Source organism: Carcharhinus amblyrhynchos, chromosome 1 (genome assembly GCF_965287045.1).
Source record: "Carcharhinus amblyrhynchos chromosome 1, sCarAmb.v2.hapA, whole genome shotgun sequence".
Taxonomy (NCBI): domain Eukaryota; kingdom Metazoa; phylum Chordata; class Chondrichthyes; order Carcharhiniformes; family Carcharhinidae; genus Carcharhinus; species Carcharhinus amblyrhynchos.
This window is the reverse complement of record NC_137324.1, coordinates 35,144,675-35,216,763: the sequence shown is the minus strand read 5'-3', so window position 1 is coordinate 35,216,763 and position 72,089 is coordinate 35,144,675. Positions and strand designations below refer to the sequence as shown.

General features: G+C 42.4%; 1 protein-coding gene across 1 annotated transcript; it reads right to left on the bottom strand.

Annotated features, from left to right (window-relative positions):
• Nucleotides 1–32,522: 32,522 nt before the first annotated feature.
• syt4 (synaptotagmin IV) lies at nucleotides 32,523–40,127 on the bottom strand. Its single transcript, XM_080208595.1, has 4 exons — nucleotides 39,927–40,127; nucleotides 38,187–39,022; nucleotides 36,911–37,031; nucleotides 32,523–36,544 (listed from the first exon to the last, which is right to left on the bottom strand). The coding sequence occupies exons 1-4, from the start codon at nucleotides 39,958–39,960 to the stop codon at nucleotides 36,231–36,233; spliced, it is 1,305 nt and encodes a 434-aa protein (XP_080064721.1). The 5' UTR covers nucleotides 39,961–40,127; the 3' UTR covers nucleotides 32,523–36,230.
• Between the last annotated feature and the right edge of the window lie 31,962 nt (nucleotides 40,128–72,089).

Here is a 72,089-nt window from a genome sequence, read left to right as displayed (position 1 = left end):
CTGGGTCCCCAGAACATTATCTGAGTTTCTGGATTAATAGTCGAGTCATTGCCTCCCCATTAGGGAGGAAATTCAAGGATTTTGACTCAGCAGCAGTAAGGGATTGGTGATATAGTTCCAAATCTGGAAGTTGTGTGACTTGGAGGGAAACTTGCAGCCGGTGGTGTTCCCACCTTTCTGCTGCCCTTGTCCTTCTAAATTAGATGTTCTTTGCAGCATTGACACAGCTGCTCCCTCTGCCCACTTGTGTCAGACAACTTGCCATATATCTTTCTGTCACTGGGTGGGTAGGGGATGTCCTTCTTTCTGCTGACCTTCCCCGCCAAATCTTCCAATGCAGTGTCAGAAAAAATAGCAATCCTGTGAAGCATTTTCTGTGCCCGCCATTGTGCAGAATCTGCAGAGTATTGTTGAAAGGGAGAAATGTGAAAGAGGTATTAAGATTTTTGTTTTAGGGTGGCACGGTGGCAGAATGGTGCCTCACAGCTTTTGGCTTGAGTGATTGTCAGTATGGAATTTGCACATTCTCCCCATGTCTGTGTGGGTTTCCTCCCACAGTCCAAAGATGTGTGGGTTAGGTTGATTAGGCAGGCTAAGTTGACTCTTAGTGTCTTGGGATTAGCAGGGTAAATATAAGGGGTTACGGGGATAGGTCCTAGGATTGTTGTTGGTGCAAGCTTGACAGGCCAATTGGCCTCCTTCTGCACTTTTGGAATTCTGTGGTTCTATAAGGAGTAGCCAGGATGAAACAGAGCTGCTCACAATAAGCTTGGAAAATCCTTAAATGGCTTAAGCATTGGCCGGGGGGGGGGGGGGGGGGGGGGGGGGGTGTTGTTGTGGGTTGCGGATGGAGGGAGGGAGAGGTTCTTCAAAGAATAATTTAAGGTGAGAAAAAGCAGTTTATGCCTCTAAGGCGAGAGCTCTAGTTGCCAAAGAAAACTGCCATTGTTTTTGTTTTATCTGTTCATGGGATGTGGGTGCCATTGGCTGGGCCAGCATTTATTAACCATCTCTAGGGCACTTAAGAGTTAACCATGTTGCTGTGGATCTGGAGTCACATGTAAGCCAGACTGGATAAATGATGGCAGATTTCCTTCTCTAATGGGCATTATTGAACCAGATGGATTTTTACAACAATTGACAATGGTTTCGGAGTCATCAATGGATGTTTAATTCCTGGTTTTTGTTGAATTCATATTTCTGCCACGGCAGGATTTGAACCCGGAATAACAAAGAGGTAAGAGACTGGTCGAGCTAAAAGAAAAATTCGATAATGAGAACTACTACCTAACCCAGCAACTGGGAAAGGTCCAATACACGAGTAACAAAACATACAGTAAGAGCCACAAGGCAGGGGCATGTAAAGAAACTTGCAGACAATGTCAAGATCAGTATGCTTTTAATAATTATATGAGGAAAAAGAGGGTGGTTAATAATAATGTGACCCACTTAAAAACTGATAATGAGGATCTAAATGAGATAACAAAAATGACAGACACTTTGAATCATTACTTTTACCAGTATTTTAAGTAGAAGAGAATATTTATTATTCCAGGGCAGCTCAAGGAAAATAATATTAAATCAGCTGGCAGGGTCTCACCATAATTAACATAAGCAAGTTAAAAGTGCTGATGAAAATAATTACAGTAGAAAGTCTGACAACACCAGGTTTTAGTCCAACCGATTTATTTGATAATACTCACAAGCTTTCGAGGTTTCCCTCTTCGTCAGGTGAATGGAGAGTTCTGGCCTCAGACAGAGCATATAAAGCACAGACAGTTTAGAGATTACTGATTAGAATGTGAATCCTTACACCTAACCTGCTGTTCAAGACCTGAAGTGGCTGACAATGTGAGTGGAAGGAGCACTGATCACAGGTTACAGAGATGTGTATTGTCTCCAGACAGTACAGTAAGTGAGGTTTTGCAAACCCAGGCAAGTCACGGGGGTTACAGATAGTGCGACATGAACCCAAGATCCCGGTTGAGACCGTCCTCATGTGTGCGGAACTTGGCTAAACAATGAGGAACACTACAGACAGTTACCCACAGATCCAACCAAAGAACACACTCGTCAACTCAACAATCTGATCAAGACCTTTGATCCGGACCTTCAGAGCACCCTCCGTGCTCTCATTCCATGTACTCCCCGCATTGGAGATCTCTACTGCCTCCCAAAGATACACAAGGCAAACACACCTGGCCGTCCCATCGTATCAGGCAATGGAACTCTGTGTGAGAACCTCTCTGGCTACGTCGAGGGCATCCTGAAACCCATTGTACAAAGAACCCCCAGCATTTGTCGCGACACTACGGACTTCCTACTGAAACTCAGCACACATGGAGCAGTTGAACCAGGGACACTCCTCGTCACAATGGATGTCTCGGCGCTCTACACCAACATCCCCCACAACGATGGCATTGCTGCGACTGCCTCAGTACTCAATGCTGACAACTGCCAATTTCCAGATGCAATTTTACAACTCATCCGCTTTATCCTGGACCACAATGTCTTCACATTCAACAACCAGTTTTTCGTCCAGACACATGGAACAGCCATGGGGACCAAATTTGCACCTCAATATGCCAACATCTTCATGCACAGGTTCGAACAAGACTTCTTCACTGCACAGAATCTTCAACCAATGCTATACACTAGATACATCGATGACATTTTCTTCCTTTGGCCTCATGGTGAACAATCACTGAAACAACTATATGATGATATCAACAAATTCCACCCCACCATCCGACTCACCATGGACTATTCCCCAGAATCAGTTACATTCTTGGACACACGCATCTCCATCAAGGACGGTCACCTCAGCACCTCACTGTACCGCAAGCCCATAGACAATCTCACAATGCTCCACTTCTCCAGCTTCCACCCTAAACATGTTAAAGAAGCCATTCCCTATGGACAAGCCCTCCGTATACACAGGATTTGCTCAGATGAGGAGGATCGTGACAGACACCTCCAGACCCTGAAAGATGCCCTCATAAGAACAGGATATGGTGCTCGACTCATAGATCGACAGTTCCGATGCGCCACAGCAAAAAACCGCACCGATCTCCTCAGAAGGCAAACATGGGACACAGTGGACAGAGTACCCTTCGTCGTCCAGTACTTCCCCGGAGTGGAGAAGCTATGACATCTTCTCCGGAGTCTTCAACATATCATTGATGAAGACGAACATCTCGCCAGGGCTATCCCCACACCCCCACTTCTTGCCTTCAGACAACCACACAACCTCAAACAGACCATTGTTCGCAGCAAACTACCCAGTCTTCAAGAGAACAGTGACCACAATTCCACACAACCCTGCCACAGCAACCTCTGCAAGACATGCTGGATCATCGACATGGATACCATCATCACACGTGAGAATACCATCCACCAGGTACATGGTAAATACTCTTGCAACTCGGCCAACATTGTCTACCTGATACGTTGCAAGAAAGGATGTCCCGAAGCATGGTACATTGGGGAGACCATGCAGACGCTACGACAACGGATGAATGAACATCGCTCGACAATCACCAGGCAAGACTGTTCCCTTCCTGTTGGCGAACACTTCAGTGGTCACGGGCATTCGGCCTCTGACCTTCGGGTAAGCATTCTCCAAGGCGGCCTTCACGACACACGACAGCGCAGAGTCGCTGAACAGAGACTGATAGCCAAGTTCCGCACACAGGAGGACGGTCTCAACAGGGATCTTGGGTTCATGTCGCACTATCTGTAACCCCCGTGACTTGCCTGGGTTTGCAAAACCTCACTTACTGTACTGTCTGGAGACAATACACATCTCTGTAACCTGTGATCAGTGCTCCTTCCACTCACATTGTCAGCCACTTCAGGTCTTGAACAGCAGGTTAGGTGTAAGGATTCGCATTCTAATCAGTAATCTCTAAACTGTCTGTGCTTTATATGCTCTGTCTGAGGCCAGAACTCTCCATTCACCTGACGAAGAGGGAAACCTCGAAAGCTTGTGAGTATTAACAAATAAATCGGTTGGACTAAAACCTGGTGTTGTCAGACTTTTTACTGTGTTTACGCCAGTCCAACGCCGGCATACCCACATCGAAAATAATTACACCAGAGAGTGACAAACATCCAGGGTCAGATGGTTTCCATGCTCAGTTTTCAAAAGTGAAAGTATTGGAGGTGCTGAGTTTTCAAAGTTCTCCTGATTTGGACATTGTTCCTTCAGATTGGAAAAGAGCACGCTTCACTCTGCTATTTAAGGAAGGTGAGAGAGGATTATAGACCAGTTAACCAAGCATGTGTTGTTAGAAAATTTTGAAAGTCTATAATTAAGGATAGAGTGACTGAACACCATAAAAATGTTCAATTGACTGGAAAGAGCCAGAATGGATTTCTAGCTGTTTAGTCAGACCTAATGAAACCAATTAATCGAGTAAAGGTCAGATGGTGGTGAAAGTTTATGGATATTGTATATATGGACTTTAAGAAGGCATTTGATAAAATCCCCCATAACAGAATATAAGCAGAAAGTGGAGTTGAGGGCAAATTACTGACCTGGTCTGGAAATTGTCAGACAAACAGTAGAAATAATAAACACTCAGATGAAAGCAAAGAGCCTTTGTCGGGGGTTGGGGGGTAGTCCAGGTATATAGATTAAAATGCCATGTATAGCTATAGAAAATAATCAGACATTAAATATTGCTGGCCTTTATATCTAGAGAATTAGAACACAAGGAAGTAGAAGTCATCTCACAGCCATATAAGGACCTTGTTATACCACAACTGGAGCACTACGTGTAGTCCTGGGCACAATGCCCTAAGAAGAATATTATGGCCTTGGGGGGAGTATGGCATGAGTTTACTGAAATGATACCTGAACAGCAAGAGTTAAACAATCAGAGGCAGGAATTTAGTACCTTGAATTTATAACATTAAGGGGTGAGCTCATTGAAGTCTTCAAGAAATTAAGGTGAACATATAGAGTAGGCAGAGATAAACGATTTCCACTGATTGGGGGATCCAAGATTAGGGAACATGGCCTCATGTATTTTAGCTATGAAATTAGGAAATATTTTGGCACACAAAGGATGGGAGAAATCTAAAAATTTCTTCAAAAACTGGCAATTGATGCTGAATTAATTGTTAATTTAAAGCTGAGATTGATAGGTTTTTGTTAACTTAGGGTAGGAATATGGAGTGGTAGCAGTAATCGGGAGTTAGGATTAGCACAGGGGCACAATGGTTGATACAGCTGCCTTACAGCCCCAGGGACCCAAGTTCGATTCCCGTTTTGGGTCACTGTGCGGAGTCTGCACATTGTCTGCGTGGGTTTCGTCTTGATGCTCTGATTTCCTCCTATAGTGCAAACGGTGTCTGGTTAGGTGCATTGGCTATGCTAAATTCTCCCTTAGTATACATGAAGAGGTGCCGGAGTGTAGCGGCTAGGGGATTTTCATACTAACTTCATTGAAGTGTTAATATAAGCCCACTTGTGACAAGAATAAATATGCTTAAACTTTAAAGTTGTAGATGAGCTATGGTCTCATTGAATGGCACAATCGACTCAAGAGACTAAATGGCTGACTCCTATTCCAATATTTCTAATATGCATGTCAGAATTATTATTCAATAATATGTATTTTCCCACTACTTCACCTTTACTAAGGGGATGTAATCATACTGTGCAATATGATTTACAAACAAATGTATGAAATTATTTCTCTATTTACAAATGGTTTCAAACCATTTATTTCAAATGAACTAATTCTTTGAGAACACTACATGTATAGTGGACAATGGGGACCCTGTGGATGTGGTGTATCTGGATTTCCAGAAGGCATTTGACAAGGTGCCGCACCAAAGGCTGCTGCATAAGATAAAGGTGCATGGTGTTATGGGTAATGCCTTAGCATAGATAGAGGATTAACTAACAGAAAGCAAAGGCTGGGGGTAAATGGATGTTTTTCTAGTTGGTGATCAGTAACTAGTGGTGTGTCTCAGGGATCAGTATTGGCATCGCAATTATTTATGATTTACATAGATGATTTGGAGTTGAGGACCAAGTGTAGTGTATCAAGATTCGCAGATGGCACTAAGATGGGTGGAAGAGCAAAGTGTGCAGAGGACGCTGAAAGTCTGCAAAGGGATATAGATAATCTAAGTGAGTGGACAAGGGTCTGGCAGATGGAGTACAATGTTGGTAAATGTGAGGCCATCCATTTGGTAGGAATAACAGAAGTGGATTTTTATTTAAATGATTAAAAAAATTGCAGCATGCTGCTATGCAAAGGAACCTGGGTGTTCTTGTGCAGGAATCACAAGGAGTTGGTTTGTAGGTGCAGCAGGTAATTAAGAAGGCAAATGGAATTTTGTCCTTCATTGCTAGAGGGATGGAGTTTAAAAACAGCAAGGTTATGTTGCAGCTGTAGAAGGTGCTGGTGAGGCCACACCTGGAGTAATGTGTACAGTTTTGGTCTCTTTACTTGAGAAAGGATATACTGGCACTGGAGGGGGTACAGAGGAGATTCACTAAGTTGATTTTGGAGAGGGTTGGTTTATGAGGAGAGACAGAGTGGACTGGGGGCTATACTCATTGGAATTCAGAAGAATGAGGGGAGATCTTATGGAAACATATAAGATTGTGAAAAGAACAGATAAGATAGAAGCAGGGAACTTGTTTCCACTGGTGAATGAAACTAGAACTAGAGGGCATAGTCTCAAAATAAGCGGAAGCAGGTTTAAGACTGAGTTGAGGAGGAACTTCTTCACACAAAGGGTTGTGAATCTGTGGAATTCCCTACCCAGTGAAGCAGTTGAGGCCACCTCATTGAATGTTATTAAGACAAGGATAGATAAATTTTTGAACAGTAAAGAAATTAAGTGTTATGGTGAGTAGGCGGGTAAGTGGAGCTGAGTCCACAAAAAGATCAGCCATGATCTTATTGAATGGCAGAGCAAGTTCGAGAGGCCAAATGGCCTACTCCTGCACCTAGTTCTTGTGTTCTTAATGTCTTTACTTGTAATAATGGACCAAGGAGTTAATATTAATGAATTAATGTGTTACTAACATTGCTCAGTAACACTTCTGCTAGTTACCGCTTTGTTAAACCTAAGCATCAAAATTCTGAGTTCAGTTATACCTTGGGGAAGATTTTCTTTAGTAATTGTGGTAAAATTTAATCAATTTGCTACATTGTGAGGATTTTAATGACGATTTAGCTTTCGAAACAGCGTTCTTTCTACAAAGCGATTTTGAGATTGTTTTCACATGGCAGATTCATGAAACTTATATATAAGGGTTTATAAAAGTCATCTGCAAATGATATGATGGGCTGTATATTACTTTTAAATGCAATGCATGATCAGTGGTACGCCATAAAATTGTTCCCTTGTTCTCAATGTGCTTCTGTAACAATGCCTTTGATGGACCTTTAAAAATTGTCTGCCTGTTAAATTTATAAATTATATTTGTATTTCTATGTCCATTGATTCAGTTCATCATCAGTTTTAGTGGAAAAAATGGCTAATAAATATTTCATGTGCTGGATGGCAGCTCATTTTATTGTGCAATAAATGTAAAATGAACATGCATTAATAAAAGGTTCTTTGTGGTGCCATCTACAGGCACCAGCATAAGTACAGTAGAATACAGTGTTAACCATCGGTCAATGTTTCTGCCTCTTCGAACCACAGGCACCACTTTTCTTAATGTCTTGAATCTCATGATTCGGACAAATTCGAATTTTTCACTTTGATTTTATCCTCACACAAGTGGTAAAGGATATCATTCCTTCATTTAAATGAAAATGACCTGATTTTATTATATCTATTAAAATGCGTCTCTTCCATATTTCCTCATTTTTACATTCACTCCAGAATCTAAATAGTTTTTTATTCACAGAAATAAGAAGGGTGAGATTTATATCCGTCAGCTGACGTTCCAATTGATACAGATAAAGAGTTTAAGTGTAGCAAACGCCTCCTTGGGTTTTGTGTTGTATTTGTTAAGATGTGAAGTCTGCAATATTAAAACTAATGCCATTTAAAAGTCGTGGGGGAAAATCGTAGGTTTTACTTAACTTCCCCCTTTAAGAATGGGATAATTGCAATCTGGACAGCCAGCACAGATCATTCCGGTATTCTCGCTATCATGACACATCCAACCACTCTCTGCTAAACTATAATCTTGTTCAAAAGTGGATATTATAGCATTCAAAGTTCTTTTTGATTGAAATTCTCTATCTCTGTGATGTATCCTAAAATGTAACGAGATAGGATGCCAAGATTGCAATAACAGGGAGAGAGATTATGTTAATGGACCGTCCTACAGCCTCCTTCTCTCAGATTTTAGTAGCTTGTGGTTTCTTTTTCTGTACTTAAATTAAAGATAACTGCTGTCATGTGACTGGTTTTCAAACTGCTCAGTTATCTTCTCCTCTCCCTTGTTGTTTGAAGCTCTTCAGATCAATAGTGGCTTCCAACGTGTCATACAACAACAGAATAGGTTGCAACAGTTCAAGAAGGCACCACCCTCTCAAGGACAATGAGGGATAGGCAATAAATTCTGACTCAGCCAGCGGCACCTGCATCCCAAGATCAAATGAATAAAATAAACAGTTACCTGTGGGGACAAAAATAAAGACTGTCAGAACCTATAGTGCAGAAGGAGGCCATTTGGCCCATCGATCCTGCACCCACAACAATCCCACCCATGTAATGTGGTAGTTGTAGGGAATTCAGTAATGGGGAGGCGGTGCCCATAGTACAGTGAAGGACAATCTAAAACAGATTGAAAAGATATTAGAAAGTGATGGGTTGGTTACAACTGCATAACCCATCTTCAGACAAACAACATAAGAAGGAGAGGACAAGAAGCCCATTTTGGACCAGGAGCTCGGGATTGAAATGAAAAACAGGACTTCAAGGGTTATAGAATCTCTACAGCGTAGGGACAACAATGCACAAATAACAATCCCAACCAGGCCTTATCCTTGTCATCCCACTTATTTACCCACAAATTTTCCCTAAGTCAGCAGTGCTAACAATTATGCCACCATGCCACCCATCATAATTCCTGGGTCACTACCTGAACCAAATACAAATTGGCATAATGATAAACAGATTAAGGAGGTGAACATGTGAAGAACTGGTGTGTGGGAGCAATGTCAGAGGCTGCTAACAGATGAGAAGGATGAGGGTGGAGAATTTCTCTGTTACAGTCACACAGGGTGTCATTTGTGACTTGAATAAAAAATGCTTCAGTTTTGTGACGGGCAGGGAGAAAACTAATCGAAGGAATTCGAACATAGAATTCTGGGAAAGATGGGTACAGATTTATTTGTATTTGTTGGAGTCTCTCATAAGACACTGTTAGTTAAAGTTTCTTCAATCACATGTTCATCCGGAGATGAGGGGGTTAGTTTATGCGGAGAGATTGAGTAGATTGGGCCCATACTCGTTGGAGTTTAGAAGGCTGAGGGGAGATCTTATAGAGACATATAAGATGATGAAGGGGCTAGACAGGGTACAAGCAAAGAGATTATTTCCACATAGAAAGGAAACAAGAACTAAAGGGCACAGCCTCAAAATAAGGGGGAGTCAGTTTAGAACAGAGCTGAGAAAGAACTTCTTCTCCCGGAGGGTAGTGAATCTTTGGAATTCTCTGCCCGTTGAAGCAGTGGAGGCTACCTCGTTAAATGTGTTTAAGTCACAGGTAGATAGATTTCTGACCAAAAAGGGAATTAAGGGTTATGGGGAGCAGGCGGGTAAGTGGGACTGAACCACTATCAGATCAGCCATGACCTTACTGAAAGGCGGGGCAGGCTCGAGGGGCTAGATGGCCTACTCCTGCTCCTATTTTTTATGTTCTTATGTGATGGAATTGAAGGCAGAATGTTGACCTGGTTGCAAAATTGGCTGATTGACAGGAGACATAGAGCAGGAATAATGGAAAGAAATTAAAATTGTCAGAATATGAATAGTGGTGTCTTTCAATGATCTGTGTTGGTGTCTCAGTTCACTCAGTGTTTATTGATGGCTTGGATGATAGGATAGAAAGCCAGCTGTCTAAATACTCAAATTGCACAAAGATAGGTGTCATTGTAAGCACTATAACATATGATTATAAAGAGATACAGTTGCAAATGGATTTTCATATTGACAAACATGAGGTCCTGCACTTTGGACCAAAAATGCACACAACAGGTTCCATTCTAAATGGTGAAAAGTTCGAAACAGTGGAAGTTGAAAAGTTAAGTGGTATCAAGGTACAAATGAACAGGTTTGGAAAATAATCAAAAGGTTAATGGACTTTGGTATTTATAGCTAAAGTACTTGAGTCAAGCTTCAACTACATAAAGCCTTGATTAACCGTTAAGTACAAGAAGAAATTCTGGGCACCACATCATTGGAAAGGGTTATTATCCTTGAAGGGAGCATGATATTGATTTACCAGAATGACTGGAATTGAGGAGTGAATACACAAACCAGGGCTCCATTCTCTGGAATTTAGAAGATTAAGGGTGATTTGATTCTTTTCAAGATATTATTTGGAAAAGATATGGTAGATAGAGAGAAACTATTTCCACCGATTGGGGGGCATAATCTACTAATTGTATCCAATCTTTCATTAATAAAATTAAGAAACACTTCCACGCTCAAAGGATGTTAAAACTATAGAATTCTCTTTGAGAAAAAGCAATTGATCTACAAGTGTTAATACTGAGAGATAAATAGATTTTATGTTAATCAAATGTAGTAAGGTATGTATGATAAGGTTAGCATATGAACTTAGGTTGCAGGTAAAACGTAATCTCACTGAATGACAGAACAGGCTCAAGGGCCAAAATAGAATCATTGAACCCCTACAGCGCAACAAGAGGCTATATGGCCTATCAAGTCTGCGCTGACTTTCTGACAGAGTATATTACCCAGGTCCTCTCCCCTGCCCTATCCCCATAGTCCCACACATTTACCATAGTTTATCTATCTAACCTACACATCTTGGAGTACTAAGGGACAATCTAGTATGGCCAATCCACCTAACCTGTACATCTTTGGACTTCGGGAGGAAACCAGAGCACCCGGAGGAAACACACACAGACATGGGAAGAACATGCAAACTTTACACAGAAGGCCGGAGTTAAACTTGGGTCCCTTGTGTTGTAAGGCACCACTGTGTCATTGTGCCACCAATAAATGGCCTGTTCCTGTTCCTAAGTTCCTCAGTTGTTCTATAAAAAGTAGCAAAATGATTTGATGGCTGCAAAACCACTTGCCTGCTAATGAAATTAAAATTTTACCCATAGAATCTATAGAACCATAGAATCATTACAATACAGAAGGAAGTGATGGCCACTATTTACCTCTCAGTATTAACATTTGTAGATTAATTGCTTATCGAGGAGGTGATGGCCTAGTGGTATAATCACCAGACTGTTAATCCATACACTCTGCTAATGTTCTGGGACCCAGGTTCAAATCACTACATGGCAGATGGTGGTAATTGAATTAAGAATCTACTGATGATCATGAAATTGACATTGTAAATTGTTGGAAAAACCTGTCTGGTTCACTAATGTCTTTTAGGGAAGGAAATCTGCCATCCTTAGCTGGGCTGGCCTACATGTGACTACAGAGCCACAGCAATGGGTTTGACTCTGAATTGTCTTTGGGCAACTAGGATGGGCAATAAATGCTGGCAGCGACTCTCATGTCCCACAAATGAATAAAAAAGGCCATTCAGCCCATCAAGTCTGAACCATTTTTAAAAGAGAGCAACATTGTTTTAAAAGAACATAAAATCTCAAAGGCAATACCAATCAGTAAGATACCAAAAAATCAGAATGGGTTGTGTTATAATATGTATGTAATATGGGTTCTTTATGTCGCTGCGGTGTTGTCTCGTTGATGAAATCTTAGGGCTTGATGTGTTGAAACAAAAACACCTTTATTGGTGTGCTTTAATAATTACATTTCTAAGTATGGTCTTTCATGGTGTTACTAGTCTTGCATCGTATCACTAGGGCTGTAGATAGGGCTTTAAACTAAATAGTAGAGGGGAGGGTTCAGGGGTAGGGGAATTACAAAATCCAAGGTAAAGGAGAGGGTATGAGTGCAGGTTAATGTTGAGGACATTCAACTGGTTAAAGGAGTCGAGGGCCTGGGAGAGGTTAGTAACATTTCAACAAGTCGGGTCCAGATAAAGGCTAGCATAAAGACACTTTACCTGAATGCACGTAGCATTTGAAACAAAGTGAATGAGTTGATGGCACAAATTAGTACAAATGGGTATGATTTAGTGGCCATTACGGAAACGTGGTTGCAGGGTGACCGGGACTGGGAACTGAATATTCTGGGGTATCAGATATTTTGGAAGGATAGACAGGAAGGAAAAGGAAGCGGGGTAGCTCTGTTAATAAAAGATAAAGTCAGAGCGGTTGTGAGAGACGATATAGGCTCTAAGGAGCAAAATGTGAAATCGTTGTGGGTAGAGATAAGGAATAGTAAGGGGAGAAAGTCACTGGTGGGTGTGGTCTATAGGCCCCCAAATAACAACTTTGATGTAGGGCAGGCTATAAACAAGCAAATAGTGGATGCGTGCAAAAATGGAATGACAATAAACATGAGGGATTTTAACCTGCATATTGATTGGTTGACTCAAGTCGACACGGAGGAAGAGTTCTTAGAATGTTGTCGGGATAGTTTCCTTAAACAGTATGTTACAGAGCCTATGAGGGAGCGAGTTATCTTGGATCTGGTCCTTTGTAATGAGACAGGTAGAATTAAAAATCTTCTTGTGAGAGATCCTCTTGGGATGAGTGATCACAATATGGTTGAATTTCTAATACAGATGGAGGGTGAGAAAGTAGGGTTCCAAACCAGTGTCCTCTGCTTGAACAGAGGGGAGTACAATAGGATAAGGGCGGAATTGGCTAACGTAGACTGGGACCGCAGACTAGTTGGTAGGACAGATGAGGAACAGTGGAGGATTTTAAAGGAGATTTTTCTCAGTACTCAGCAAAAATATATTCCAGTGATAAAGAAGGAATGTAAGAAAAGGGATAACCAGCCGTGGGTCATGAAGGAAATAAAGGAGAGTATTAAATTAAAAACCGATGTGTACAGAGTGGCCAAAACTAGAGGTGAATTAGAAGATTGGGAAAGCTTTAAAAAACAACGAAGAATGACCAAGAAAGCGATAAAGAAAGGAAAGATAGATTATGAAACTAAACTAGTGCAAAATATAAAAACTGATAGTAAAAGTTTTTACAAATATATAAAAAGGAAAAGAGTGGCTAAATAAATGTTGGACCCTTAGAAGATGAGAAAGGGAATTTAATAATGGGAAATGAGGAAATGGCCGAGGCCTTAAACAAGTTTTTTGTGTCGGTCTTCACGATAGAGGACACAAGTAGCGTACTGAACATTAACGGTCGTGGGACTGAAGGGGGTGAGGTCCTTCAAACGATTACTATTACTAAAGAGGTAGTGCTTGGTAGACAAATGGGACTAAAGGTAGACAAGTCCCTGGCCCTGGATGGAATGCATCCCAGGGTACTGAAAGAAATGGCAGAAGTTATAGCAGATGCGTTAGTAGTAATTTATCAAAGTTCGCTGGACTCTGGGGAAGTGCCAGCTGATTGGAAAACAGGTAATGTTACGCCACTGTTTAAAAAGGAAGTAGATAAAAGGTGGGTAACTACAGGCCAGTTAGCTTAACGTCCGTAATTGGGAAAATGCTGGAATCCATCATTAAAGAAGAAATAGCAGGACGCCTGGAAAAGAATGGTTTGATCAAGGAGACACAGCATTGATTCATGAAGGGAAAATCATGTTTGATGAACTTATTGGATTTAACCAGTGCGGTTGACAGAGGGGAACCAGTGGATGTGGTGTTTTTAGATTTCCAGAAGGCGTTCGATAAGGTGCCTCACAAAAGGTTGCTGCAGAAGTTTAAGGTACACGGAATTGGGGGTGAAGTGTTAGCGTGGATTGAGGGTTGGCTACCTAACTGGAAGCAGAGAGTTGGAATAAATGGGTGCTTTTCTGGTTGGCAGTTGGTGACTAGTGGTGTGCCACAGGGATCGGCGCTGGGGCCTCAATCGTTTACCATACATATAGATGATTTGGAGGAGGCGACCGAGTGTAGGGTAACAAAGTTTGCTGATGACACAAAGATGAGTGGGAAAGTGAATTGCGTTGAGGACATGGAAAGTCTGCAGTGAGATTTGGATAGGCTGAGTGAGTGGGCGAGGATCTGGCAGATGGAGTATAACGTTGGCAAGTGTGAGGCTATCCACTTTGGAAGGAATAATAGTAAAATAGAATATTATTTAAATGGTGATAAATTACAACATGCTACTGTGCAGAGGGACCTGGAGATCCTTGTGCATGAATTGCAAAAACTCAGCCTGCAGGTGCAGCAGGTGATCGAGAAGGCAAGTGGAATGTTGGCTTTTATCGCGAGGGGGATGGAATATAAAAGCAGGGGGGTCTTGCTGCAACTGTACAAGGTATTGGTGAGGCTGCAACTAGAGTACTGTGTGCAATTTTGGTCCCCTTATTTGCGAAAGGATATATTGGCCTTAGATGGGGTGCAGAGAAGGTCCACCAGGTTGATACCGGAGATGAGGGGGTTAGCTTATGAGGAGAGATTGAGTAGATTGGGCCTTACTCATTGGAGTTTAGAAGGCTGAGGGCTGATCTTATAGAGACATATAAGATAATGAAGGGGCGAGATAGGGTAGAGGCAGAGAGATTCTTTTCACTTAGAAAGGAAACAAGAACTAGAAGGCACAGCCTCAAAATAAGGGGAGGTCAGTTTAGAACAGAGATGAGGAGGAACTTCTTCTCTCAGAGGGTAGTGAATCTCTGGAATTCTCTGCCTATTGAAGTGGTGGAGGCTACTTCGTTGAATATGTTTAAGTCACAGGTAGGTAGATTTCTGATCAATAAGGGAATTAAGGTTATGGAGAGCAGGCAGGTAAGTGGAACTGAACCACTTTCAGATCAGCCATGATCTTATTGAATGGCGGGGCTAGATCAAAGAACAAAGAACAACCCAGCACGGGAAACAGGCCCTTTGGCCCAACGAGCCCACGCCGTCATCTTAACAAAGCATTTTCCTACACCTACCTTGACCCGTGTGTATGCGTATGGTACCCCCATTGGAAACCAGATTCAGGGGAGTATAGTTTAGGGACAATTTGTTACACCAATCAGCCTAAGAGCACATCTTTGGGGTGTGGGAGGAAACCGGAACACCCGGAGGAAACCCAAGCAACCACAGGGAGAATGCGCAAACTCCCACAGACACTGGCCCAAATCCATGTATCTGCACAGCTAGTAGTGATAGTCACTGAGCTGTTGTGGTGCCCATCTGCTGGTCCAGTTTTAAGCACACACAACGACGCGAAGTACTAGGCCACTCTCGAAACATCCAAGAGCAGCCCACGCACGACCCACCGTGTGCATGCCCCTTGTTAGACAACAAGGTGGACCGACGCACCTGCGGAGTAAAAGAGACAAAACATCAACACACGTAGCATTAGATTTCCAGTAATGTCCCGAGGCTCTGACCCTTTTTAAAACCGTCTCCTATAACCCTCCATCCCTGTTTCACTCATGTCCCTATCTAAGTAAACCTTAAACAAGTCCAGCATGCCTGCCTCCACCACCTTACTTGGCAGTGCATTCCATACCCCCACGACCCTCTGTGTGAAAAACCTCCCTCTAGTATCCAAATTATACTTCTCCCTCCTCACCCTTAGCTCGTGACCCCTCGTGATATTTGACTCCAATCTAGGAAAAAGCCTGCCACTGTTGACTCTACTTATACCCTTCATTATTTTATACACCTCTATCAGATCCCCCCTTAATCTCCGTCTTTCTAAGGAAAAGAGCCCCAGTTTACCCAATCTTTCCTCATAACCCAGTCCTTCCATACCAGGCAGCATCCTGGTAAACCTCCTCTGCACTCTCTCCAGGGTCTCCACGTCCTTCCAGTAGTATGATGACCAGAACTGGATGCAGTAGTCCAAATGCGATCTAACCAACGTTCTGTAGAACTGTAGCATTAGACGCCAGCTCTTATACTCTATACTCCTTCCTATAAAGGCTAGCATTCCGTAAGCTTTCTTCGCAACCTTCTCCACCTGGGTTGCCACCTTCAGAGACTTGTACACTTGCACTCCTAGGTCCCTCTGCATTTCTACACTCTTAATTGGTCTACCTTTTATCATGTAACTCCTCCCTGCATTATTCCTTCCAAAATGCATCACCTCGCATTTATCAGGATTAAATTCCATCTGCCATCAATCTGCCCAATATACCAGCCGATCTATATCCTGCTGTGTCACCTGACAATCCTCCTCACTATCCACCAATCCTGCCATCTTGGTGTCATCTGCAAACTTGCTGATCACACCACGTACGCCCTCTTCCAAGTCATTTATATATATTACGAAGAGAAGACGTCCCAGTACTGAGCCCTGCGGTACACCACTGGTGACAGACCTCCAGCCAGAAAAGGACCCTTCCACTACTACTATCTGTCTCCTGTTGCCTAGCCAGTATTCAATCCATCTAGATACCTGTCCCTGTACCCCATGTGCCTTAACCTTTTCTACCATGAGGGACTTTGTCAAACGCCTTACTGAAATCCATATAGATGACATCAACAGCTCGTCCATCGTCAACCGTTTTTGTCACCTCCTCAAAAAATTCTACCAGATTCATAAGGCAGGACCTCCCCTGAACAAAGCCATGCTGCATATCCCTAATCAGATCACAACACTCCAAATGCTTATACATCCTATCCCTAAGAATTTTTTCCAACAACTTTCCTACCACCGATGTCAAACTCATTGGCCTATAATTACCAGGGTTATCCCTACTGCCCTTTTTAAACAGCGGTACCACATTAGCTATCCTCCAGTCCTCTGGGACCTCACCTGTGTCCAACGAAGAGACAAAGATTTGCATCAGAGGCCCAGCAATTTCATCTCTCACCTCCCTAAGCAGCCTGGGATAAATGCCATCAGGCCCCGGAGCTTTATCAGTTTTTATGCTACCTGAAAACCCCAACACTTCCTCCCTCGTAATGGATATTTCCTTCAACTGGTCTACAGCTCCCTCCAAGACATTACAAGACACCAAGCCCCTCTCCTTTGTGAATACGACGTGAAGTATTCATTAAGGATCTCCCCCATTCCCTCAGACTCAATGCATAGTTCCCCTCCTTTGTCCCTAACAGGACCTATTTTCTCTCTAACCACCCTCTTGTTCCTAATATGAGAGTGAAATGCCTTTGGATTTTCCTTAATCCTATCAGCCAAAGCAATTTCATGCCCCCTTTTCGCCCTTCTAACTCCCCTTTTGAGCTCCCTCCTGCTCTCTCTATATTCCTCCAGTGCTCTCTCCGTTCCCAGTTGCTTAGACCTAACATATGCCTCTCTCTTCTTCCTGACCAAGTCCTCAATATCCCCTGTAATCCATGGCTCTCTAATCCTGCCTTTCCCATCCTTCCTCTTTACCGCACGTCTTTCCTGTAACATTTTCAGTTTGCCCTTGAAAGCCTCCCACTTGCCAACTGTGGACTTACCCGCTAACAACCCCTCCCAATCAGTGTCCTTCAGCTCCTTCCTAATCCGGCTATAGCTTGCCTTCCCCCAGTTCAGCACCCTCCCCTTCGGACAGCACTCATCCTCATCCATTTTTATTCTAAAGTAGACAGACTTGTGGTCACTGTTAGCCACACGTTCGCCTACTGCAACCTCAACCACCTGACCCGGCTCATTACCCAAAACTAAATCCAGTATAGCCCCCTCCCTAGTCGGGCTAGTTACGTACTGCTCCAAGGACCCTTCCAGCACACATTTTACAAATTCCTCCCCATCCGAACCCCAGCTCTAAGCACCTTCCAATCCGCTCCAGGAAGATTAAAGTCACCCACTACAACCACCCTATTCTTTCTGCACCTATCTAAAATGTCTTTACAAATGCCTTCTTCCACTGTCCTTGGGCTGTTAGGTGGCCTATAGTGCACCCCTAGCATAGTAATCGCTCCCTTCCTATTCCTCAACTCCACCCACAGCGACTCAATCCCTAACTCCTCCATATTGTCCTGTGATGTGCTCCTTTACTAACAACACCACCCCACCACCTCTCTTCAACCCTCCTCTGTCACACCTAAAACACTTATACCCAGGAATATTCAGCTGCCAGTCCTGCCCTTCCTTTAACCACGTCTCCATCACTGATGGTCTACTCCTGCTCCTATTATGTTCTTACTTATAGCAGCCCGGTAGCACAGTGGTTAGCACTGCTGCTTCACAGCTTCAGTGACCTAAGTTTGAATCCCGGCTCGGGTCACTGTCTGTGTGAAGTTTGCACATTCTCCCTGTGTCTGCCTGGGTTTCCTCCCACAGTACAAAGATGTACGGGCTAGGTTGATTGGCCATTCTAAATTGCCTCTTAGTGTCATGGGATGCTTAGGTTAGAGGCATTAGTGGGTAAATATATGGGGGTAGGACCTAGGTGGGATTGTGGTTGGTGCAGACTTGATGGGCCAAATGGCCTCTTTCTGCACTGTAGCAGTCTATGATTCTAAGATACTTCGGCCTTGCAGGTGCACTATTTACAGAATGTTATTTCCAGACTACAATTTTACCATTTGACTGCATACATCACACTGTGGGTATTACCACTCTCCAGTCCCATATACGTGGGATTAGAGAGTGGCAAGATATTCATGCGGACACATATCATCATAGGAGTTAGAGAAATAGCGAGATGTGAACAGGGCTTGAAGAGCAGTGAAGAGAAAGGCTTCACTTCCAGAAGGAGGGAGAGCTGAACAGGATATAAAGAGCAGCAGGGAGAGTGAGACTTCACTTCGGGAAGGAACAAGAGCTCATCAAGGCTAGCTGTAGCTAGTCTGCTGGTTCAGATTCTGCATGCGTCCTTGGGTAGCCTTGGAGTTTGCACATTCTCTCCCGTGTCTGTATGTATTTAGAACACAGAACATAGAACTTAGAACAGTACAACACAGTACAGGCCCTTTGGCCCTTGATGCTGCGCCGAGCTATGCCTAAACCCAAGATCGAGCTATCTCTCTCTCTATCATTCTGGTGTGCTCCATGTGCCTATCCAATAACCGCTTGAAAGTTCCTGAAGTATCCGAATCCACTATCACAGCAGGCAGTCTATTCCACACCCCAACCACTCTCTGAGTGAAGAATCTACCTCGGACATCCCTCCTATATCTCCCACCATGAACCTTATAGTTATGCCCCTGAGTAACAGCTATATTCACCTGAGGAAATAGTGTCTGCATGTCCACTCTATCTATCCCCCTCATCATCTTATAAACCTCTATTATGTTGCCTCTCATCCTCCTTCGCTCTAAAGAGAAGAGCCCCAGCTCCCTCAATCTTTCCTCATAAGACCTACCCTCCAAACCAGACAGCATCCTGGTAAATCTCCTCTGCACTCTCTCCAATGCTTCCACATCCTTCTTATAGTGAGGTGACCAGAACTGCTCACAATATTCCAAATGTCCTCCAGGTGTTCTGGTTTTCTCCCGCAGTCCAAAGATGTGTGGGTTAGGCGGATTGCCCATGCTAAATTGCCCCTTAGTGTTCCAAAATATATAGGTTAAATGGAATAATCATGGTAAATGTGTGAGGTTACAGGGATAGGGCAGAGAAGCGGACTTGGGGCAGATGCCCTTTCAGAGAGTTGGTGAAGACTCGATGGACCAAATGACATCTTCTGCACTGTAGCGATTCTACGATTCTGTGAATCAGAAGAAAAATTGAGGCGCGACTTCACAGACAAGAAGGAAGGCAAGGTGCAGAGAATAGTAGGAAAAACAAATACCATTCAATTAGGGAATAGTAACTTATAGGTAAGGTCAGAGTAAGGGAGAAAGCAATAAAGTCTAAATTGGGATTACAGTTCATAAATGTAAATGAACAGAATGTGGTTAATGAGATGGGTGAATTACAGGTACAGACTGACATGTGGAAATATAGTCCTGTGGCTGTAACAGAAAGCTAGCTCAAATAAGGGCTGGACTGGGTGTTAAATATTCCCAGCTACAAGGTGTTCAGGAAAGATAAGGAAGGAAAAATAGGAGGCGGGGTTGGCAGTACTGATTAAGAAGAGCTCTGCAGTGCTGGAGAAAGGACGTTCCAGAATGGTCAAGAATGAATCTATTTGGCTAGAGCTAAGGATAAAAAAAGATGCAATTGCATTTGATTCATAGAGCCATAGATGTTTCCAGCAGGAAACAGGTGCTTCAGACCAGCTTGTCCATGCCATCATTGCTTGACATAATCTATAGGTCACAAACCAGTAGACTGTAGAGGAACAAATTTGCAAGGAAATTGCAGAGAGGAGTAAGAATTAAACAGTAGTTAATAGAGGACTTTAATTATCCAAATACAGACTGAAATAGTAGTAGTGTAAAGGGCAGAGAGAGGTTTGAGTTCCTAGAGTGTATTCAGGAAAAGTTTCTGGCAGTATATTTCCAGTTCCATTTTCAGCACTGCTGAACTTGGCTCTTGGGAATAAATTGATCAAATATCAGTGCGAGACAATTTATGTGATGATGATTGTGTCATAAAGTTTAGGTTGGCTATGGAAAGTACAAAGAGCAATCCCAAATAAGAATAATTAATTGGAGGAAAACCAATTTCAGTGGGGTAAGAATGGATCTGGGTTGAACAAGTTGGAATTCAAGATTGACAGGAAAACTGATAGCTGAACAATGGGCTACCTTCAAAGAAGAGATACTTTGGGCACAGTCGAGGTGTATTTTCTCTCAAAGCAGAGGGCTAACCAAAATGAATCAAGAGATACTTGGATGACAAAAGTGATATAGATTATGATGACAAAGAAAAGACATGATAGATATCAGATAAACAATATAATGGAGAACTAGGCTAGCTATAGAAAATTGAATAGGGAGGTGAAAAAGGAAGTAAATGAAGCAGACAGAGTATGCAAAGGGACTGATTGCCAGCATAAAAATGAAACCCTAAAGTCTTCTATAGGCACATGAATAGTAAGAGTGACAAAAGCAGGTGCAGGGCCTACTTGGGGAAAAAAGGGATTTAGACTTGGAGGTAGAAAGCATAGGCTGAAATATTGAATAAATACTTTGCATCTGTCTTTAACAAGGAACAAGATGTATTCTTGGCCATGGTGAAAGAGGAGGTAATAATACACAGGAGGATTTGAGGATTGGAGACTGGAGGATTGCGTCAGCTATATTTATTTCAAGTTGATAAATTATGAGGACCAGATGTGGTGCATTCAAGGATACTCAGAGAAATGAAAATGACAGTTGTGGAGACACTGGCCATAATTTTTCACTCTTCCTTAGACTCAGGAGTGATGTCAGAGGACTGGAGGATTGCAAATGTTCTACCATTGTTCAAGAAGGTGTAAAGATAAACCAAGGAACTACAAACCAGTCAATTTAATTTTCAGTGATGGGGGAACTTCTGGAATTAATAATCTGGAAAAAAATGAATAATCTCGGAGGCAAATGTGGCTTAACTAGGGAAATCCTGTGCCACTTTTTAGGGGAAAATCATGTTTAACTAAGTTGCTGGAGTTTTTTTTTGAAGAAACGGTTGATGAGGTATATAAGGACTCTAAAAAAAATTTGATGTTGCACAACAGACTGGTGAGCAAATATAGCTAATGGAATAAAACAGAGAGTAGTAACATGGATACAAAATTGGCTGAGTGATAAGAAATAAAGAATAATGGTTAATTGATAGGTTTTGGGGTGGAGGGAGATTTATGGTGGAGTTTTCAAGGAATCAGGGTTGAGACTTTTCTTGATGTATATTGTTGACCTGTACCTTTGTGTACTGGGTAAAGTTTCAAAACTTGCAGCTGATATGAAATTGGAAGCTTTGTGAACTATAAGAAGAACAGTGCAGAACTTTCAAAGCACATGGAAAACTCAGTGAAATGGAGGACAATTGACGGATGAAGCAGAAAACAGAAAAATGTGAAGCGATTCATATTGGTAGGAAGAACATGATGAGACAATATAAAATAAAGCGTTTAACTGCTAAGATTATACAGGAGCAGAGGGACCCTTGTATTTGTGGGCATTAGCTATTGAAGGTGGCAAGATAGGCTAAGAGGACAATTATAAAAGAATACAGGGTCCTAGGCTTTATTAGAAATTTAGAAACGTAGAAGATAGGAATGAGTGAAACATTCACCCCTTCAAGCCAACTCAGCCATTTATTATGATCAAGGCTGATCATCCAACTCCTGATCCTATCTTCCCCCCATATCCTTTGATCCCTTTTGTCCCAGGTGATATATCTAAACCTTTCTAGAAAACATACAATATTTTGGCCTTAATTGCTTTCTGTGGTAGCAAATTCCATAGGCTTACCACCTTCTGGGTGAAGAAATTTCACACCCTCTTGTGTTTGCATTAAAGTTTCAGTCCTGCTCAGATTGAAGTCATGTTGGAAAAGTTCCTTCTTGGACCATTCAAAATTTTGCCAAAGGGAGATAGGCCTTTTAGTTATGTTCATAAAAAGAATGATTAACCTCTCAACAAACAGACATGGACGCACGTGAAGTTCTCAGGACTGAGATTTGTGTGGCCTGTTGCAATGGATAATGGGAAAAGAAACTCTCTGTTGAGCAACGTGCTGTCTGATACTAGTTAAAGACTGCAACCCCGACCATAGCCTCTTATCCACAGGCTGAGTTGACAGCAATACTGAATTCTGATTGTATGTGAGACCATCTGCAATTTTTACAGAGGGTGCAACATTGGAGGAACTACACTTTGGGAAGGATATATTAATCTTAGAGGGGATGCAGCACAGATTTGCCAAAATTGTATTAGGCTTCAGGGAATACAAGAGACACGATCTTGAAATTTGTGCTCGTCCATTCAGGAATAAAATCAGGGAGTACTTTATCACTCAAAAGGTATTGGAAGAGTGAAATTTGCCCTGAATGGTGGTTTAATTGCAATTTTGAAACTGAAGTCAACATTTTTATTAGGTACGGGTATCTCTGGATTTGGATCAAATGTAGGTAAATGGAATTAAACACAGATCAGCCATGATTTCATTAAATGGAACAGGCTCAAGGAATCCTGTGAACCAGTTTTCATAGAGTCATAAATCATGAACAGCACAGTAAAATAAATGTACTAATGCTCAAGTATTTGCTGAAGTTACATTATTTAAACCATTCGCCTTAGTCAGAGCATTTCAGGGAGATAGTCAGGAGCACTAAACCTAATAATTCCAAAAAATATCAATTATTATCACTATAATTCTAAGGAATAATAAGATGAAAGGAAACAAAGGTGATTTATGATAATTGCCATAAGAAACACAGGAGCCATGAGGAGACATTTTATGCACAGTTATTGGTGTAATCTGGAATGCTCTGCCTGTAAGGATGGTGAAAGCAGATTGAATAGAATGGAAAATTCAGAAGAAATTAATAATTGAAAAGAAAAGATTTTTCAGGGCCGTGGTGTAAAAATGAATAGCGGCGGAGGAGGCAGGTGAGATTAGTTGGTTAGCTCTCCCAAACAAGAGTGAGATGATGGGGAAAATGGCCTCCTTCTGTGCTGTGTCATTTGATGATTCTTTGACTCTGAAAGTAATCTCAAACATAATATTTAATATCCTTCACAAATAAGCTTTTGCGGTGCATTTCTGGATTATTCTATTTATGATAAAATAAACAGCATATTAGTTGACACTTTGTGATTATTTATCATAATACATACAAAGTAAAGGGGAAACGGGTTTGGGTGGATGAGGGGAGATAAATCCCATCAATGTAATTTTAGGTCAGGACCTAGTGTCATTGAATCCACTTTTATTTGATTTCACTTGATTTATCATTATCACATGTATTGGGACACAGTCCACGGAGTTTATTTAAAGGATTGTCACACACAACAGCAAACAGTCACAGAAGTATTGTTTCTTGTGCACTATACAGGTAAAACATAGAGTACATAGGGGAGAAGGAAAGAAGAAGATATAGAATATTGTGTCACAGTCATAGCTAGGATGTAGAGAAAGATCAGCTTAATATATGGTAGGGCCATTCAAAAGTCTGATGACAGCAGGGAAGAAGCTGTTCTTGAGTCAGTTGGTATGTGATCTGACTTCTGTAACTTTTTTCCAATGGAAGAAGGTGGAACAGAGTATGTCTGGGGTTTGTGAGGTCCTTGATTATGCTGGCCGCTTTTCCAAGTAAGAAGTCCCACAACACCAGGTTAAAGTCCAACAAATTTATTTGGTAGCACAGGCCACAAGCTTTCGGAGCGCTGCCCCTTCATCAGCTGAGTGGGAGTTCTGTTTACAAACAGGGCATATAAAGAAACAAACTGAATTTACAAAATAATGGTTGGAATGTGAGTCTTTACAGGTAATCAAGTCTTAAAGGTACTGACAATGCAAGTGGAGAGAGGGTTAAGCCCTCTATCGAGTGAAGAGAAGGTTAAGCCCCAACCCTCTCTCCACTCACATTGTTTACACTTTTATCACTTGATTACCTGTAAAGACTCACATTCCAACCATTATTTTGTAAATTCAGTTTGCGTCATTTTCTGTCCTGTTTGTGAACAGAACTCCCACCCAGCTGATGAAGGGGCAGCGCTCTGAAAGCTTGCAGCTTGTGCTACCAAGTAAGCCTGTTGGATTTTAACCTGGTGTTGTGAGACTTCTTACTGTGCTTCTAGGCTGATACCGGAGTTGAGGGGATTGAGCTATGAGGAGAGGCTGAATAAACTAGGCTTGTACTCGTTAGAGTTTAGAAGAATGAGGGGAGATCTCATTGAGACGTATAAGATGATGAATGGGATGGATAGGATAGAGGTGGAGAGACTCTTCCCGCTCAAAAAAGACAGTAGGACTAGGGGGCACAGCCTCAAGATAAAGGGGAGGTGGTTTAGAACGGAGTTGAGGAGGAACTTCTTCACTCAAAGGGTGGTGAATCTCTGGAATTCTCTGCCCGTTGAAGTGGTGGAGGCTGCCTCGCTAAATATTTTTAAGAAGCGGGTTGATGGGTTCTTGATAAGAGAGGGGATTAAGGGTTATGGGGAGAGGGCGGGAAAGTGGAACTGAGCCACAACAGATCAGCCATGATCTTATTGAATGGCGGGGCAGGCTCGAAGGGCTAGATGGCCTACTCCTGCTCCTATTTCTTATGTTCTTATGTTCTTATGTTCTTATCCCAGTCCAACATCAGCATCTCCACATCAAGCTTTTCCAAGACAGCGAGAAATGTAGTGGGTTTTAAACAAGTGGGTTTGCAAGTGGGAATCCCCTTGAAACTGTCAGATAAGCAATTGTGAAATGCAAATTGACCATCAACTATTATTTTAACCAAGCATTCAGGTTTTAATTTGCAATGAGGCAAGCTGCTGCTTGTCCTAGCTCCTGCCTCTCAGCTCTGCTTTGATACTGTTAGCTGAATGTCCTGAAATGCAAAAAAAGGAAAAGAAAATAGTGCACAGGTTGGGTCTGTGTCTATTGGATTTTAGAAGATTGAGAGGTGATCATATTGAAATGTATAAGATCACGAGGGGTTTGATGCGGTAGATGCTGTAGTATTCTTTACATTTGTGACAGAAATGAGAATTAAGGGGTTGAGTTGAAAAATAAAGGGTCTTCCATTTAAGACAGAGATTAAGCCATTTGTTTTCTTACAGAGAACTGGTAGCCTGCGGAATTATCTTGCCTGGAGAACAGTCGAGACACTGTCATTGAACATTTTTAAGGCTATTAAATAGATTATTGATTGACAAGGGAGTCAAAGGTCATAGGGCATAGACAGGAAAGTCAAGTTGAAAAGTTTATTTGTTAGTCACAAGTAGGCTTACATTAATGCTGCAATGAAGTTACTGTGAAAATCCCCTAGCTGCCACATTCTGGCACCTGCTCAGATACACTGAGGGAGAATTTAGCATGGTCAATGCACCTAGCCATCACATCTTTTGGACTGTGGGAGCAAACCGGAGCACCTGGAGGAAACCCAGTCAGGTATGGGGAGAACATGCAGACTCCACCCAGACAGCGACTCAAGCCGGGAATTGAATCTGGGTCCCTGGCGCTGTGAGGCAGCAGTGCTAACCACTGTACCACTGTGCTGCCTGTGATGCCACAATCAGATCAGCCATAGCCTTACCAAATGATTGCAGGACCTAAGCCTGCTTTGAATTTGGACACCCATGTTTGTGTTCACACAAGCAAACTACTTCCTGAACCATCAGCAAATCACAAGGGTAAACCAGTGAATGCACTGTGCTTCTTCAGTGAATGTGGCAGATTGGGAAGCCTTTGAACAGTGAAAATGAAGCACTCCAACCATGCCCAGGCGGGAGGCTGCAGGTCACAGCTCTGCTTCTCAGGAAGTGCTCTCAGTGCTTGTGGAACATATTGGAAGTTCACCCTGTCTTGGACTTCACTGTCCTTGTGCTGCACTTCCCTGCAGTTAGCCTGCACCACATCCAGGAACTTGATCTTGTACCTGTGATCTGAAACAGGCAGGGAAGCAGCACCACCACTAACAGTAAGAGCACCAGCAGCAGGAGCAACACTAACTGCAGCACCAAGTGGAGGGTGAGTGTGGGATGTAAGTGCAAGAGGACAATAGCGTGAGGATGAGTATTGCAAAAACAGACGTGAAGAGATGTCAGAAAGAGGGGAATGAGTTCAGCTGTGAGATGTGTTGCCCTCATGAGTGCTGCACAGGAGAATGTTGGGGAATTCAAAGTGTGGCCCTTGGCACCTGAAATTGCTATGCCAATAATCCTAACCATTCTTGCGGGGTCCATGATCTTCTTGGTGCACTGTCTCCAGGTTGGAGGGACCACATTCATGCTGCTGACTACTTTGGCTACTTCTATTCATGCCTACAAAACCTGCATTAGTTTCTGATCAAGCAACTGGTTGATTTTAAAATTATCATCCTTATTTCCATAATCTTTCTGATTTGATTCATTACTGTCACATATGTTAACATACAGTGTAAAGCATTGCTTCTTGTGCACTATACAGACAAAGCATACCATTTACAGAGAGGGAAATAAGAGAGTACAGAATGTAACGTTACAGTTATAGCTAGAGTGTAGAGAAAGATCAACTTAATGCAAGGTATGTCCACTCAAAAGTCTGACAGCAGCAGGGAAGAAGTTGTTCTTGAGTCAGTTGGTACGTGACCTCAGCCTTCCCTATCTCTGTAATCTCCATCAGTCCCACAGCCCTCTGAAATGTCTGCACTCTTCAAATTCAGGCCTCTTCACCCCTCCTTGTTGTAAACGTTTCACCATTGGTGGCTATGCCTTCAGTTGCCTAGGCCCTAAACTCTACAATTTCTTCTCTACACCACTATGTCACGTTTCTCGTTTAAGACACTCTTTCAAACCTATGGCTGGAATTTTTCGGCCATTCATGCCAGCGGGGATTCTCCAGTCCCACCAGCAGTGCACCGCCACCCATGGGTTTCCCACCAGAATGAGTTGACATCAATGGAAATTCCCATTGACAGCAGCGGGGCCAAAGAATCCCACCAATAGCAAACAACGCGCCACCTCCCACCAGTGGATAACATCTAATTGGGAGGCTAGAGAACCTTACCCTATATCTTTGATTAAGATTTTGATTACATGGCCTAATTTATCCTCATGTTGCTCAGAGACCTATTTTGTTTTGTAATGTTCCAGTGAAGCACCTTGGGATGTTTTGTAATGTTCTAGATGATACTTCAATATAAGTTGTTATTGCATCATCAAAACAGCCATTATGTCACAGCCTGGAGCTTTCTATGGAGGGAGGATCAGGTGACACGAAGGACAAGGTTCTGGATTGTAGAGAAGAGTCAATAGAGTTTCCCTAGAATAGTCAGGGACCTTTTGGGTAGAATTCACAAACAGTCAAAAGGAAAATATCTACAGAAGCTGAGTCTGATCACCTCTTGGTTGAAGAATCTGGCTGCTTTTCGTTTATTGCGTAACTGTAATAATAACTGTAATATTATGCCTGAATAATAAACTTGCATAGGAACAACACCCTCAAGCCTGAATTGTGAAGAATCATTGAACTAATTAGTACAGAATTTTGTACATTACTTTGCCCTCTGCACACACATAACTGTCTATTTTCTCTTTTTGCAAAATAGCACACAAGCTTGGTGGGGAACAGGGAGAGAGAAAGGATTTGAACTGATTTGATTTGATTCAATTCAATTTATTATTGTCACATGCATTGATATACAGTGAAGAGTATTGTTTTTTGCACGCTCTCCAAGGCATACCATACATAGTGAAGGAAAGGAGAGGGTGCATAATGTAGTGTTACAGTCATAGAACAGAGCTAGAGTAGAGTTTTAAAAGTACAGTACAAGAGTAAAAGATAGAACTAGATGGTATGCTGGGCACAATTAGCAAGAAGTCGCCATGCTCCTATGCCATCTTGGATTTGGAGAAAGATAGCTGGGGTGGTGCTAACTCTCTCGTGACAATCACCTTGACGGTGATGGGCAATGTGTGCCCAATAAGTCCACTGGGAAAGAGGTCTGCTACAAGAGGTGGAAGATGTCAGCAAAGTCCTGCCGTGGAAGCCTAAACCTCTTGAAGCACTGGTGTTCAGAAAAATTGAGCAAAGTAATCCTCTGTCTGTAGATCCTGTGCTGGGGCTGTGGCCTCCTTGGAGCTGGATCTCTACGTTCATCTCATCCACCCTGAGAAATGGTATACAGGAGAGATGGCACAGCTGCTGCTGCTGGTGTTACTCTTGTAGCTGTTTGCACGCTTGGCAGGCAATTCTCCCCAAAAAAATTCTAAGTGCTGAACTGGTGGGGAAAATGGTAGAATTCACAATTGTTCTTTCAATGGGAGCTCAGACTTGTATCTCCCACACTCTGCACAATGCAGGGGTCACAATCGTGAATATCATTAAAAGCTCGGGGGCGCCGGGCATTTTCACGCCAGAAGCTGACAGTTCCGGAACTCTGCACATGTGCAGTGGCCCTGAACTATCAACCTGCACTTCGCTGGCCAGCTCAATCGCTGGCTGGCCTCCGACCTCGACAGTGCTGCCCACCTCCACAGCCCGAACACGGCCCGCAAAAGCATTCCTGGGCCAGCACCAATAACCCCTCCCCGGGCCCAGTGTGCCTCAATCTCCAGAACCTGCCTCAGCAGTGACGATTCCCCCCCGCCCCTCCATCCCAGCAGAGGACCCCCTCCACGGGAGGCAGACCCTCCCCACCCATCCCGACCCAATCGCTAGCTTCTCTCCAGCCCCAACCAATCCCCATGCAGAAAGGCAGCAAGGTCCCTTCCACCCCACCAATCACCCCTAAGCTCTGGCCATAATAGACCCTGCTCCCTTGGCACTGCCAACGTCCTGGCATTGCCAAGGGTGCCCATACCCAGGGGGCACCACTCCCCCACTGGTCAATCTCCTGGGCTGTCCTGATTGCCCCACCCCCTTCACTCCAGCAGGGTTTCCCACTAGTTCCCTGAAAGTAGGGAGCTCTAAACCCCGCTAGAGTGAAATAGTCCTGGCGGGGTGGGAGATGCTATCGGGCCTGAAGAATTCAGTCCCGAGCCCGATGATCACACTTAAATAGCATTAAAAATAGATTAAAAATCACTTACCTGGTGTCCTGCGCGGTCCTGACTACACCTGCTTTCCGGCGGTGGGCGACGCGCATGCGTCAGGGGCACGTGCGTGAATCCTGTGAATCGCTGCGTGCACGCGAGTGTCTCCCAACCCGATCCACCAAAAAATTAGTGGGTCGGAATGGGAGAGCTGCCCCTTACACGTTCCTCATCAGAAGTGAAAGGTAAAGCTGCAAAAATTGCTGCCATGGCAAGGTCAAGATTGGCTGCAGGGCAATGCAAGGTGGGTAAAGTGTAAGGCAGGTGAACTGAATTCCCCCTGCCAAACACTGAAAGCACGATTTAGGGAAGGAGTGCTGTGAGCAGCAGCCTTTCACCTGGGTGTAGCTGGGTTCTTCATCCTCACTTTTCAGTGGCTTCCCAGACTCTCCATTCTCTCAGTGTTCACCTCTGGGCACTCGCCTGATTGAACCCTGGGAGTTGCTCACAGTTTGGGAAATATAATGGGGGTGATTCTTCCAAAAGTGCTGAATTGATGGGAAAACTGTTCTAAATCCTGACTGTTTTGTCAGTTCAGCTTCTCACGTGAATTTCACTCTGTGCACTGCAGAGGTCCCAATCGTGAATATCATTAAAAACTCGGGGGCGGGTGCTATTCGTGATGGAATTTGACAGTTCTGTGCATGTGCAGTGGTCCCAATCTGTCATTCTCTTCATTTGCTGGCCAGCTCAATCGTTGGCCAGCCAGGGACCCCCACAGTGCTGCCCCTCCAGGACCTCTCACGGCCTGAATGTGGCCTCCACAGTAATTCCTGGGCCAGGCTGGACCCCCCCCTCCCCCAACCTGTAATACCCCAATATATAGCCCATCCCCCAGCAGTGGCAATCCCCCCATCCTCCTCACTCCAGCAGACCCCCCCCACCACCCCCGGGAGATCCCTCCCAAGGTCAGACCCTCCCAAAGACAGCCCCCCCGCCCCCCCCCCCCAGCAGATGACCTCCCCCAGCCTGCCCCAATCACTGCCCTCCCTCCATGCCAGACTGATCCTGACTGCAGAGTGGCAGTGGGAACCCCCCACCGATCACCGCTAGGCCCCATCCACAATAGGCCCCTCTCCTTTGGCATTTCCCAATGCATGGTGGGCAGTGCCAAGGTACCCCCTGGACATGGGCAATTTTCCCCAAGGGCAGTGCCGGGGTCACAGGCTGTTACTGCCAGGGTGCCCATATCTAGGGAACACCACCCCTTGCTGTCCAATCCCGTCGGGGGGGGTGGTGGCTTCGATTCCCCCTCTTTCATTCGAGCAGGATCAACCTCTTTCACTAGGGGAGCTAGTCTGAACTTTGCCGGAATGTAGTACTCCTGGTGGGGTGGGAGAATCAATTTGGACCTGAGAAATCCTGATAATGAACTAATAAACCAATTTAAAATACATTTTAAAATGATTCAAATTACTTACCTGCCTTCCTGCCAGTCTCTAGCGTGGTCTGACTGGCGACTGTTCGTTAGCTCTGGGAGATGTGCATGCTTTCCTGGTGCATGCGTAAATCCCAGTTCAAAGTTGGCGACGCATGTCTCTCACCGTGACCTGCCAGAAAAGCTGCGGGTCACGATGGGAGAATTGCGGCCAATGTTTCTGTTCTGGTAAAGCCATAATAGTTAAATAGTGGCTAATGATTGATTTGCATTTGACAATGACTTTCCCAATGGTTTTGAGGGGGTCCTGCTCATTTGTAAACTACCCAGGCTGAAACATCAAAGTGGGCCAGTTGTTGAGATCAAGATTCTACATCATTTATATAAAAAAAATTACTTTATTCTTAACATTACAAAGCCAATGTTCAGCATGGACTAAGTGGACACAAATCTATCTCTTTGCTTGCTCCAAAAACCAAATTCAAGTTTACAATTGAATCCAATTCTTAGCCCCCGAAACAGAAACAAACAAAATCCAAGCTGACAAGAATTGCACCCCATCTAAGGCTTGATCCAAAAGGCTGAGAAACCCTAACCTCTTCTCAATGATTCCTCATAAGGTTTAGCAGGGTGGCATGGTGGAACATTGGTTAGCACTGCTGCCTCACAGCACTAGGGATCCGGGTTTGATTCTGACCTTGGGTCACTTTCTGTGCAGAGTTTTCATGATTCCCTGTGTCTGTCTGCATGGGTTTCCTCTGGATGCTCCGGTTTCCTTCCATATTTCAAAAATGTGTGGGTTAAGATGATTGGCCATGGTAAATTGCCCCTTACTATAAGGGGGGACTTGGTGGGAAGGGCGACACAGTGGCACAGTGGTTAGCACTGCTGCTTCACAGCGCCAGGGACCTGAGTTTAATTCCCAGGTCAGGTTTGTGTGAAGTTTGCATCTTCTCCCTATGTTGGTGTGAGTTTTCTCCAGGTGCTCCGGTTTCCACCCACAGTCTCCAAGATATGCTGGTTAGGTGCATTGACCCAAACAAGTGCCGGTGTGTGGCTTCTAGGGGAATTTCACAGGAATTTCATTGCTAATATAAGTCTTACTTGCGACTAACAAGTAAACTTTAAAATTTTATAAGGGGTTATAGGGATAGGATCCGGGTGGGGTTGTTGTCGGTGCAGACTCGATGGACCAAATGGCTTCCTTCTGCACTGTAGATTCTATAAATCTAGTAATCACTGTGTTTGCATTGAAGTTAATTGACAAACTTCTTTGCAGAAGAAATTACATAATTTTAGAAAACTCCTTAATTTTGATCTACTTTCACAATCATGAAGAAACCTTATCAAAGATGTAAGTGCTTTGATTATTTCACAGCAAGGCAATTACTACTTGCTGAATTTTGTGTTATACTCTTGTGATCTGAAAATTCTGTTCACCATGGTATAATAACATTTCTAATACAAAAACAATCAATTTATGTAGCGCTTTATTCTTGTTTAACACACACAAAACACATGGGCACAAGACCTTAGCAGAATGGTAATTTTGTTCTCAGTATTATGTAAATTTTTCATTAAAGAAAAAAAATACTTGTGCACCATATCCTTACATCAACAGCACAAAGAAGTTAATAAATACAATCATTGCCCGTAATTTACATTACTACCACATGATGCGAATGTGTGCATTCTTTTATTTAATTGATTGTAAACACATTGTAATGCAACATACAAAACATATTACGTGTACAGATTTACACAGTGTAATTATATATACTGCTGTGACCATTTAATACTGGAGTTTTTGAGTATGTAATTTGCAGCACATCGACATTTCAAACCACACACAGTTACATCTTTCAGAATTATTCAAAACTATTTTACAAAAATTACAACTGCAGTTGCAATATTTCAAACAGATGAGATGATACGGAAATTAATGAACTATCTGGGGTAAAAATACCTTACACACTTCTTAAAAAAAAGATAATATGAACCAAACATGGTTTATCCATAGAATAAATATGTTATTGGATCCAAAGCTGAATTAGCTCTGCAGTTGTTCGTAAGTTGCCATATGATTCTGCGCATTAGTAACATTATACTTTGTTCATAAATTCTTTAACATTCTTTGTTTGAATATACTAATTCAATCTTTGTCACAGTTTTGTGTTGATTGATTAATCTGTGGCATTTGAAATAAAAGAAACAAACATAATTTGACAACCAAAAATAGATAATCATCACATTGGGGAATGAAACTGGCTAATGCTGTGGTTTTATTCCATTCTAAATTAATGTATTAATTTGAAAGTTTAAAAAAAAACTACAACAGTAACAGGAATCCTTTAAGCCGCACAAACACCAATAGAACTCATGATTACTAATGTGGCTTCAGGCAGCCTTATCTTTTCCCATGTGGTGACAGTTTCAATCCCATACTGCATAGTAATGAATTGGCATACTAGTATTAGATTTTCAGCATTTCATAATATAATGCCAGATGGTTGGAATATGGTAACATTTCTTTCTGCATTGACCTGGATTCAGTCTGATTTGTTCTCAATAGTTAAATTGTGCCAAGCCAAATTCACCTGTGCTAAAATGTCCATTTAAACCATTATAAACTCACTATCACTCCTGTACTACAAAAGTATATTTTATCTAACATTTCTCCCTATTTTCATTCTAAAAAAATGCATATAATGTTGCCCTACAGGTCATCCTTTCACAACGTATTCCTAATTCCCAAAGTGAGCTCAGCTTGATCTGTCCATCAAAAGATAAGAAATTTGGTCTCTGGCAGTGTGCGTACCCAAAAGCAGCTTAAATATATTTTGAGCCCTTTTCTTTTCAAAATAAGCACAAAAATATAAGCACTAAACTTAAAAATGTGATTTAAATCATCTATACTAAACATAAATGGCACTATTTGTTCTATGGCAATACGTGGCAACACAAAATATGATCTATTAAGATCCAAAGTGAAAGGATCAATAATGGCACTGAGTGCTCATTAATGTTTTAAACAATGATTTTTCCTGGAACCATAAGGTTCAGTGACAGAAAAATCCAATTCACTAAATGCATTGACATTCAAGATCAAATAGCATTCTCAAAGCTGTAATCACTGACTGATATTTTTTATAGTAACTAATGACTTTAATGTCGCATTCTATTCCTGCGTCTTTTAGGGTTGCCACAATAATACTTTTAATCACAAGTGTTCCTACACCTGTCACTGAGGTTTAGTTTAAAGCAAACATGCATAATAAATGCATGGTTTGCAATGCATTTGCAGCATGGTTTACACAAGCTTGATGGTTGTACAAAGCAGTTTCCAAGTAGAGCAAAATAAATTCATCTTACTGGCAAAATTTTCAACCTGAAGCTATAGAAGATAGGGTAGGCAAAACATGTAAAGTTATTCTGTTGTCTCAGCAGCCTACCTTTGAAAACAAATATGTCCATCCCCGAAACCATATATGACATAGAATGATATTACCTCCAAAGAAGATAGGAGATTATTCATGATTCATAATTGGCACCACTATGAAAACAGAATCATCATGATTGAAACCACTCCAGTTTCTGTATGATTCCCATTTAAAATGCATACCTTAGTTTTTATTCGCTCATTTATGTTGTAAATAAAACATGTGAAGTGCAATGGAATGTATTTATATGCCAAGCATATGTTGACCGCCTTTCCTGCCATTTTGTTACTCACGAATTTATAGGTCAACCTACTCTTTAGATATAAACTACATCTCATGGCTCATCATCAATTACTTATTTAGTTTGCACTCAAATGTAGCATTGGCAAAGGCACAGAGAAATAAATATTGTTATGTTTCTCCTTGTAGTTTCTATTCAGAGTTTTAGTGAATTGTAGCTTTGATTTGTCCATTTTAGCAGCTTCCCTCAAGATCACCACTGTTTTTATTCTAAACATTAAATTGTCAGTAAAGAAGAGAATTTCACAAATAAACAATGTTAATGTTTTAATGAGTAACTGCTTCCCAGTTACAGCTTCTAATAAGTAGAAGTATAAATATATTTACACATATGACATCTGCAAATATCAAGATGTGCTACTACCAATACATTTCAAATCTCTTGAAGCTCCATGTGGACAAATAACTTCAAAGCAGGTATGACGATAATATAAATTCTCTCAACATGACTTACTGTTATTTATGTTGCTATTCAGTTAGAATATCTTGGCTCCAATTTTAAAAAAATGTATTTTAGGTAGATTCTGTGCTTGCATGGGCTTTTAGCATTGGAAATGGAATACTTCCAGTTTTAGGCATGAGGCATCCATATCAAATATTTTAGGTCAGATGTAGCACAATTAACTCCACAGTAAAGTTCCCTTGACTCGACCTCCACTTCAACCTCAGAAAAAAATGTTTCTTATCACGACAACATAAGTTTCCATTGCCTACACCAATGATATATCCAGCTATTCCTATTCCCTCTTTAAATAATGCTGCCAATTTAACTTCAATTAGAGCCAAATTACAAATAGTATTATCCTTTGGGCCCTTGTTGACTGGAAAATGGATTCCTTCATGTCAGATGCTCACTGTTAGCCAATGGAGAAGAGCTTCACCCAATCAATGTGGGCTAGATTTGAATCCAGAGGTAAAAAGCCAGTATCAGCTCACTATGCCACCATTGTGACCCTTCTGTCCAAAATATTTCAATATTAAGGCAAAACATGACCTGCTCATTATTTTTTTTTTGCTTCTCAAGCTATAAACATGAGAATGGCTTTTTTCAAATATTGTCATTCATTCAGTGTGTTACAGGTTTCCATTGTAAAACCTTTCAGTGAATTCTATTTTTTTCCTTTAAACTAACATCCTAAAAGCTTAATCCCCAGAAACAAATTCCCCAACTTGAACAGCCACACAAAATGCAGAAATACATTAAATAGTTTCATTTTGCCTACCCATTCTAATAGCTACTTTGAATTTAAAGTTGTTAGCAAACAAGAGAACAACGCCACTTCATCTTATACAGTACAGATCACAATATGTACCACAATCAGATGTACAAATTATGTATATTTAGTATAAATTGAAAAATCTTCAGAAAGGCTTTGGGTTGGTTAATGCACAGCTTGTTCCTTCCCTATCAAACAATAAAGTCCAACCCTTGGTTTGGCTGCTAACCATCACTGAGACAATGCCATTTGGCAATTTGTCGCCTTGGGTGCTCACAGATCTCCCTCCAGTGCTCTCCCACTGTCCCTTCTGCTGACGCTCCTAGCACTAGGCGCCCAATGATCTCGTTCTTCATCATTCTGTCAAAGTCGATGACCATAAACTCAACACTGATATTTTCAATCCCCTCACATGGAATGTCAAAGACAAACAGTTCATTGAACACTGGATTGAGAGTGCATTTCTTAACATGGGTCTTTTTCTTTGATATTCGTTTCTTATCATGATACAGGTTGACTTTCACATAAGGGTCAGCAGCTGGAAAAAAAGCAAGACAATACAGTATTTCAACATTTCTAATTTCATTTGAAATTCAAACCATGATTGACTTGAATTGCACTCACTTATTTCAGACAAGAGTACACAAATAATTGTACGTTAAAACTATATTAATCCCACAAATGGAAATGATTGTACAATTATTCCATTCACAACCTTAAACCATTCTTTATAAATATATATAAATAAATATTTAACAAGTAACTTTTGATTTAGCAGAATAGATATAATGATAAAAGGATAGGCACATTTGTATATAGATGCAGAGCTAGATTGATTGATCCCAATGTGAATTGGCCTCGTTCCAGCTGCATTAGCAGTGGTCACCTCTATCTGGATAATTACCTGATAATCCAGACACATCATTTTTAGGCAGATGGCGAGCTTTTAGTACAACAACAGTCAAGGTGTTGGTGGTGGATTGATAGCAAAGGGACACTAATAATTCACCACGGCCCACAGATTTCTGTGAATGCACAAAAGAAAACACATGAATAGGCTTTCAGAACATGCTGTTATCACTGCATAGTAGATCCTCTCACTGCCTCTCCTGATGACACCACCTCTGCAGGAGGCACAAAAAGATGATCCAATATCTGTCTGTTAGCTTGTCACCCATGATTAAAATGATTTTAAATGTTCCTTATTGATATAGCTTCCTGTGAATAACATTTCCATCTAGAAAATTGAAGCTGTGTCTGTCAGCATTCTACTTTGTTATTTTGATTTTATGCATCTAATACCATAATCAGTTTTTGCTCAGCATCTTTCAGGGGCAATGGTTCACTAGTTTTATTTTGCATATTGAAATACAGTTTCAGTTTAGTTTACAATGCAGATTAGCTTAAATTGGCAGATCCTTTTTTTTCTCACCTGAGAAGCATGGAGAGAGGATCTTTCCTCTTTAATGAGAACGTATATCAGAATGGTGCCATATTCTGCCAGAAGGGTTAGATATAAGGTTTATTTGTGTGTGTGTGCGTGTGTGTGTGTTGTGGGGTGGGGGGTTAATGGGGCAGGATAAATTCTGGCAAAGGCCACCTGGGTCGAATAGCTTATTTCTGTGTTATAAGTGTAATATAATTATTTGCATTTTCTGTAAATTGAATAAAAATCGATACCTCAGTCCTGTTGTTGTGGAGCGTTTAGTTGAACACTTTATTGTGGGCCGTGTTTCCAATAGAAGATTTTTAAATTATTGTGTTGTGTTTGAAGAAGTGCTTGTACAAATGAGTTTAAAATTTAAATCAGAAACCTAAAAAATAGGATACTACACACGGTTGCTTGGTTTCTCCTCTATGTAAGATGCATCACCGTTTCTAGAATCACTGTTAATTAAAATCCAACCAATATTTGTGTTTTTGCAGTTCTCCCAGTTTCAGACCCCACATTAATCCTTTCAAAATTCAGTCTCCTCCTGTGTTTGTGTGTGTGTGTGTGTGAGAGAGAGAGAGAGAGAGAGAGCCACACGAGAGATCTGCCTCCGGCACTAACCTAACCTCCCTCTCCCATCAGTAACTGACGAGCCCACCGCAAAGCTCACTATACCCCGGGTGATAGCAGCACTCACAGGCCAGCCACCCGCCCCACCCAACAAGAGGACAAGCAAGCATTCATTTACCCGGCAGTTCCTCTTGGTGATGTCCCTGGTCATCTGCACTTTGTCTTCTGAGAGATCAATCCCCGACATTGGCACCAGGACCTCCCCGATCACATCGTCTCTGGAGAAGCGGTCAAAGCTCAGCACCAGGAAGTGTAGGGACAGCTCTTGTACCTGGCTGTAGGGGATACCGTAAAAGGTGAACGTCTCGTCAAACGCCGGGTCCAGGGTTTTCCTGAGGACTCGAGTCTTCACTCGGTGCTTTTTGTCGGGCAAGATGGACATTTTAACATACGGATCAGATGTCATGGACTGCTCGTCCATGGCAGGCAGCCCGTGAGCCTCCAGAATGTCCACAAGCAACGCTTTCTTATCAAAGTTGTACTTTAAGGAGAACATCAAAGATCCCAGTTTGGGCTCGTTGTTCTGATCTTCGGAAGGTGCCGTTGACTTGTCCGAGACGGAGGTCTCGGATGATAGACTGTCTTTCTCGGGGTCTGGCAACACCTTGGGGGGGACGCTCTCGATTTGCGGGGAGCTGCGGACTTTGGTTTGCGATTTGGTGAAATTGCCGTTCTGGTCGCGGCTCTCCAAGTCCAGGTGCAGAGAGTTCTTTGGTATTTTCCCTTTCGGGGGCTCTTTGTCTTTAGGGTCCGACTTGTCATCCGCCCCGAATTTCTTTTTGTTGCTCAGGTTCTCGGGGTAGATGTCGACTCCCTTCAGCATGTGGACGAATTTATATGGGGGGGTTTTGTTGGCTTTTGTCGACTTGCGTTGACAGCAGATCCATGCAAACATGGATACTGTAAATATCAGGCCAAAAGCACTGACTATCCCTACAACTGCCGGTATCTCATCTAGAGAGACAGAGAGAGAATAAAAAACACAAAGATGCTTAGTGGAATTCTGAATCATAGTTACAGTTCAAGGGACATTTTGCAATCTTCAATGCTCGCTTTATTAAAATGACTATCTCACGCTACACCTGCCAAATTTATATTGTGGTTTCCATGTTGCAATCCAAAAAGAAGGGCAAACAATCAATTCCTATCTGGTTTTGGTTCGTGTGGAATATTGGGTGTAGGCAGTCATTTGGGGCTAAAATTGAGGTGGGAGTTTTGTTTTAATTAAAGTACAAGAAGGCGCAACTGATAAGGTTGCAACTGATAAGGTTCAATAGTCGTCTCGCCACATTGTCCTGTCACCAGTGCTGAAAAACAGCGCCGGGTCTGGTTAATGTCTAATTAACAAGACGAATCGGTGTGAATCAGATAAGCTAGACTCCAATTAGTGCTCCCCTCTACATCTCTGCGTTCACCAAGCGGCACATCGCACCAAAAAAAGGGGGTATGGATGGGAAGAAAGACCAAGTCTGAAAGCAAGAACTGAATGGGCGTCGAGAAAGGGGAGTAATGAGAAACACATCGAGAACTTTGAGAGGGAGAGAGAGAAAGAAGCAGAGATAAATGAAAGAGATGCGAATAGGCAATTCAAGCTTAGCCCAATGAGAATCCACGCGTATAAGTGCGGTGCAAGAACACAGAAGTCTTAACACTAGAACATTATCAGCTAGTTATCAATATTATCATTTACCGGTTCTGTTTGGTGGGAAAAGTGCTAGGCTTGGCTGAGCATACTGTGAACATCATTAAACCACAGAACCCCCACCCCCCCCCCTCGCAAAATGGATTGGAAACACAGAACTGACAGCCAGAAATCTACAAGAAGAAGAGGTTTCAATAAATCTCCCTGCGTGCTTACCAAAGTCTGTCCCGCTCACCACAATCGGAGCCATGGCGATCCGTGCTCTGTCCGCGGTGCTGAAACGTACCAGTTCTTGGGTAGAGCAGTTCACTGATTTCCTCCTCTCTCCAGGCTGTCTGTTCAGTTTCTTACTTTCAAAAAAAAATCAGATTTCCTGGAAATAGCCGACAGGCGAATGGAAGAGGGTGTCTGGCTGCCTGCCTGTCTGGCTGGCTGGCTGGGGGGGGGGGGGGGGGGGGTGGAATTAGACAGCGCAGGAGGTGCTGAATCCCCGGGCACTGTCTCTCTCTGTCTCTGCTTGCTGCAGCTCTGAGGAGTCGCAAACACTGTAGACGTGGAGGGCAGGATGACGTCTTTCTGACGAAGCCTTTTCCTCAGCTGCTGCTCCCCGAGGTATTTCAATTCTGCTTGTGTTAAAAGGCTGGAGCCTGGATGCGATCAGCTCGCAGCACAGTCAGAGGAGGGTCTTGATTTTTTTTGTCTTGTTGTTGCGTGGTTGAATTTCTCCTGACCACAGAGAGGGTGGAGGTGGAGGCACGCTGACATACACCACCCACACTGTCTGATCCACTAGGTCTGGGAGCATGGTGTCTGCAGAAAAAAAAATACAAGTCTCCCCTCACTTTACCCCTGCTCAGCCGGCACAACAATCCAATGACATGGGCGTAGTTCCGCCCGATTCTAGCCCTCTCTGCTATTAAAAGTTGTTTAGTTTTGGGTGGATATTAACATGATCAGCGGATCTGAGTTTGGGTGTCAGGACAAATTTCTGTAGATTATGAAACAGATCTGACCACCCCCCTCCCCCACCCCGCTAACACCCTCCATTTCGCATACTTTAATATTTTGCAATTGATCTGGGAACGGGGATGGACATTCATAAGTGTCACTTCCTTGTAGGGAGGGCACACTAATGACAGACACCATCTGCTGCTTAAAGGGATTCGAGTCTTGCAATGAGTCAGATGTTCTATCGGCGCTGCGATATTTTTGATAGTCAGCGCCCGCAATCCAAGACCTTTTATTACGCACATCTAACTTCAATACTGCAGCATGCTATTGCTTTCCCCTTCAGGTTTCTTCACCAACTCTACTTTCCAGCTGTCTTCATATCTCGTCTTGTGGTAATAAAATAACGTACAGTTCAAACAATCATATCTGGAAGCAATCTCGGGAGCCATAAATTATTTCGAATTAAGATTGCAAGTAAACAGGAGAAGCTGGCCGCTCGCGTAGTCAGAAAAGGTTAGGTGCCAAGCTATGTTCCAGTTAGTTCTTAAATGACCTTAACAGGCAGTGACGATCAGAGCATTGCAAAAAAAGTGGAATCTTCCTGGAACTGCATACAGCGCATCCCATAGTGAAATTACCTCACGCTTAAGTGCAAAATCAGTGGACAGTAATAGATTAATGACAAACACCAGAATAACCTAGACAACTGAAAAATGATTTTTTTTTAAAGATAAAGCATTTTTAGATTGTTAAAAAAAACTATTCAAATCGATAAAGGCATGACAAATCTGAGCAGCAGTGAGCCATCTGGTCCTCCTATTTAATCATTTACCAAGATCTCGGCCCTCAATTCCACTTTCTTGCACCATCCCAATATCCCTCCCCCAAATCTATTGATCTCGTTCTCAACATCCAACAATCGGGGTAGAGAATTCCAAAAATTTACTCTGAGTGAAGAAATTTCCCCTTATCTTAGTCCTAAATGGTTAACCCTTTGTGCTGTGGCTGTGACCTTTTTATTCTAGATTCCCAAGCCAAGGGAAACGTTTTCTCAGCATCTACTCTGTCAAACCCTCAAGAATGTTATATGTTTCAATTAGATCACATCACGTTTGTCTAAACTCCAGGGAATTTAGGCCTAGCCTAATCAATCTCTCCTCACAGAACATTCCTGTCATCCAAGGAAGCAGCTGAGTGAACCTCTGTTGTATTGCCTCTAGGGTAATGTCTTTCATTAGTTAAGGAGATCAAACCTACACACAATACTCCAAGGCATTGCCTCTCCACTGATCCACTGATCAACATAATAATATTAAAACTTCTTTACTCTTATATTCCAATCCCTTTGTAACAAATGCTAACATACTTTTTACCTTTGTCATTGCTTGCAGTACCTGCACATTAATTTTCCACAATTCACATATAAGGACACCCAAATCTCTCTAATTGCAAACATATCCCAGTTTCACTATTCAAAAAAATCATTTTTAAAAATATTGCCTACCAGCTGAGGGAGGCACAGGGGAGGGTGGCGGAATAGAATAATAGCATACTCTGACATTTTGGATTTCATCTATCATTTTCTTGTCCACTCGCCCCATTTAGAGTTCACCAAGTCTCCTTACGCAGCGCCTTCCAAACCAACAGCCACTACCATCTTGAAGACAAGGGCAGTAGATACATTGAATACCACCACCTGCAAGTTCCCCTCCAAACCAATCACTTTCCTGACTTGGAAATATAATTTACAACGAAGAAGGAGGCCATATGGCCCATCGTGTCTGCACTGACACTTCAAAATAGCATCTAACCCCATACACTTATCCCAGTAATCCTCCAACTCACTCATTCTGGGTTGTTAAGGAGCTATTTAGCATGGACAATCCACCTGACCTGCACATCTTTGAACTGTGAAAGGAAACCAGAGCACCTGGAGAAAATCCATGCAGACACATGAACATAAGAACATAAGAACATAAGAAATAGGAGCAGGAGTAGGCCATCTAGCCCTTCGAGCCTGCCCCGCCATTCAATAAGATCATGGCTGATCTGTTGTGGCTCAGTTCCACTTTCCCGCCCTCTCCCCATAACCCTTAATCCCCTCTCTTATCAAGAACCCATCAACCCGCTTCTTAAAAATATTTAGCGAGGCAGCCTCCACCACTTCAACGGGCAGAGAATTCCAGAGATTCACCACCCTTTGAGTGAAGAAGTTCCTCCTCAACTCCGTTCTAAACCGCCTCCCCTTTATCTTGAGGCTGTGCCCCCTAGTCCTACTGTCTTTTTTGAGCGGGAAGAGTCTCTCCACCTCTATCCTATCCATCCCATTCATCATCTTATACGTCTCAATGAGATCTCCCCTCATTCTTCTAAACTCTAACGAGTACAAGCCTAGTTTATTCAGCCTCTCCTCATAGCTCAATCCCCTCAACTCCGGTATCAGCCTAGTAAACCTCCTCTGCACTCCCTCCAGGGCCAAAATGTGCAAACTCTAGAGAGTCACCCAAGGCCGGAATTGACCCAGGCTCCCTAACACTGTGAGGCAGCAGTGCTAACCAATGTGCCACCCAATATATCATTGTTCCTTCACATTCGCTAGGTCAAAGTCCTGGAACTTCATCCCTAACAGGCACTGTGGGTGTACCTACAATGTTCAAGAAGGCTGCACGCCACCACTTCTCAAGGGCAATTTGGGATGGGCGTTAAATGCTGCCCTAGGCAGTGAACCCAAATCTCTTGATGAATAAGAAAGCTTCTTCCAATGCATCTTTACATCCTCTTCACTGCTTACTTTTCCAGAGCTTTGCATCATAAGCAAATTTGGATACATTGCACTCAGTCCCCTGATCTAAGTCATTAATAAAGATTGTAAATAGCTGAGATCCAAGAATAGATCCTTGTGAACCCTTCTCTATTAATAGCAAATACCAAAATAAATCAATTTAATTCTTACTCTCTGTGTTCTGTCCTTTAATCAATCCTCACAAATGATAATATATTGACCCTTAATTTCCCCATGAGGAAATCACTCAGCTGAAGAAAACACCTACAGAAAACTGAAAGAAAAAGCAAAATGTGCCATTGTGTATCCATCTGCACTCCCAACACATCAAAAGCACATCTAGACTGGTTGATTCTGAATAGTCTTCCTCACTTACATCTAGAAAGTTGAGTCAAAATTGAGAGAGACAATTACACAAAATTAAAATGGTAGCATTGAGGTTAATGGCCTGGATCTGCTGCAGAATGGAAATGATTGCTGGATTGCTGGTCCGCTTGAACTTTCCCCTGACTGAATACTGGTATATGTTTCTCACTAGGTTTTTCATGCCCTGCTTTACCAGAAATGTGGAGTGCAGCATCACTTGGAGAGCTCCAATGCAGAAGTGTGGAGTATGGCACCAGCTGTTGTGTGGGAAATTTAAAGATCCCATGTGAATATTAGTGATTGGATGAATGAATGGATGAGTGAATGAGTAGGATAGTGGTGTAGGTGGGTATCATAGAACCATAGAATCCTACAATGCAGAAGGAAGCCATTCAGCCTATCACGTCTCACCGACCACAATCCCACTCAGGCCCCATCCCAATAACCCCATGCATTTACCCTAGGTAGTTCCCCTGGCACTAAGGGGCAATTTAGCATGGCCAATCCACTTAACCTGCACATCTTTGGACTATTGGAGGAAACCAGAGCATCCAGAAGAAACTCACACAGACACGGGGAGAATGTGCAAACTGCTCACAGACAGTGACCCAAGCCAGGAATTGAACCTAGATTCCTGGCACTGTGAGGCAGCAGTGCTAACCACCATAGGTAACATAAGTGATTAGAATGGATGTGTTAGTATATGGGCAAGGTGGTAGGTGGGTGAGGCGGTAGTTGAGAAAGGTGGTTGTCAGGCAGAGTAGGCAGTGATTGGGGGGTTAATCAACTTGTCAGGGGTTAATCCGATGTTTGATGTAACTGCAAGTCAGGGAAATAGCCGGGACAATGCGGAGCAGTCCGAGGGTCAAAAGGTTAGCTTGGGAGGATGGTCAGGGGGTAACAGGAGTTCAGGGATGTGTTCATAGAGTCAAGGGATAGTCCAGGAATCAGTGTAATTAGAGTGTTAACTCTTGAGTTATCCAGGGATTAGATTGTTTTTTTTCCATCTACCATTTGCTGGGTAATGAATCAGTCAAGAGTCTGAGACATTCATGGTGGATCCCAGGGAGCTGGGGAATTTTCCAGGTAATTCCCATGTTGGGGAACATGTCTAGACTTCCATGGGGTCTCAACATGCATCTCTGGTCAAATAATTGGTCTCAAATAATTCATAGATGGAAAGGTTTGGACCCATGGTTGACATAGAAACCCTACAGTGCAGAAGGAGGCCATTTGGTTTATCAAGCCTGCACCAACAAGAATCCCACCCAGGCCCTATCCCCATAACCTCACATTTTTACCCTTTTAATCCACCTTACACTAAGGGGCAATTTATCATGGTCAATCCACCTAATCCTCACATCTTTGGATAGATATAAGTTTTATGATCAAGGTTTAACTTAATCCTTGAATTTTAATTCTTGAGATGCTTCAGTGAGATGTGAATTTGAGTGTCCTGTATCTTGAACTGTGGATTAATGAAACTATTATGTGCTGATAGCACCAGTATGCTATCATTCTATTGATGTGCAGTGGAATCCTGAGTAAAATTTAACATTTTGGCACTGTGATGTTGAATTAACCAAGAAAATGCTTAGTTGATATTTTCAACATAACAAGAAATCTATTTTACTTTGTATGAAATATATTTTATGGAACACCAGATGATACTGTTTGCATGGAAAGACTAAATAAATATAAAAGGAGATAATTGCTTATTTGGTGATAAGTTAGTACTATCACACTATCATGAGATAGCTCAATCTAAGTGATAATTTCATTTGGGCACGACTAATATCTATTAATATGCTCATAAGAACATAAGAACATAAGAAATAGGAGCAGGAGTAGGCCAACTAGCCGTTCGAGCCTGCCCCGCCATTCAATAAGATCATGGCTGATCTGTCTTGGCTCAGTTCCACATTCCCGCCCTCTCCCCATAACCCTTAATCCCCTCTCTTATCAAAAACCCACCAACCCGCATCTTAAAAATATTTAGCGAGGTAGCCTCCACCACTTCAACGGGCAGAGAATTCCAGAGATTCACCAACCTTTGAGTGAAGAAGTTCCTCCTCAACTCCGTTCTAAACCGCCCCCCCCCCTTTATCTTGAGGCTGTGCCCCCTAGTCCTACTATCCTTTCTGAGCGGGAAGAGTCTCTCCACCTCTATCCTATCCATCCCATTCATCATCTTATACGTCTCAATGAGATCTCCCCTCATTCTTCTAAACTCCAACGAGTACAAGCCCAATTTATTCAGCCTCTCCTCATAGCTCAACCCCCTCAACTCCGGCATCAGCCTAGTAAACCTCCTCTGCACTCCCTCCAAGGCCAAAATATCCTTGCGTAAGTACGGCGCCCAAAACTGCACACAGTACTCCAGCTGCGGCCTCACCAATGCCCTATACAGCCGCAGCAAGACCTCCCTACTTTTATATTCAATCCCCCTCACGACGAAGGCCAGCATCCCATTCGCCTTCCTGACCACCTGCTGCACCTGCAAGCTGAGTTTTTGCGACTCATGCACAAGGACCCCGAGGTCCCTCTGCACCGTCGCCTGCTGCAGTTTTTCTCCACGTAAGTAATAATCCTTCCTACCATTATTCCTACCAAAATGGACCACCTCGCACTTGCCAACATTAAATTCCATCTGCCATTTCCTGGCCCATTCGCCCAGCCTATCTAGATCCTTCTGTGGACTCTCACCACCCTCCGCACAATTTGCCTTTCCACCAATTTTGGTGTCATCAGCAAATTTCGACACCCTACACTTGGTTCCCTCCTCCAGATCATCTATATAAATGGTAAATAGCTGAGGCCCCAGCACCGACCCCTGGGGCACTCCACTAGTCACCATCCGCCAATCCGAATAGCACCCATTGACCCCCACTCTCTGCCTCCTATTTGACAACCAATCCTCTATCCACGCTAACACCCTACCCCCAACTCCATGTCCCCTGACCTTCTGCAATAACCTCTTGTGAGGTACCTTGTCAAACGCCTTCTGAAAATCAAGAAAGACCACATCCACCGGCTCTCCTCTATCCACCGCCCTAGACACATCCTCATAGAACTCCAGTAAATTTGTCAGACACAACTTCCCTTTAACGAAACCGTGCTGCGTCTGCTCTATCAAGCAGTTCCCCTCAAGATGCCTCGCTATTTCCTCCTTGATGACGGATTCTAACATTTTACCTACAACAGACGTTAAACTAACAGGCCTATAATTCCCTGCCTTTTGCCTGGCACCCTTCTTAAACAACGGCGTAACATTAGCCGTTTTCCAATCTTCCAGCACTTGCTCGCCAGCAAGATTAACAGAACAGTATTTTTTTTTGGTGGAATAAAATACCAATTCTGTCTTTTGGATATCACTGGCAATTTTATTTGAATGGTCCACAGCTACAAATGTCAATAGCCCAAGTTGTCCCAATGTTACTCCAACAATACTTGATCTGGTCACTCCAGTGACAAGAACAGGATAAACTATAGTCTCTTGACTGTCCTCTGGATTTGTTTTAGCCCACTGAAATCTCTTTTATACAGAGCAGGGCTCGAGCTGTATCTAAACTGAAAGCTTGGAAGGCCAGAGCAGTTAAGAAATTTAGCACACGTTTTTAAAAAAAATGTAAAACATTGAAGGATAGGTAAACAGTCTTCCACCATTGGTATACTGCAACTGCGGTGTGTACCTATTCACAGAATGCACTGAAACAACACTGCAAGGTTCCTTCAAAAGCATCTCCATTACAGCAACGTCTATCACTTACAATGAGCGGATATGGGTGGTACAGTAGCACAGTGGTTATCACTGCTGCCTCACAGCGCCAGGGATGGGTTTGATTCTGGGCTTGAGTCACTGTCTGTGTGGAGTTTGCACGTTCCCCTGTGCAAACTGGGTGCTCCGGTTTCTTCCCACAATCCGTAAGATATGCTGGTTAGGAGCATTTACTCAAATAGGCGCCAGATTGTGGCGGCCGGGGAAATTCACAGTAACTTCATTGCAGTGTTAATGTCAGCCTCACTTGTGACTAACAAATAAGCTTTAACTTTAGGTCAGTAGGTGTATGGGGGAACAATATCATTTCCAAGTTTTCGTTTCAGGATGTGCACCAGCTGACTTGGTCATACATCTCCACTGGTTACAATACTGGAACTTCCAACATAAGAGTATGATGGCGGTACTTCCACTATGCACATTGCAGCAGTTCAACAAGACTTACCTTCTTAAGGGAATTGGGACTTGATAATGAGTGTTGGCCTTGCCAGTGATGCCCATATCACATGAATTAATTAAAAAAGATAATTAATACAAATGTAAAATGTTCACAATGAGCATGAAAAGAGAATGAAGCAGAAAGGTGAAACAAAAGAAAAATTCAATTTGTTAAAGTTATCACATTTATCTAATAATTATTAGTTAATTGACACCAACACTTTCATCTCATTATCACTATCATATTGGAATCTGAAAATCAGAAACAACAAAATAACCATTGTAAGGAAAGGGTTAACTTCTTTGCCGTAGCCTTAACTTTAAAGTGAATTTCCACATTCAGTTAGTAAATGGGTTTCCAGAGAATGTTTTAGCTGATAAGGAAAGATCACAAACTGACCCTCACCTTGAAAAGGCATTCATGCTATTAATCTGTAAAATGAGGTAGTGTGATAAGGTGCAGGGGAGGCTTTCTTCTTATAGCTGAAATTCATTAAGTGGGTAACAGGTTGAGGTAATCCTTTGAAAGCAAATAAGTTCTCATGCAGCTTAACTGAAAGAAAGGAATTAAAATGGGGAGCGTTAGAACAGATTCTTCAACAAGGCTTGGCCACACAATCTCCTCTCGACCAATGTGGATGAGGGTGTCCCATGGGAATTTGGGGGCTGCAGAATATTGTGAGGGATAATGATCACCCAGGGAGTGGGAGGGAGGGGTCATCTTCTGGTGTGTGGACGTTTTGGGTGGCGGAGTGTGGATGGAGAAGTGTGAGAGGTTCGGTCTGTGTCTTTAAGATTTTTATCTAGAAGTTAGATGAGGTTTTAATTCTTGTAGCTTTTTCTGACCAACGGTTGGTGCAACCCTGTCAAAATCATCCAAAGTTTACAATTTGAATTACATTTTCAGATGGTTCACAGCACCAGGCAGTTGCCCAGGAAAAGTTTGTACTTCTGAGCAATTGCCATGCAGTTGCTTCTCTGAGAAGGTTTGAGAGGGATTCTTTGGGGTACCCCTCCCCAATCTGATCATAGATTCAGAGAATCCCTACAGTGTAGAAGAAGGCCACTCAGCCCATTGCGTGTGCACTGACTACAATCCCATCCAGGGCCTATCCCCATAGCTACACGCACTTACCCAGTCTAGTCCCCCTGACACAAAGGGTCAATTTAGCATGGTCAATCCACCTAACCCGCACATCTTTGGATTGTGGGAGGAAACCGGAGCATCCGAAGGAAGCCCATGCAGATGGGGAGAACGTGCAAACTCCAAAAGACAGCGACCCAATCTGGGAATTGAACCCAGGTCCCTGACACTGTGAGGCAGCAGTGCTAACCACTGTGTCACCGTGCTGCCCAAGTTGGGGAACTCAGAAGTCACAGCCCACTAAATATGTGTAATAACTGATAATGATATTTATTGCATGTTTAATTAAATTTAAATATTTAAGTTTGAAGCTTATAATCTGATGGAATAATTTGTAAACTTTCAGAGGATCTATTTCGACCAGTAAAACAGAACTTTTGGTAGCTGTCAACAATCTGAAGGTTACACCAATTATATGTTAGGAGTGTAAAACAAAATCACTTTCTGACATTCTACATATTCAAAATAGATGGTACAATGAATTGAAGTTTTAAATCATTCACAGATCAGCATTTAATTTCCAATATTGTAGTAAAATTGGAAGAATGAAACTTGACTTTTTGACCAGTTTCAAAAAATTCAATGCAGCTTTCTGATCTGTGTGGAAAAACTGTAATATGCTCTTCTTCCTTTTATCGTATAATACATACATATTTTTGCAAATTAATTCTTCATGCAGAGATCAAATTCTAAGACATAGGTAAAATTAATTAAGCATACAGTAGCCATTTGCACAAAGCACCACCCTTAATCACATTGATGCAATACATGGGACAGAATATTTCAGAAAGTGCTCAATTAAAAGTAGGATGGTGAGCAGACAGACTTGATAAAAAAATAGATTTAGAAATGACTGATGCAGGAAAACAAAGCATCAGAGAAATAAATGAGAAGGACAAACATCTTTAATTTCAACTTGAGAAATATAACAACATAAAAAACAAACTATTAGAAGAAGAAAGTAAGATATATGACATGGTTGTAGTTAGTTGTATGCAATCTGAGGTGGTGACTACATTGTATACAACTTTAGTCCTGGGCCCACTAATGATAGTTAAATATATTAAATTTCTCATTTAAATAAATTATGTAGCTCTGCGCTGATTTCTGGCACAGAGCTGACGGTCCCAAAATCCGGCTGCCGAGGACGCACGGAGGCTATGATGTCCAGCGGGAAGCCAGTGAAATGACCTCCGCGAGAGTATCCCGGCCCACTGCATGGTCTGGAAGAATCGCCCCTAAAAAATTTGAGGTAACTCAGAGAGAGCATATGGAGAATCTGACCAGAAATAACTGGGCTTCTCTGACTCAGCAATTCAGTGCAAAAATAACACAATTGTTTCTTGCCAGGGTTAATAACTATGCAGTGACTTTAAATGACCCTTTTTTACTCATGAATTCATTGCTTCCCTGCTGCCTAACAAGATTGTCAGCCTCATACCAGACATAATGGAAAAAGTGGATTGCATGCTATTTGAGACATGATAACATGCAAGCTTTAAAAATGATGAAAGTCTGCTGCATACACCATGCAGACAAAGTACGGCAATGTAGTGGAATAGTTAGACCAGATCTTTAATATGTGTAGTAGTCATCACAACCTGTCCATCTTTTCCTTTGTTGAAGTAATAGATTTTAAGCACAATGCATTTCAGCTGGTATACTGTTACCCTATTATAGGCTTGTTCAGCAGACAAAGGCTATTTTGGAAGTGTGGAAATGAGGTTTCTCTCACTCTCCAAATTGAATAGCATTACTGCATATTTCTCCAGTAATGTTTAACTGAAATAAACATTCAGAGTCTGTGAGATGGGGCCATTGTTGCCTTCTTCTTAATCTCACTTTAGCTTATCATGTTTCATCTGCCAACAGCATATAAAGTTACAATGAGCATGCATGGTAATATGAGAAGATGGTGACATAGTGGTAATTTCACCGGACTCGTAATTCAGAGGCCCAGGCTAATGCTGTTAGGAATATTGGCTCAAATCCTATCATGCTAGCCTGTGGAATTGAAACCAAATTAAGAAAAAAATGTCTGGAATGTAAAGTTAGTCTCAGTGACCATGAAGCTATCATTGATTGTTGAGGTGAGAGTGTGAGGGGAAGGTGAGAGAGTCGGAGTTGGGGAGGGAGGGGGGTGGTGGTGGGGAGGTGTGAATGTAGAGAGTTTGTGGGGGAAGGTGAGAGTGTGTGGGAGTGACAGAGAGTGTGGGACAGATGAGGGAGTGTGGGAGTGATATGGAGTATGGGGGACGTGAGAGAGTGTAGGGGTGATAGTGAATGTGGGAGGAGTGAGAGAGTGCAGGGGTGATAGAGAGTGTGAGGGAAATGAGAGTGTGTAAGGGTGATAGGGAGTGTGGGGGAGGTGAGGGAGTGTAGGGGTGATAGAGAGCATGGGGGAGGTGAGTGTGTGGAGGAGTGATAGAGATTATGGGGGAGATGAGAGAGTAGGAGTGATAGAGAGTGTGAGGGAGGTGAGAAATTTTTGGGGTCGGATACAGAGAGGACATGTCCCCTTTCCTTTGTACTCTGCCACTTTTTTTTGGCTCACGTCTAACCCTAGTTGCTCCCTACGATGCCTCGCCTTATCTTATGATTTGTTGTCTTCTTGTTTCCTGGACTTTTTTCTTCTTATATATTATTCATGTTAATTTTTCTTCGTGAGATGGTGAGGGGGGGTACCCCCTTGTGACAGAAGAGAAAGAGTAGGTAGGGGAGAGGAAAGGGCAAAGAAAACAAGGGTGATGGTCTGCTTTTATTGTATTTTAGTGTGTGATCAGATGAGTGCGTGTGGACACATCGGAGAATATGAGTGGGAGATCTGAGAATTGAGGAATGTCAGAGTATGAATAGATGTGAGGGGAATGTGGGAGTGTGGAGGGATGTGAGAGTGTTGGGGGGGGGATGTGAGAGTGCGGGGGGGATGTGAGAGTATGGGGGGATGTGAGAGTATGGGGGGGATGTGAGAGTATGGGGGGGATGTGAGAGTATGGGGGGATGTGAGAGTGTGGGGGGGATGTGAGAGTGTGGGGGATGTAAGAGAGTGATGGGAGGTGCAACAGCGGGGATAGTCAGAGTGTCATTTTGTGACAGAGTTGAGAGTGGTTAGTAATAGAGTGTTAACAGATGAGAATGCCAGTCATAATATTGCCATTAGTCTTAATCCCAGTATCAGGGTTCCCACTCACCCTCATACACACATCATCACTCTTATCATTCTCACAGTGGCTGAGTATGGGAATAAGCTAGAAACACACGCTCTCACCCTATTGCACTTTAATGCCCATCTTTATTTGTTTCTCATTATGTTTTTGCTAGAAAATCATTACTCCTTAATTCGTACCTAATGTCACCTTTCCAGAAGTTGCTTATCAGCTCATGAGTGAGAACAATGTTCAAAGTGTGGCTTCCCATGCAAAACGGTTGGTTTGACAAATCTAATCTAAATCTTATAAAATAAAGTAAAATAATGCAAGAAAAATGAACAAAAGCATATTTACAAAGCAACATTTTATATTAATTTGGTGCACACGGGTGTCTGGCTGGCCAGCATTCATTGCCCATCCCTCCATCCCCTTGTAGAACAGTTGAGAATGATCCACATTGCTGTGGTTCTGGAGTCACATGTAGACTAGACCAGGCAATAATGGCAGATTTCCTTCCTTAAAGGGCATTGTGACCGAGATGGGTTTTTCCAACCATCGACAATGGTTTCACAGTCATCGATCAATTCTTAATTCCAGATTTTTAAAAATTGAATTCAAATTCCACTATCTGCCATGGTGGGATTCAAACCCAGGTCCCCAGAACATGGGTGAGTTTCTGGATTAATAGTCTAGCAACAATACCATCAGGCCATCTCTACCCTTGAATAAAATATAACTTTCTCAGTGGCTTGTGTATAAAGAGTTTTTGTGATATTGAGCCATATAAATCAGGAGATTTCCTGTTTTGTATTGACCTACCTTATCTTAAGCAAGGTGGCAGGAGGGGGTAATAGTGTTTGAGTGGAGCAACATTGGAGGTTCTCATTTCTAATTATTGTTCAATCAGCCTTACCACAAGTGCATGTTGAGATGTGTGGTGCAGAAGGATTGGACTTTCTGAGATGCTCCCATGGATAAACAATTTGCTAGCACTAACTATCTAGTTCCACAAAGGAAGAATGGCCACTTGAGTGCAATTACAAAACCTCTGCTGTCTTCTTTGGCATGGATTTTCAACATGAATATCAGCATCACCAGGAGGGAAGAGAAGTTTGGAAATCATAAGAAAGACATGGAAGATACTGAATAAGGATTGTGGAATCAGGAATGTCTTTGGTGTGGCTCAGAATGATTATGAATGATCAGACTCTCCTTAAGCTCTGTATTCCACTATCAAACCACAGATACACAGAGCACAGAATAAGACTAACTGACCCATTACATCAATGCTATAATTCAGCTAGGGCAATGCAAAACTAACAATGTTTCCTTGGTCTGTCTCCATAGCCACATATCCTCCACTGTCCTCTGCTTTTAAATATTTATCCAAGAGTCCCTTAAAACATGGAATGGTTCCTCCCTCCCTTTTCCTGTGGCAAAGCATCCAAAGCATTTTCAGCATAAATAAATCTAACATAACCTCTTCCACCTCATTATTTTAATAGGGATTTTAAATTGATGAATACTTGTCGCTGACTCCTAACCAAAAGAAATTGTCTTTCCCTATTTACCATATAGAAAACTTCAGAATTAAAATACATGTATATATATTGGCACCAACCCCCTCAGTGTTAGCAATGAGGACTTTGCAGGGTTGACATGTCTGTGTTTGGCATTGCTGTTTCTGACACCAAGATTAATGGTGAGTGTTCTGTCGCTTTTCATTCCTTTTTGTAAGCTTTGTATTGGTGTGATACAACTGAGTGCCCTGCTGGGCCATTTCAGAGTGAAGATAACAGCCAACCTCTGGAGTCTGGAGTCACATGGAGGTCACATCAAGTAAGGACAGCAAATTTCTGTCCCTAAAGTACATTAGTGAATCAAATGGGTTTTTACAAAGTTCAACAATGTTTCCTGTTCAGCATTTCTGACTCTAGATTTTAAGTACAGATGTTTGTGAATTGAATTCAGATTTCACCAGCTGCTATGGTGGGTTTGGAACCCATGCTTCCAGAGATTCAGCCTCGGCCTCCAGATTGTTATCCAGTGCCATTACCACAGTGCCAACTTCTCAAATGGCAACATTTACTCCCACTTGGAAATAAGTGGACGTATTAGCGGGAGGCAACATGGTTTGGTGAAGGGAGACTCATGTCTCAGTCACTTGATCAAAGTTTTCAAGGAAGTAATGAAGATGATTGATGAAGGTAAAGCAGTGGATGTTGTCTACATGGACTTCAAGTGGGGCCTTTGACAAAATCCCTCATGGCAGACTGGTACAGAAGATGAAGTTGCATGGGATCAAAAGTGAGCTGGCAAGATGGATACAGAACTGACTTGGTCAAAGAAGACAGAGGGTAGCAGTGGGTGCATTTTTGAATGGAGGGTTGTGATAAGTGACGCTCCTCAGGGATCAGTGCTGGGACCTTTACTGTTTGTAATATATATAAATAATTTGGAGGAAAATGTAACTGGTTTGTTTAATAAGTTTGCGGACGACACAAAGGTTGGTGGAACTGTGAATAGCGATGAGGACCACCGAAGGATACAACAGGATATAGATTGGTTGGAGACTTGGGCGGAGAGATGGCAGATGGAGTTTAATCTGTACAAGTGTGTGGTAATGCATTTTTGAAAGTCTAATACAGATGGGAAATATACAGTTAATGATAGAACCCTTCAGAGTATTGATAGGCAGAGGGGATTGTGTGTATAGCTACACAGGTCACTGAAAGTGGCAATGCAAGTGGAGAAAGTAATCAAGCAGGAATATGGCATGCTTGCCTTCATTGGCCGGGACACTGAGTTTAAAAATTGTCAAGTCATGCGACACCTTAGGCCATATTTGGAATATAGTGTTCAATTCTGGTTGTCACACTACCAGAAGGATGTGAAGGCTTTGCAGAGGGTTCAGAAAAGATTTACCAGGATGTTGCCTGATATGGAGGGCATTAGCTTTGAGGAAAGGTTGGAGAATCTTGCTTTGTTCTCACTGGAATGATGGAGGTCAAGGGGCAACCTGATAGAAGTCTACAAGATCTTGAGGGGCATGGACAGAGTGGATCAAAGCTTTTTCCCAGGGTGGAAAAGTCAATTACTAGGGGGCATAGGTTTAAGGTGCACGGGGCAAGGTTTGAAGGAGATGTACAAGGTAAGTCTTTGCACAGAGGGTGGTGGGTCCCTGGAACTCACTGTCGGGGGGGGTAGTTAGTGGGAGCAGATACGATAGTGACTTTTAAGGGGCGTCTGGACAAATACATGAATAGGTAATATCACTGGGCTAGGGATGGGCTAGAGGTTCAGGTGAATAGTTTGAAGGACATGGTTCAAATGTTAGCAACTGGAATTTAAGTTCATTTAATAAATTGCAATATGAAGCTAGTATCAGTAATGGTGATATCAGTAATACCATCAATTGTTATAAAAAAAATACTTGCTGGCCCTATAGGAAAGGAAGTCTCTCAGCCTTCCTTGGCCTGATGTACATGTGAGTCCTGACCCTTAAGTGACTTGAAATTGCCTTCAGTTTAAGAGCAATTAGGAATGGGTAACAAATGCTGGTTTTCCCTGTGACACCGACATGCCTTCCCATGAAAGAATGAAAGAAAATAATGATCAGATTCCCTTTAAAAAGCCTCAGTTGACCCTGTCATCGCCATACTGCCAGTGCCATGGACCCAGGTTCAATTCCAGCCTCCAGTCAGTCTCTGTGTGGAATTTGCACGTTCTCTCCATGTGTGTGTTGGTTTCCGCCAGGTGCTCTGGTTTCCTCCCACAGTCCAAAGATGTGTAGGTTAGGTTGATTGGCCATGCTCAATTGATGCTTGTGTCAGGGGATTAACAGGGTAAATATGTGGGGTTATGCGAATAGGACCTGGGTGGAATTGTGGTCGGTGCAGACTTGACAGGCCAAATGGCTTCCTTCTGCACTGTAGTGATTCTATGATTCTACTTTCTGGCAGTGCATTCTAGATCCTAACAACAAAAAACTTTTTCCTTGTCTGCTTCTTTTTCCAGTGCTGTTTTGTTCTCAACTCTTTTATGAAAGGGAATAGTTTCTCTCTGTTTACCAGGTGCAGACCTTTCATGATTTTGGATGACTCCATCAATTTCCTCTTAATCTTCTCTTCTCCAAGAAGAACAGTACAAACTTCTCCAAAATTTTACCGTAACCAGAATTCTTCATCCCTTGAATCATTCTCCTGAACGTCTTCTGCCCTTCACATCTTCTTAAAATGCTGTGTTCAGAATTAGATGCAATATCTCCATTGTGGCTGAACCAGTGTTAAGTCTGATGTAACCTCCTAGTCTATGCCCTTATTGATAAAATCCTGGAGGCTGTATGTTTGATTAACCACACTGTCAAGCTGTCCTGCCCCCTTTTGTAATTTATGCACACATATACCCAGGTTCCACTGCTTTTACACCCACTTTAGAATTGTACCTTTTATCTCATTCTGTCTCTTAGCATTCTTCCCACCAAAATGATTTATTCCACCTTTTCCACCATGGCTTTTCAACTGCCACTTGTCCACCATCAATGGCCTTTTGAAATTCTGCACTAGTTGTACATGGGTTGCAGGCCCTTGATATACTCTGGTGGGAGGGCCTTAGACAGTGGTCTTTCTTCACTGAGTCTTTGTCAGCTGTCCCAAACTTTAGTGCATCCCTCAGCACGTAGCACTAGATCTTCAAGTCTCTTAGAAATCTGGAAATTTGGGGTTCAAATCCCTACAGTGCAGAATGAGGCCATTCAGCCCATCGAGTCGGCACTGACCACAATTCCACCCAGGCCCTATCCCCATGCATTTTACCGTAGCTAGTTCCCCCCGCTCCCCCCCCACCCCCTCACCTAACAGTAAGGAACAATTTAGCATGGCCAATCCACTAACATCTAATTTGAGCTCAAAATTTAAAATTACAATTCACAGCGTCAAAATATCCAAGGTGCTAACGATGATAAGTTAAACTGAGGCCCAGTTTGTACATTAAAATTGGTGCTTCTCAATCCCATGATTTTATCATGTGAGATGAGATTTGTAAGGAAAATGTAATCTCACTTATGATCCCCCAATTGAATTATTAGAATGCATGTTTTTTTTAATGTGAGCTTTTGGGAATTTTTTCACCTCCTTCAGCCAGGAACAGACTTGGCAGCAGAACTTTATTGCTAATCAACTTTAAAACAAAATCAGGACGAGTTTATTAGTGCAGAAAGAGGCCATTCGGCCCACTGAGCCTGTACTAACAACAACACCACCCAGACCCAATCCCCATGAACCTAAATACTTACATTGCTGACACTGAGGGGCAGTTTAGCATGGCCAATTCAACTAACCCGCACATCTTTGGAATTGGGAGGAAACCAGAGTATCCGGAGGAAACCCACACAGACAGGGAGAGCGTGCAAATGCCATACAGTTACCCAAGGCCAAAATTGAACCTGAGTCCCTGGTGCTGTGCGGCAGCAGTGCTAACCACTGTGCCATCTTGCCACCTCCCAACATCTTTTTTTTAGATAAATTATATCAACAAACTTGGATAGTGATTTACAGTTTAGTGCAGAGTATATTCCTATGTTACGATCTGGGTTGCAGAGTGCACAAATAGTTTCTCTCACAATTTTCATCTGTTGGTCTTTGAGCCTCTGTCCCTCTCCTTTGCTCACTCATTTTCCCTCTTTCTTTTCCTCTGCCTCTTGTCTATTCCTGTTCTTGTTTTCTCTCCAAGGCAAATTCAGGCAACTTTCATTCTGGCAGGTGGGTGATTATTGATTGTGTGGGTTTGAATAAATATTGGTTGTACTAACAAGATGTCTACTCGTAGTTATTTGTCCACCACATAAGGGTTAAAACAGACTGTGCAGCAGGCAACAATTGGTAGTGCATTCCAGGCCCCCACCATCCTCTGTGTAAAAACCGTACCCCACATGTCTGTATTGAACATTGCCCCCCTTAACTCGCAATTGTGACCCCTTGTGTTTTTCATTTCTGACCTGGAAAAAGCTTCCAACAGTTCACCCTATCTATGCCCTTCATAATTTTATAAACTTCTATTAGGTCCCACTCAACCTCCATCTTTCCAGGGAGAACAACCCTAGTTCACTCAATCTCACCTCATAGCTAAGGCCTTCCATACCAGGCAACATCCTGGTAAACCTTTTCTGCACTCTCTACAAAGCCTCCACATCCTTCTGGTAATGTGGTGACCAGAACTGGATGCAGTATTCCAAATGTGGCCCAACCAACATTCTATATAACCACAATATCATATGCCAACTTTTATACTCTATTTCCCATCCAATAAAGACAAGCATGCCATTTGCCTTCTTCACCACCTTTTCCACCTGTGCTGTCACCTTTAAGGATCTGTGGACTTGCACACCCAGATCCCTCTGTGTATCTGTACTCCTGATGGTTCTGCCATTTATTGTATAGCTCCCCTCTGCATTAGATCTACCAAAATGCATCACTTTGCATTTATCTGGATTAAATTCCATCTACCATTTCTCCACCCAATTTTCCAGCCTATTTATATCCTGCTGTAATCTCTGACAATGTTCATCACTGTCCACAACTCCGGCAATCTTTGTGTCATCCACAAACTTACTAATCAGACCATCTACATCTTCTTCCAAATCATTTATATATATCACAAACAGCAGAGGCCCCAGCACAGAGCACTGTGGAACACATAAGAACATAAGAAATAGGAGCAGGAGTAGGCCATCTAGCCCTTCGAGCCTGCCCCGCCATTCAATAAGATCATGGCTGATCTGTCGTGGCTCAGTTTCACTTTCCCGCCCTCTCCCCATAACCCTTAATCCCCTCGCTTATCAAAAACCCATCAACCCGCGTCTTAAAAATATTTAGCGAGGCAGCCTCCACCACCTCAACGGCAGAGAATTCCAGAGATTCACCACCCTTTGAGTGAAGAAGTTCCTCCTCAACTCCGTTTTAAACCGCCCCCCCTTTATCTTGAGGCTGTGCCCCCTAGTCCTACTGTCCTTTCTGAGCGGGAAGAGTCTCTCCACCTCTATCCTATCCATCCCATTCATCATCCTATACGTCTCAATGAGATCTCCCCTCATTCTTCTAAACTCTAACGAGTACAAGCCTAGTTTATTCAGCCTCTCCTCATAGCTCAACCCCCTCAACTCCGGTATCAGCCTAGTAAACCTCCTCTGCACTCCCTCCAAGGCCAAAATATCCTTGCGTAAGTGCGGTGACCAAAACTGCACACAGTACTCCAGCTGTGGCCTCACCAATGCCCTATACAGCTGCAGCAAGACCTCCCTACTTTTATATTCAATCCCCCTCGCTATGAAGGCCAGCATCCCATTAGCCTTCCTGACCACCTGCTGCACCTGCAGGCTGGGTTTTTGCGACTCATGCACAAGGACCCCGAGGTCCCTCTGCACTGTCGCCTGCTGCAGTTTTTCGCCACGTAAGTAGTAGTCCTTCCTACCATTATTCCTACCAAAGTGGACCACCTCGCACTTGCCAACATTAAATTCCATTTGCCAGTTCCTGACCCATTCGCCCAGCCTATCTAGATCCTTCTGCAGACTCTCCACACCCTCCGCGCAATTTGCCGTTCCACCAATCTTGGTGTCATCAGCAAATTTCGACACCACTAATTATAGACCTCCTATCAGAAAAAGACTCCTCCACTGCTACCCTCTATCTTCTATGGCCAAGCCAGCTCTGTACACCACTAGTTCACCTTTGATCCCGTGAGATTTAACCTTTTGCACCAGCCTGCCATAAGAAAAATGCTTTACTAAAATCCATGTATGTGACATCCACAACACTTCCCTCGTCAATCATTTTTGTCACCTCCTCAAATAATTGAACCAAATTTGTGAGGCATGACCTCCCTTGTACAAAACCATGTTGTCAATCACTAATGTGACTATTCAGTTCTAAATGTGTCTAGATCCTATCTCTAAGAATCTTCTCCAACAATTTTCCTACCACAGACATCAAGCTCACTGGCCTATAATTACCCAGGTTATCTTTGCTACCCTTCTTAAATAACGGGACCACATTTGATATCCTCCAATCCTCTTGGATCCTCTTGGAGGGGAGACTGGTAGTGTTAAAATGGCGGCGCGGGCTCGTTGGGCCGAAGGGCCTGTTTCTCGGGCTGTTTTTGTTCTTTATTCTCTGGGACCTCACCTGTGTCCAATGAAGAAACAAAGATTTCTGTTAGGGATCCAGCAATTTTGTCTCTTGTCTCTCTCAGTAATCTAGGACAGATGCCATCTGGCCCTGGGGATTTATCGACCTTAATGCTTTTTAAAACACCTAACACTTCCTTGCTTGTACTTGCAGAACCTCGTGGTTCCTGCTGTTTGTATTCATGACAGCTGCACCCTGACCCATCCCAGATCATACATATTTCCCTGGTCTACCTGATGAAAATTTCAACTGCTCTTCTTAGGCTTATTAATGAGCTTTTCACTGAGTTCAACGAGCAGTTTAAAATGTATTTATTTATTAGTCACAAGAAAGGCTTATATTAACACTGCAATGAAGTTGCTGTGAAATTCCCCTAGTGGCCACAGTCTGGCACCTGTTCAGGTCAATGCATCTAACTAGCACGTCTTTCAGAATGTGGGACGAAACCGGGACACCTGGAGGAAACTCACACAGACACGGGAAGAATGTGCAAACTCCATACAGACAGTAACCCACGCCAGGAATCAAACCTGGGTCCCTGGCGCTGTGAGGCAGCAGTACTAACCACTGTGCTACCGTGCCGCCCCATGGAGATGTGGTTTACTGGAGATGTGTGGGTTCCTGGCTCCCTTTAAAAATCAGAAGACATTCTGGGCATGCTGGTATCCAGTGACACCTTCCATTGATTTTCAGTGCAAGCTGACATTCATCCTCACACCCATTGGCATCAGGAAATCTCACCCAAAGTCTTTGATTATTGTCCTACCTGCCAATAAACTGAAGGATGTGAGGGGAGAAATAACTGTCATGATGTGAAAAAGTTTCACATCATTAGATTAGTAAGCAATGAATACTTTTGTATACTATTTTATTTAGAAGTAATTGTAACTCTAAACTGAGATACAGGGCACCATGGTGATAAAGGAGGAGCAATTTTTAAAATGTCTATTGGACAATGTCTTCAAATGCATTAATGTCATTTCTATAAAGACCTGCTAGAGATTTAATAAGCCAACAATGAGGTTAATAGAGCAGCTGCCAGTCTATATTGGTTTATGATTGAAAATATTATAAACTTCTCCCACCCACTCCCCTCTCTCCTGCTCTTTCCCCCATCCCCCCGCCCCTCCCCCCCACCCCCCCCGTTTGCATGTTTACCCGCAGCAGAGGCAGCTCACCATTGGCCAATGGAGGGATCTTCAGGTACCACCAAAATTAATGCCCATTTGCGTTGTCAGCCATGTCATCGGGGAATCCATTGCCATGGGGGCTTGTCTTTGAAAGATTCCACTGGCGACAAGGGCCAGAAATTCCCACCCAAAGATTCTTAATTTTTAACAGTCTGTTTCTTGATTAATCAGGGGGTCGGCATGTCTGTAGGACAGGCAGTAAAATTAAGTGCAGGTTCATTTCCCAGGCACGGAGAAGAATTTTAATTATGACTGAGTGTGGGTTATTCCTCTGGGACTTTACATGTACAGACCCTGTGGCACTTTCAGTATATTCCATGCAGCTATAATTAAGGCTCCATTTTTGAGGCATGTTATTTATTTCTGCTTAAAATTGATTGTATTTCATAACTCAGTAATTTGAACACAAAAGCAAAATACAATGCATGCTGGAAATCTGAAATAATATTGTTCTGGGATTTTCAAGGAACGATTTGCCTCCCTGGGTTTCCATAGACCAGTGGTTCTCAAACGTTTTCATCTGTGGATCATTTAGACGGGGAAAAAGACCCAATGGATCGTCTACTGTTACAAAAAAATCTTCAGGATTAATGTAACCTTATCAAAAGTATAAATATTTTGCTGTTCTTTTGCTGGTAAAGGTAATAAATTTGTGTACATTATTTTTTATTGTATTAATCATAAATGAATTAGTAATACATGCCAAATATAAAAGAGTAGAGATTTTCATATCATAAACATTAGTACAATAAGAAAACACTCTTATTTGAAATATTCTAGTTGTAAAATTATCACAATCTCATGAAAAATGAATACGTTATATCTATTTTCATAAAGTAGAATAATAACACAAATCTTGTTTATAAAATTAAACAGCTGTTGCTTGTGCTTTTAATATGTGCCATGCATCCTTGAGCTGGTCTGTTGTGACTTCATGCGACTTGACTGGGTGAGGATTCTGAATTGTTCTCTGATATGGAGTCAGCCGTGGTCACCCGTGTCAGTGACCTGAAACTTGGTTTTGTGCATGGAGATACGGAAGACCCTTGTGGATCAACCATGCTTTGAAAATCACTGCAATGGAACACTGTGCCTTTGAAAGGTGCATCTCCTTTCCTGGACCGCTTGTGACATCAGCACACTCTCCCCGTGCATGTCTGTCCTCTGGGTCTAAGGTCTGAAGCTGGAGCATAGCTGCATGTGTAAGAAGCCTGCAGCTATGCCTCTGGCTGATTGAAACAAGGGCAGCTGGTGATGGTTCAGGTGGAAACAGGGGATACTGGATGGCTGGAAATTTAACACACTGGATTCCTGATTGCCTCTTTGAGCTGATTTTTGTCTGTGGAGTCCCCCAATATCAGCTGTTTAGAGATCCCTCTTCTGTTGGTTAGCTTTCATGAGAAATGGAATGATTGTGGAAAGATAGGAAGCAAAGTAAGTCTTTCAGCACCTAGAGCTAACTGTGATATTCATGGCATGGCTTAGATTTATCTCAACTCCATTTTCCTGCCCGAGCTCCAAATCCTTTGATACCCATATTTTTTCGAAATATAATGATTTCAGCCTTGAAGATGCCAATTGACCCAGCATTCACTGTCAGGTTGGACAGAAAATTTCAGGTATGACCCTTTGTGTGAAAAAGTGCTTCCTGTTTCCTTTCTTAATTGGCCTGGGTCTAATTTTAATATTACACACACACTCTTGTTCCCCCAAGCCTCGCCCTCAAAAGGAAAGAAAGAGAGAGCCTATATTCTTTTGAAATAAAGGGAAAGCTACTACTCCAGAAATAAAGTTGTACTAGTGAAACAAAGCAATTAATGCTTAAAGCTTCTTGTTTGTGATTGGATTGGTGATTGGGTATTTAAAAAATCTACAGTTCCAAAAAAACAACAAATTTAAAGAAAGGACAAAATAAAGTAATGCACATTGAAAAGGAAAAGAAATAAGATGGGAGGAGTTAAAGAAGTATAATGTCTTAAGAACCGATAACTGCAAAGGTGGCTGCATGGAGGACTTTGATGAAAACATGGAATGCTTAAGATGAGAGATTTCAATATTTACTTGCAACAAACAGAGTACTGAATGAACTTAAAGTAGTTACTTTCTTTGGATTGGATTTGATTTGATTTACTATTGTCACATGTATTAGTATACAGTGAAAGGTATCATTGCTTGCACGCTATACATACAGAACATACCGTTCATGAGAAGGAAACGAGAGAGTGCAGAATATCATGTTACAGCCACAGATAGGGTGTAGAGAAAGATCAACTTAACGTAAGGTAGGTCCATTCATAAGTTTGACGACAGCAGGGAAGAAGCTGTTCTTGAGTTGTGACCTCAGACTTTTGTATATTTTTCCCAATGGAAGAAGGTGGAAGAGAGAATGTCCAGGATGCATGGGATCCTTAATTATGCTGGCTGCTTTGCTGAGGCAGCTGGAAGTGTAGGCAGAGTCAATGAATGGGAGGCTGGTTTGTGTGATGGATTGGGCTACATCCATGACCTATTCACTGAATAGTTTGTTGTAAAACCTTTACACTGCTACAGACTCTTATCCATCCCAAGAAGCCTGGTGCATAAACCTACCAGGAACTGACCAAGATTCTTGAAAATCACTTTGCTCCTAAACTAATAATAATTGCTGAGAGATTCAGATTTCATTGACAGAGCCAGGAAGAGGGCAAACATTTATCGCAATTTGTAGCAACATTAAGAAGGCTAGTGAAGAACTGTAAGCTTGGCCTGACCCTTGAAGATACTCTGTGACATAGACTTGTTTGTGTATTTCAAAATGAAGCAACCAAAAAAACAATTGCTCACTAAAAGTTCTTTAACACTAAAATTTACTGTAGAGATCACAGTGTCCATGGAGTTGGCCATGAAAGAAGCTTCCCAAATTGGAACTGGAGCCAAAATACACAAGATGGGAATTGACAGACAGAAAACTCTTAAAATGCAAGCCAGCCATAGGAGTGCTCAGGTGCGGCACTCTCCATATGAATGTTAGAGCAGAGAAAATACATGTTAAAACTGCGGCAAGAAAGGCCACATAACAAAGGTGTGTTGGACATGACAGCTTACTCTATCCCCAAAGGTGAGCAATCATAAGAACTCATCAAGATCTACAAAAAGGGTCTACAAAATGTCAGAAAAGACAAAAATTCCCAAAACGATACCATACTGGAGAAGATCCAAGAACTGAAACAAAGTGTCCTATCCATACAAGGGGATATGCAAGGGTTCTGGGTTTAACAAAAATTAAACAGAAAAGTAAAGATGGAAGTAGATTTGGGAGCAGCAGTATCACACTCATCACAGAAAATATATATAATCAGAAGATCAAATATCTACTACTAAAACCATAAAACATAATCCTGCAAATTTATACCATGGAGGGTGACCAACAATTTTTGGTCCAGACAAGGAAATTCCATCATTAGCTGCAAGTTGTTTACAAAGATGTTCTTTAATATTACCAGTGCATAATTATGGTATCAAATATAAGGGATCAGAACAATATGCCAACACAAATGCCTTATCAAGATTTCCAATTCAGACAAATCTGAATTATAGAATAGCTACTTTAATATGTCATACTTGTCCCAGGTAGTGAGTGTACTAATAACACTGTCTCCGGTACAAAGGCATACAATGAATGATGCAGTGATGGGGAAAGTTATGGACATTGTCTTAAGAGGAACTATAATGGGCAAACAATGGAAGAATCCTGAATTCAGATCTTATATCACGTGGCAATAACTGTCTAAAATGGATGGGAGATCAGAGTGATCACTCCTTCATGGTTGCGAAGCTGAAGTGTGGATCAACTGCATAAACGTTATCCACGGGTTGTAAGAATGGAAGAGCTTGTAAGAAGCTATTTCTAGCGGCCAAGACCAGACTCACAAATAAAAGTGGGGCAATGCCAGTCCTGCGTCAGAATACAAAATGCTACACTTTTACAACCACTTTATCCATGGGAATAGCCAAAACACCATGGCAGAAAATACACATAGACTTCACAAAATCGATTGAAGGATACAGGTTTCTTGTCCTAGTTGATGTCCATTCAGAATGGCCTAAAGTCATGATGATGAAATCTACCATGATGGAAAGAGCTGTGGAGACATTAGGTAAATTAATCACATTGAGTTTTAAGAACATTCATGTAAACTCGTCCTCCGTTTCGTTAGAACATAGAACATAGAACACTACAGCACAAACAGGCCCTTCGGCCCACGAGTTGCGCCAATCACATCAACACCTACCAACCTACAGACCTATCTATAACCCTCAATCTCATTAAACCCCATATACTCATCCAGAATTCTTTTAAAAGACCCCAGCGAGTTCGCCTCCACCACCACTGACGGCAGCCGATTCCATTCACTCACCACCCTCTGAGTGAAAAACTTACCCCTAACATCACTTCTGAACTTCCCTCCCTGCACCTTAAAACTGTGTCCTCTCATAGCAACCATTTCAACCCGGGGAAATAGCCTCTGAGAGTCCACCCTATCTATTCCTCTCAACATTTTGTAAACTTCTATCAGGTCGCCTCTCAACCTTTGTCTCTCCAGGGAAAAGAGTCCCAGCTCCCTCAACCTAACTTCATAAGGCATGCCTCCCAGTCCAGGCAACATCCTTGTAAATCTCCTCTGTACCCTCTCAATAGCTTCTACATCTTTCCTATAGTGAGGCGACCAGAACTGCGCACAATACTCTAAATGAGGCCTGACAAGGGTCTTATAAAGTTGCAGCATTACCTCCCGACTCCTAAACTCAATCCCTCGATTAATGAAGGCCAGTACACCATACGCCTTCTTGACCACCTCCTCCACCTGCGAGGCCGATTTAAGAGTCCTGTGGACCCGGACCCCAAGATCCTTCTGCTCTTCAACACTACTCAGACTTCTGCCCTTGATAGTGTACTCGTTCATCCTGTTGGTTCTGCCAAAATGGACGACTACACATTTATCCGCGTTGAAGTCCATCTGCCACTTCTCCGCCCAGTCCTGCATCCTATCTATGTCCTGCTGCAACTTTTGCCATCCTTCCAGACCATCCACAACACCACCGACCTTAGTGTCATCAGCGAACTTACTTACCCATCCCTCCACTTCCTCATCCAGGTCATTTATGAAAATGACAAACAACAAGGGTCCCAGAACAGATCCTTGAGGCACTCCGCTGGTGACTGACCTCCATTCAGAAAAAGCCCCATCCACAACCACTCTCTGCCTTCTGCAGGCAAGCCAGTTCTGAATCCACAAGGCCAAAGGCCCTTGGATCCCATGCCCTCTCACCTTCTCAAGAAGTCTTGCATGGGGGACCTTATCAAACGCCTTGCTGAAGTCCATGTACACTACGTCCACGGCACTTCCTTCGTCAATGTGTTCAGTCACATTATCGAAGAACTCAACTAGGCTTGTAAGGCACGACCTGCCCTTGACAAATCCCTGCATGTACACTACGTCCACGGCACTTCCTTCGTCAATGTGTTCAGTCACATTATCGAAGAACTCAACTAGGCTTGTAAGGCACGACCTGCCCTTGATAATCAGCGTAGTTATTTAATTGTCCACCACCATTCATATCTGGATGTGGTAGGACTGCAGAGCTAAGGTCTGATTTTTTGGTTGTGGGATCACTTAGTCCTGTCCATTATATGCTCTTTCTGCTGGCATGTAAGCGGTCCTATGTCGTAGCTTCACCAGGTTGACATCTCTCATTTTTATATCAGTATGTCTACTGCAGCTCCTGGTATGCCTTCTTGAATTCTTCATTGAGCCAAGATCGATCCTTTGGTTTAGTGGTAATGGTAGTTTGGGGATATGCGAGGCCATGTGATTACAGATTGTGATCAAATACAATTTTGTTGCTGCTGATTACTCACTGTGCTTCATGGGTGCCCAGTTTTGAGTTGCTAGATCTGTTCTAAGTCTGTCCCATTTAGAATGATGATAGTTCTACACAATACAATGGAGAGTATATTTATTATGAATACAGGGCTTTGTGTTCAGAAGAACTGGATAGTATTCACTGCTCCGAGTACTGTCAAGGACAGAGGTATTTGTGACATTTGATTGATGAGGTCAAGTAGGTTTTCACTGTTTAGGCTCCCTCCTGCTGCAAGAGCCAGTCTAGCAATTACATCCTTTAAGATTCAGCCACCTTGTTCGACGGTAGTGCTACCAAGCCAGTCTTAGTGGTGGACCTTGAAGTCCCTCACCCAGAACACATTCTGTGCTCTTACCACTTTCAGTGCTTCTTCTAAGTGTTATTCAACACGGAGGAGCACTGATACATTAGCTGAGGGGAGAATGGTGGTGGTGATAATCAGCGCAGTTTTCCTTGTCTATGATTCACCTGATGCCATGAACCTACATGGGGTCTGGATGTTGAGTACTCCCAGCACAAATCCCTCCCGACTTTGTACCATTGTGGTGCAACAATTATTGTGTCTGCCCTGCCAGTGGGGAAAAAAAAACATATCAGGGATTGTGATGATGTTATGAGGCTTTGGTTGTAAGGTATGATAAGGTATGTATATTATTATGTCCGGCTGTTGCTTGATTAGCCTATGACACAGCTCTCCTGATTTTGTCACAAGCCTCCAGATGTTCCTTTGCAGGACCAACAGTTTCAGGTGCATGGATCGACGTCAGGTGATCCGTCTGATTTCATTCCTTTTAGAATTTGTTGCATTTTCTAAAACGTAGGGGCTGGTTCAGCCATTTCATCTATGAAGGCATTTAAGAGTCAACAACATTGCTGTGGGTTTGGAGTTACAAGGACGCCATATCATGAAGGATGGCAGATTTCCTTCTCTAATGACATTACTGAACCAGATGTGTTTTTACAACTGCCAACACTTTTTTTTAAATTTCAGATTTATTCATTCAATTTGAATTCCACTAGCTGCTGGGGTGGGATTTATCCCCTGGCCCGAGTGTATTAACTTGGGCCTCTGGATTATTAGTCCATTAGCAGGTTTAAGTCCAACCGATTTATTTGATAGTAAACTCACAAGCTTTCGGGGTTTGCCCCTTCGTCAGGCGATTCATCTGACGAAGGGACAAACCCCAAAAGCTTGCGAGTTTACTATCAAATAAATCAGTTGGACTTAAACCTGGTGTTGTCAGACTTCTTACCGTGTTTACCCCAGTCCAACGCCAGCATCTCCACATCATTATTAGTCCATTGACATTACTACAGCTCCACTGCCTCCTTTGTAATAAACTCTAGACATATATTTCAACATCACATTTCAAAATATTGCACATATCATTGAAAACTCACATTAATTGCACAATCAGAATGTTTGCTTTCAAGATGTCTTGGAACATTTGTATTATGCATGCATTGATAGCACAGGAAAGCTAACACAGCATTATATGATTCTTTCCAAACAGAACACTGTCCATATTGGTAATCAATATCAATGACAGAAGATGGATGATAACCTTAGATCAAACAAAAAGTAACTACTTGGGGGTGATGCTAATAGGTTGCACTGAGGCTGGGGCTGGCGCAAGGAACCAATTAACGTGACAATGTAAGGTCAGTTTTACTCTGCTTCAAGCCATGCTTAGCTGAGCCTGGAATATTCTTATTCTAACAGTGGCTGCAAAAAGTGAAGATATGTTACATTCTATTGAATGGATATCCATCACCTCGATAAGTGACATTCCACTCCAAAACTGTAATTTCAAAGTTGTGAAGTTGTCATGAGAATTGTTTATTCAAATCATCCTGAGCGAAGGAACAGACTTTTGTTTTAAAGAGCACAGCATCGTTTTTGTGACATCAAGTATTGTATTTTGCAAGAGATTTATACTGTTGTTTCACGCATTTCTGAGAAAGTGTTGCCAAGTACTCCTTCATTACTGGTCCCTTTTTGAAGAATGGTATCAATCCTGAAGGTAAATATTTGAAGGAATTCAAATTCACCTGAGAACGAAGAGAAATCTTCAGCCGAAGATCTAAGGTTTGGTTTTCGTTCCATTTTAAAAGATTTTAATATTTTGTGTTTTCTCACTCCTGTATCTATTGTCCATCATCTCGTGAAATTATCATCCCTGCCATTTAACAAAATAAAGCTTCACCTTCTCTTAATTCCTCCCAAGATACATCCAAGGATTAACTGTTGACAGCCACGGTTAGAGTTTAATTACAAGTTTGGGTAGAGTTATGCTTTCAGCGTCTGCTTTATGAATCTGTCAACTTGAGATCAATCATTGATAGCTCCAGGTGAACAAATTACAATTTCAGATTCATGTCATCTTGCCTTCCTTGGGCAGGAATACAATCCAAGTCAAAAGCTCATTGACCTGATGGCTTCTCACTAACACTCATTAACCTGTGTTAATCGAAAACAACGGTCATGTTTCCATAGCAATAATAATTAAGATCATCGTTTCTCTTCTCCTTGGTAAAGATTATGGTTACATGGTGACTTAAAGAGAGACAGAACGGAAAACCTTCACTGAGTCTGCACTCAAAAACAAAAAGGTGGGAGAATAATTACCATACTGAATATTTGTAGCAATCCATGGATTACCCACCTGAGCTCACCAATTTGGCACTTAGACAAAGAACAAAGAAAATTACAGCACAAGGACAGGTTCTTTGGCCCTCTAAGCCTGCACTGACCATGCTGCCCAACTGAAATAAAACCCCCTACCCTTCTGGAGACCACATCCCTCTATTCTCATCCTATTCACGTATTTAACTTGACTGACAACATTCAATGTCATTTTCAGGATTCGCAATTAGGATCTTCAAAATATTGGAATGGACTTTCACTTGATGATTGACAGTATCAGTTTAAGTCATTCTCCTCTGAAGTCAGGAAGACATATGCTCCTGAATGTGAATATAGATTAACACTTTAAGTGGCAGAAACCTGCATTTATATAGCAATTTTCACAGCTACTCAATATTTCAAAGCATTTTCCAGCCAATAAAGTATGTTTTGAAGTGTAGTTACCATTATGATGTAGAAAATGCAGCAGCCAATACAATATCTGCAAACTGCCTTAAACAGCAATGTAATAGTGACCAAGACATCTGCTTTTGTGGTGTTGATTGAGGGATAAATAACAGCCAAGATAACAACAACTTCCCTGTTTTTCCTTGCAATATTTCCATGGGATCTTTCATGCCTATCCAAGCGGTTTCATGTCTCATTTGAAAGATGGCGCCTCCTACAGTGCAGTACTTCCTCAGTGCTGCACTGGAGTATTAGCTTTCAAATTTGTATTCAGACTCTGGGGTGGGGCTTGAAGACAGGTGAGCCACAGGTCTAGGAAAATGCTGCATTATTGGATGTCTTATTTAGCTGGAGTGAAACTGAGGCAGCTTTTGCTTGCTCTGGTGTTCCAAAAAGATGTAAATGATTCATTCCACCATTTAAAGAAGTTCTTTTTTTGATTTGAACTGCATCCTTCCCTCAAAAAAAATTAGGTACTTCAAGTCTGCCACACCATGATGGCAACAGCAGCATGACTAAACATTTCATCTCAAGATTCAACCTTGTGAAGCCTCAAGGTGCCTTGTCAAAGGCTTCCAGAAATCCTAGCTGATTAATATCTACCTCAAAAACCTCTACTAAATTTGTACATTACAGCATCTTCTTGGAAGCAGTGTTGTTTCCAATTATTTCCCAGTGATCATAAAGGGCAGCCCTGCAAATATCAAACTGATCATCCATTTCTTTGCTGCCTCTAGAATTTGATCTATGCAAAAATACTTTCAATATTTATGACAGTGGTGATTTTACTTCAAATTAATTTAGTGAATGTGAAACACTTTGATATGTTTCTGTAAGGTATAAGAACATGAGAACTGGGAGCAGGAGTAGGCCCCTCAAGCCTGCTCCACCATTCAATAAGATCATGACTGATCTTTTCATGGACTCAGCTCCAATTACCCGCCTGCTCACCATGAACCTTAATTCCTTTTCTGTTCAAAAACGTATCTATTCATGCCTCAAAAACATTCAATGAGGTAGCTCAACTGCTTCACTGGACAGTGAATTCCATAAATTTCCTTCTCAACTCAGTCCTAAATCTGCTCCCCCTTATTTTGAGGCCATTCCCCCTTGTTCTAGTTTCACCTGCCAGTGGAAACAATGTCCCTGCTTCTACCTTATCAATTCCCTTCATAATCTTATATGTTTGTATAAGATCTCCCCTCATTCTTCTGAATTCCAATGAGTATAGCCCTAGTTTACCCAGTCTCTCCTAATAAGCCAACCCTCTCAACTCCAGAATCAATCTAGTGAATCTCCTTTGCACCCCCTCCAGTGCCAGTATATCCTTTCTCAAGTAAGGAGACCAAAACTGTACATAGTACTTGAGGTGCGGCTTCACCAGCACCCTAAATAGCTGC

Coding starts and splice junctions, on each gene's coding strand:
- syt4 (XM_080208595.1), bottom strand. CDS start 39,960: ATGGCTCCGATTGTGGTGAGCGGGACAGACTTTG. Junction 37,032..38,186: donor TCACCAAGAGGAACTGCCGG/GTAAATGAATGC, acceptor GTGCATTCACAG/AAATCTGTGGGCCGTGGTGA. Junction 36,545..36,910: donor TGATGTGTCTGGATTATCAG/GTAATTATCCAG, acceptor CTTTTTTTCCAG/CTGCTGACCCTTATGTGAAA.